The sequence below is a fragment of the Cherax quadricarinatus genome, chromosome 93 (assembly GCF_038502225.1).
Source record: "Cherax quadricarinatus isolate ZL_2023a chromosome 93, ASM3850222v1, whole genome shotgun sequence".
Taxonomy (NCBI): domain Eukaryota; kingdom Metazoa; phylum Arthropoda; class Malacostraca; order Decapoda; family Parastacidae; genus Cherax; species Cherax quadricarinatus.
Window position 1 is genome coordinate 8,286,568 of NC_091384.1, and position 72,089 is coordinate 8,358,656.

At 41.2% G+C, this 72,089-nt stretch overlaps 1 protein-coding gene across 2 annotated transcripts; it reads left to right on the forward strand.

The window, feature by feature from the left end:
* Window positions 1–8,164: 8,164 nt before the first annotated feature.
* On the forward strand, window positions 8,165–53,987 carry LOC128703388 (regulator of G-protein signaling 10). Of its 2 annotated transcripts, none has more exons than XM_053798020.2 (4): window positions 8,165–8,301; window positions 11,045–11,234; window positions 13,971–14,141; window positions 43,648–53,987. In XM_053798020.2, exons 2-4 carry the CDS (start codon window positions 11,067–11,069, stop codon window positions 43,858–43,860), a joined length of 552 nt encoding a protein of 183 aa, XP_053653995.1. In that variant the 5' UTR covers window positions 8,165–8,301; window positions 11,045–11,066; the 3' UTR covers window positions 43,861–53,987. The 2 variants fall into 2 exon arrangements, with proteins under 2 accessions (XP_053653995.1, XP_053653996.1); XM_053798021.2 differs by having other exon boundaries at window positions 43,678–53,987.
* Window positions 53,988–72,089: the final 18,102 nt, after the last annotated feature.

Here is a 72,089-nt window from a genome sequence, read left to right on the forward strand (position 1 = left end):
GTCCACTAACACCCAGGATGTGACCCACACCAGTCCACTAACACCCAGGATGTGACCCCACACCAGTCCACTAACACCCAGGATGCGACCCACACCAGTCCACTAACACCCAGGATGTGACCCACACCAGTCCACTAACACCCAGGATGTGACCCACACCAGTCCACTAACACCCAGGATGTGACCCACACCAGTCCACTAACACCCAGGATGTGACCCACACCAGTCCACTAACACCCAGGATGTGACCCACACCAGTCCACTAACACCCAGGATGTGACCCACACCAGTCCACTAACACCCACGATGTGACCCACACCAGTCCACTAACACCCAGGATGTGACCCACACCAGTCCACTAACACCCAGGATGACCCACACCAGTCCACTAACACCCAGGATGTGACCCACACCAGTCCACTAACACCCAGGATGTGACCCACACCAGTCCACTAACACCCAGGATGTGACCCACACCAGTCCACTAACACCCAGGATGTGACCCACACCAGTTCACTAACACCCAGGATGTGACCCACACCAGTCCACTAACACCCAGGATGCGACCCACACCAGTCCACTAACACCCAGGATGTAACCCACACCAGTCTGCTAACACCCAGGATGTGACCCACACCAGTCCACTAACATGACGGAAGGAATAGACTCTGAGGTGTCCCTGTTTGCAGATGACGTGAAGTTGATGAGAAGAATTCACTCGATCGAAGACCAGGCAGAACTACAAAGGGATCTGGAGTACCTGGAGACCTGGAGAGAGTTTCGGGGGTCAACGCCCCCGCGGCCCGGTCTGTGACCAGGCCTCCTGGTGGATCAGCGCCTGATCAACCAGGCTGTTGCTGCTGGCTGCACGCAAACCAACGTACGAGCCACAGCCCGGCTGATCAGGAACTGACTTTAGGTGCTTGTCCAGTACCAGCTTGAAGACTGCCAGGGGTCTGTTGGTAATCCCCCTTATGTGTGCTGGGAGGCAGTTGAACAGTCTCGGGCCCCTGACACTTATTGTATGGTCTCTTAACGTGCTAGTGACACCCCTGCTTTTCATTGGGGGGATGGTGCATCGTCTGCCAAGTCTTTTGCTTTCGTAGTGAGTGATTTTCGTGTGCAAGTTCGGTACTAGTCCCTCTAGGATTTTCCAGGTGTATATAATCATGTATCTCTCCCTCCTGCGTTCCAGGGAATACAGGTTTAGAAACCTCAAGCGCTCCCAGTAACTGAGGTGTTTTATCTCCGTTATGCGCGCCGTGAAAGTTCTCTGTACATTTTCTAGGTCGGCAATTTCACCTGCCTTGAAAGGTGCTGTTAGAGTGCAGCAATATTCCAGCCTAGATAGAACAAGTGACCTGAAGAGTGTCATCATGGGCTTGGCATCCCTAGTTTTGAAGGTTCTCATTATCCATCCTGTCATTTTTCTGGACAGGCTGCAGACCTGGTCCAGCAATTGGCTCCTTGAGTTCAATCCCACCAAGTGCAAAGTCATGAAGATTGGGGAAGGGCAAAGAAGACCGCAGATGGAGTACAGTCTAGGGGGCCAGAGATTACAAACCTCACTCAAGGAAAAAGATCTTGGGGTGAGTATAACACCAGGCACATCTCCTGAAGCGCACATCAACCAAATAACTGCTGCAGCATATGGGCGCCTAGGAAACCTCAGAACAGCATTCCGACATCTTAATAAGGAATCGTTCAGGACCCTGTACACCGTGTACGTTAGGCCCATATTGGAGTATGCGGCACCAGTTTGGAACCCACACCTAGCCAAGCACGTGAAGAAACTAGAGAAAGTGCAAAGGTTTGCAACAAGACTAGTCCCAGAGCTAAGAGGTATGTCCTACGAGGAGAGGTTAAGGGAAATCAACCTGACGACACTGGAGGACAGGAGAGATAGGGGGGACATGATAACGACATACAAAATACTGAGAGGAATTGACAAGGTGGACAAAGACAGGATGTTCCAGAGATTGGACACAGTAACAAGGAGACACAGTTGGAAGCTGAAGACACAGATGAATCACAGGGATGTTAGGAAGTATTTCTTCAGCCACAGAGTAGTCAGTAAGTGGAATAGTTTGGGAAGCGATGTAGTGGAGGCAGGATCCATACATAGCTTTAAGCAGAGGTATGATAAAGCTCACGGCTCGGGGAGAGTGACTTAGTAGCGATCAGTGAAGAGGCGGGGCCAGGAGCTCGGACTCGACCCCCGCAACCTCAACTAGGTGAGTAGGTGAGTACCCAGGATGTGACCCACACCAGCCCACTAACACCCAGGATGTGACCCACACCATCCCACTAACACCCAGGTACCATTTTGAACTGATGGGTGAACAGGGACAGCAGGTGTCTTATGGAAACACGTCCCTAATCTTTTCCAGCGGTACCGGAGGACATTCGAACCCCGGACAGTGTGTGAGCTGAGTGCGTTAGCGATCGAGCTACGGGACACCTAAAGATTTTTAACCCGGAGGGTTAGCCACCCAGGATAACCTGGAATGGAAAAGGTTAGCGCCCCAGGATAACCCAGGATTGAAAAGGTTAGCCTCCCAGAATAGCCAGGGAAAGGAAAGGTTAGCTACCCAGGATAACCCAAGAAAGTCAGTGCATCATTGAGGACTGTCTGTCTTAATTCCTGGCTAAAGCCTGATAGTACAGATGTCTATGCCATTCCTGGTTACACAGCCATACACAACTGTAGGCCAGACCAACAAGGGGGTGGCACAGCCATATACTACTCAGACCAACTAGAATGTATCACTAATACTTGCACAAGGGATGAACATGGGGAATATATAATAGCCAAATTCAAATCCAAATACCTACAAAAACCTCTCACAGTGATAAACATCTACAGAGTTCCACAGTCAAACATTAGCCAATTTAGTCAAAACCTAGGAAGTATGATAACTGATGCACGCATGAACAAAGATCACTTACTACTCTCAGGTGACTTCAATATAAATCTCCTACAAGACCAGGACCCACACGTTACTGAATTCACAAACACAATGAGTAACTGCATGTTGCTACCAACAGTAACAAAACCTACAAGAGTTACAGAGACTAGTGTTTCCCTACTTGACCACATCTGGACCAACACCATATCCCCTTTAAAATCAGGCATAATTACAGATAATACCACAGACCACTACCCTACTTTCCTCATAACAACTCTTGGTAAACTACCCCAAGACACTACTAAAGTCACCTTCAGACTTCACAATGAGGCAGCCATTAATAACTTCACAACAGCAGTAGCAAACATTGACTGGCACACTGAGCTAGAAATCTATACAGATATTGACGAATGTATTAATAATTTTCTAAAAAAGACCCAATACCTCTATAACAAGCACTGCCCTAAAAAAACTAAACAGATGACATCTAAGAGACTGAACAGTCCCTGGCTAACACCCAGCATTCTCAAATCCATAAATACAAAACACCAATATGAAAAACAGTACAGAATGGGTCACATAACCAGAGACCAAACAAAACGTTACTCGTCAATCCTAACCAGCCTGATAAGAAGGGCAAAAAAATTGTATTATGAGAACAGATTATCCAACTTACGAGGTGATATAAAAAAGACCTGGAAAACCCTATCAGAAATTCTGGGAACAAAAAAGATATCGCGAAATAGCGAAATAAAATTAGCAAAATCAGATGAACCCCAACTCCCACCAACAGAAACAGCAAACAGACTCAATGACTTCTTCTCCACTATAGGACAAAACCTTGCCAATAAAATCCCAAGCTCAGATACCCCACCAAATGACTACCTCACCAGCAACTACCCGAACACACTCTTCCTAGCTCCGACTAACCCATACGAAGTCTCCCTTATTATCAACGCACTAAAAAACAAGGCAGGAGATTTAAATACCTTACCACCCTTTATATACAAAAAAGTGTCACAAATGCTATCACCAATCATTGCAACACTCTTTAACAAATCCATAGAATCCTCCACCTTCCCTACAGTACTCAAAATAGCAAGGGTCACCCCGATCCACAAAGGAGGAGACCAAACAGAGTTGAATAACTATAGGCCAATATCCAACTTACACCCTCTCTCAAAAATCTTCGAAAAATTAATTCATAAACGAATCTACTCCTACCTTATCTCCCAAAACATACTCAACCCCTGCCAATTTGGATTCAGGCCTAATAAAAATACTAATGATGCTATTATACACATGCTAGAACATATATACACTGCAATAGAGAAAAAAGAAGTCCCACTGGGGATCTTCATTGACTTACGTAAAGCTTTTGATACAGTTGACCATGACTTGCTCCACGTAAAATTGTCACACTATGGTATAAGAGGGCACTCCCTCAACTACCTCAAGTCATACCTCAGCAACAGAAGTCAATATGTGTACGCAAATGGGGCAAAATCTTCTGCACAACCAATTACAGTTGGTGTCCCACAGGGAAGTGTCCTTGGCCCTCTTCTCTTTCTCCTATACATAAATGACCTACCAAATGCTTCGCAATTACTCAAACCCACACTATTTGCAGATGACACTACATACGTCTTCTCTCACCCGAGCCCAGTCACACTAGCCAATACTGTAAATACCGAATTACAGAAAATATCTACCTGGATGAGGACTAACAAACTTACATTAAACATTGACAAAACCTACTTCATTCAGTTTGGTAACAGAGCTACAGATGTCCCTCTTAACATAATGATAAACGGATCACCTATCACAAAGCTAACAGAGGGAAAATTCTTAGGAATCCACCTCGATAATAGACTCAAATTTCATACACATATACAACAAATTTCTAAGAAAATTTCCAAGACTGTAGGCATACTATCGAAGATACGGTACTATGCTCCACAGTCAGCCCTCCTGGCCCTATATCACTCTCTTATTTACCCCTATCTCACCTATGGAATTTGTGCATGGGGCTCAACAACAATTAACCATCTCAGACCACTAATTACCCAACAAAAGGCTGCAGTTAGAATGATAACAAATTCTCACTACAGGCAGCACACTCCACCAATATTCAATACACTAAACCTACTCACCATACAAAATATCCATACTTACTACTGCACCTATTACATACATAGAACACTTAACTCTGATATTAACCCTCCCCTCAAACATCTCCTTGCCAACCTCAATAGAACACATGACCATAACACAAGGCACAGATCACTCTTTGATGTTCCTCGTGTCCATCTCACACTATGCAAAAACTCAATGCATATAAAAGGCCCTAAAATCTGGAATTCATTACCTGTAAATATAAAAGAAACACTACCTGTTCATAAATTCAAGTCTCTTCTCAAAGTTCACTTACTCACCCAAAACCAAATAAATACTGAATAACTGAACCTTATAAATTGTATATCTTAAATGTTTCTCACAATTATATCACATAAATGTTAAACCTAAAACCCAATCTAACTTTATTATTTTTTAAATACACTACCTAACAGAATACTCCATTCTACTGAATGAACAGCAATGCATACAACCATATGACCTGTCTTTGTAATACTCACTTGTGCTTTATAGTAACCTGTTTACATTAATGTTTTTCACTGATTTCATCATTGCTTAGTTAATCTTAAGTTAATTTTAAGCCAGCCCGTAATGCTATGCATAGTATAAGTGGCTTTGGCATGCTGCTCTTATCTGTATTTTTTTGTACCTCTGTATGTATGCTCAAATTGTAAAATAAATAAATAAATAAATAAATAAATTGGGGTCCTCAATCTTGTCCCTCAGGATGTGACCCACACCAGTCAACTAACACCCAGGATGTGACCCACACCAGTCAACTAACACCCAGGATGTGACCCACACCAGTCAACTAACACCCAGGATGTGACCCACACCAGTCAACTAACACCCAGGCACCTACTTGCTAGGTGAACAGAACAACACATGGAACATTAAAATGGTATAAAATACCGACAGGTTGTTAGGTAAGACACATATGCAACAGTTAGGTATCTTTATTATGAAACGTTTCGCCTACACAGTAGGCTTCTTCAGTCAAGTACAGAAAAGTTGATAGAAGCAGAAGATACTTGAAGACGATGTAATCAGTCCATCACCCTTAAAGTTTTGAGGTGGTCAGTCCCTCAGTCTGGAGAAGAGCATTGTTCCATAGTATGAAACAATATGGAGAAGAAGTGACAGGATGGAGCTTTTTATAGCGGTGAGACGTAGGCCACTAGGAGAGGTAAGAACTCAGATGTTGAGAAGTCAGGTCCCTCTCAAATCCAGCCCCTCTCACTAGTGGAAATTGTCGAAGTTGATTGCAGGTCTGTACCAAGATACCCTTGTGTTGCAGTGTCTGACAGATTGAACATTAAAATGGTATAAAATACCGACAGGTTGTTAGGTAAGACACATATGCAACAGTTAGGTATCTTTATTATGAAACGTTTCGCCTACACAGTAGGCTTCTTCAGTCAAGTACAGAAAAGTTGATAGAAGCAGAAGATACTTGAAGACGATGTAATCAGTCCATCACCCTTAAAGTTTTGAGGTGGTCAGTCCCTCAGTCTGGAGAAGAGCATTGTTCCATAGTATGAAACAATATGGAGAAGAAGTGGCCTACGTCTCACCGCTATAAAAAGCTCCATCCTGTCACTTCTTCTCCATATTGTTTCATACTATGGAACAATGCTCTTCTCCAGACTGAGGGACTGACCACCTCAAAACTTTAAGGGTGATGGACTGATTACATCGTCTTCAAGTATCTTCTGCTTCTATCAACTTTTCTGTACTTGACTGAAGAAGCCTACTGTGTAGGCGAAACGTTTCATAATAAAGATACCTAACTGTTGCATATGTGTCTTACCTAACAGAACAACACATGTAAGGAAACGCATCGAACGTTCCCTCCCCACCGGGAATCGAACCCGGACCCTCACCGTGTGAAGTGAGATCTTTGTCACCAGGCCAGGAGGCTACCTAAGGAAATGTTAAACCTACTGATATTCTCAGTGTACTGTGACCCAGTCAGAGGGGATTCCCGATGGGCGGAATGTGAACTCAATTCAATTCAATTCAAGTTTATTCTCTATAATGGTTAAGATAAGATAAGATTTCGTTCGGATTTTTAACCCCGGAGGGTTAGCCACCCAGGATAACCCAAGAAAGTCAGTGCGTCATCGAGGACTGTCTAACCTATTTCCATTGGGGTCCTTAATCTTGTCCCCCAGGATGCGACCCACACCAGTCGACTAACACCCAGGTACCTATTTGCTGCTAGGTGAACAGGACAATAGGTGTAAGGAAACGTGTCGGAATTTCCACCCGCCGGGAATCGAACCCGGGCCCTCCGTGTGTGAAGCAGGAGCTTTAGCCACCAGGCCACCGGGGTTTACAGGTTTTGGGTATTTTATGGTTTACATGTTATAAAATACTAATTACAGAGGGGGCCACTAGGACACCTAGCATGGCTAGGCATTTCGAGCAAACTGAGATTAATTCTTAACATTAAGTCCTCAAGTGCGGAGAACACTGGTCTAATGTCACCATATCCTCAAAAGAAACTGTTATATAATGAGCAATTCGGGGATTTTGTATAGATTATATGCTTAAGACTGCACAATTGAGTTTACTAAATAATTGTCGAGTTTATACATTCCATCACATAAGTTATATAAGGCATTTTTATCGTGTTTGTGAGAGAGAATTCAATTATGTTCCTTTGAATAAAGCAACTATTGGGTACAATGGCCTGAGCTGCTGCCTACCCCGGCAGGTGCTGGTTGGCTGGCTGTGGCTGGGCTGGCTGGCTGACTAGCTAGCTAGCTGGCTGGCTAACTAACTGGTTGGCTAGCTAGCTGGCTGGCTAAGTAGGTGGTTGGCTAGCTAGCTGGCTGGCTAAGTAGGTGGTTGGCTAGCTAGCTGGCTGGCTAAGTAGGTGGTTGGATAGCTAGCTAGCTGTCTGGCTGGCTAACTAGCTGGTTGGCCAGCCAGAAAGCTAGCTGGCTGGCTAACTAGCTGATTGGCCAGCTAGTTAGCTGTCTGGCTGGCTAACTAGCTGATTGGCCAGCTAGTTAGCTGTCTGGCTGGCTAACTAGCTGATTGGCCAGCTAGTTAGCTGTCTGGCTGGCTAACTAGTTAGCTGTCTGGCTGGCTAACTAGTTAGCTATCTGGCTGGCTAACTAGTTAGCTGTCAATGGCCCTTTTAACCTAACAACAACAACAACATTCTCATCACAGTAAATACAGTCGTTTTTCACCAACATTTTCCAAGGTTTTTCACCTTTATTAACCTCTTAAGCTGTGTTATATGGTAAGTTTAACACCTATGCTATGTTATGTTACATATGTGATGTCTTATAACATATGTATATATCCTGAAATATAGCTATATAGCCACTAATATATAACTGCAGTTAGAGTGAGCCTTCCCGTCCCTCGGATCAAACCTGTTATCCTAGGATCAATGTTGTTATCCCAGTATCAAACTTATTATCGCAGGATCAAACTTATTATCCCAGGATCAAACTTATTATCCCAGGATCAAAGATGTTATCCCAGGATCAAAGATATTATCCCAGGATCAAAGATGTTATCCCAGGATCAAAGATGCTATCTCAGGATCAAAAATGTTATCCCAGGATCAAAGATGCTATCTCAGGATCAAAAATGTTATCCCAGGATCAAAGATGTTATCCCAGGATCAAAGATGTTATCTCAGGATCAAAGATGTTATCCCAGGATCAAAGATGTTATCTCAGGATCAAAAATGTTATCCCAGCATCAAAGATGTTATCCCAGGATCAAAGATGTTATCCCAGGATCAAAGATGTTATCCCAGGATCAAAGATATTATCCCAGGATCAAAAATGTTATCCCAGGATCAAAGATGTTATCCCAGGATCAAAGATGTTATCCCAGGATCAAAAACGTTATCCCAGCATCAAAGATGTTATCCCAGGATCAAAGATGTTATCCCAGGATCAAAAACGTTATCCCAGCATCAAAGATGTTATCCCAGGATCAAAGATGTTATCCCAGGATCAAAGATGTTATCCCAGGGTCAAAGATGTTATCCCAGGATCAAACTTGTTATCCCAGGAGCTGTGTGTGAACCTCACGGGTTTAGTGCTCCTAGGTAATGTGTAGTTGAAGTGGTGCCAGGAGCTGTGACTCGACCCCCAGCAAGGACAGCTAGACCAACACAGTATCCTGGGCTATTCTGAATTTTCTTTAATTATCCTGGATTTTCCTGAGTTATTCTGGGTTATCTTGGATTTTCTTAAGTTATCTCCAGGTATCCTGGGTTATCCTGGATATTCTTAAGTTATCCTGGATATTCTTAAGTTATCCTGGATTTTCTTAAGTTATCCTGGGTCATAAGAACATAAGGAAAAGGGAGCACTGCAGCAGGCCTACTGGCCCATGCTAATCAAGTCTAACTCACACCCACTCATGTATTTATCTAATCTGTTTTTAAAGCTACACAACGTTTTAGCCTCAATAACTGTACTCGGGAGTTTGTTCCACTCATCCACAACTCTATTACTAAACCAGTACTTTCCTATATCCTTCCTGAATCTGAATTTTTCCAACTTAAAACCATTGCTGCGAGTCCTGTCTTGGTTAGATATTTTTAGCACATTATTTACATTCCCTTTAATTATTTGTTTTCCAATTTTACACCTCAGTCATATCCCCCCTAATTCTACACCTTTCTAGAGAGTGCAGATTCAGGTCCTCAGTCTATCCTCATAGGGAAGATTTCTGATACATGGGATCAACTTTGTCATCCTCCCCTGTACGTTTTCCAGAGCATTTATATCCATTCTGTAATATGGTGACCAGAACTGAGCAGCATAGTCTAAATGAGGCCTAACCAAGGATATACAGAGTTGAAGAACAACCTGAGGACTCCTATTATTTATACTTCTTGATATGAAGCCAAGAATTCTATTCACTTTATTGCGAACACCTACTCATTGTTGTCTTGGTTTTAGATTACTGCTAACCAGAACTCCTAAATATTTTTTGCAGTCAGTGATATTAAGATCTACATTATTTAGTTTATAAGTGTTATGGTTATTTACCTTTCCTCATCAAAATGAATTTGATGGCCCGTTTTGGTGTCATCGGCAAACTTGCTCATGTCGTTATTTATTCCCTCACATGTTGTTTATGTAAATTGTGAACAACAAAGGACCCAACATTGACCCCTGTGGAACACTGCTTGTGATGTATCCCCACTCTGATTTCTCCCCACTTATGCAAACACTCTGTTGCCTATCTGTCAGCCATGCCTCTATCAAGGAAAAAAATTTCTCCTATTCCATGTGCTTCAACTTTTCTCATTAACCTCCACTGTGGAACTCTATCAAAAACCTTACTGAAATCTTGACTCATGAAATCGTAATGACACAATTGCTGGCCAGCAATCTCCAAATGTAGATTTATGATTTTTTTTACATAAGAAAGCATGTAAAATCATAGATCTACGCTCGGAGCGCTACGCGAGTGAGCATAGATCTATGTTTGGACAGTTTAAGGGTTAATTTCTTTATTTGTCTGAAAACCACATCACTAGTGACTGTGAAAGTTCGAACAGTGCAAATTTTGATTTAGTGCGGAATTAATTAATGCTAGATTTATTTCCAAAAATTCTTCAGATCACATGCAAAAATTACATGTACTGTAATTTGAAAAGTGCGACCACTCCACAGAATTTGTTTTTAGGACTGAGACCTGACTGTACCATTTTTAATTTTTTTATGAGGTACAAATAATGTCGTTTACATGTAATGAAATGTTGGTGGACAACAGAGGACAAAGGCCACCAATCATGGAACTGTCCATTAGTGTTCCAGTCATGACCCAACAGTATACACCTGCTATTACCGGCCACCCGCTTCCCCCTCAGTTAGTCTGCTATATGAAGGATTTACCGTATTGAACTTTTTAAAAAAAGTGACTATGGAATGTCCGACATATTACCTTCATGGTCGCCGCCAGGATGACAATTATCCAGAATAATTATTAAAAATCATTCAATTTTCCAGCTGTTGGTCCATCGCATCCGTCATGAGTTCTACCAAGAAAGATGAAAAACCAAAACCGGAGGATGCGAAGAAGGATAAGGATAAGGAGAAAGAGAAAGAGAAGGTAGATAAGGCAAAAGCAGAGAAGAAGAAAGTTCCGACTAAGGTACAGCTGGAGAAGTGGAGTTCTTCGATAAATTCTTTATTAGCCGTAAGTACAAGACTACTGGTAGCTACTATAGGTACAGTACCTATCCTAGTTACTACTACATCCTAGTTACTGCTACAGTATCCTAGTTACTGCTACAACATCCTAAGTCACTGCTACAACATCCTAGTTACTGCCACAGTATCCTAGTTACTGCTACAATATCCTAGTTGCTGCTACAGTATCCTAGTTAGTGCTACAACATCCTAGTTAGTGCTACAACATCCTAGTTACTGCTACAGTGTCCTAGTTACTGCTACAATATCCTAGTTACTGCTACAATATCTTAGTATCCTTGTCTCTGCTACTGTTAACAACAAGCTACTAAATATTGCTACAGTACCTGGATGACGACCAACTCACTCACTCTTAACATATTGATCAATGGTTAACCCATTACAAGACCCACTGAGGGCAATTTTTTTTGTCTTCACCTTGACTGTAATTTGAAATTTCAGACCCACATCCAACATGGCCAGGAAGGTCTCCAAAACAGTAGGCATCCTCTCCAGTATATGGTATTATGTACCCCAAATGGCACTACTTACATTATACCACTCTCTAATCTACCCTTACCTCACCTATGGTATTAGTGCCTGGGAATCTACTACAGCTAATCACCTTAAACCATTAATAACCCAACCAACAACTGCTGTGCAGATTATCACCCATTCCTGTGCCAGTCAGCACACCCCTCCATTCTTCAAGAGTTTGAACCTACTTAATATACAAAATACAGTAGGACTCCCGTATCCACGGGGGATGCATTCCAAGGACCTGCCGCAAATACCAAAACTGCAGATAGTAGCGCACCCTCTGTCTTTTTAGTTTACATACATAATTATTATAAAATTTAATTGATAAATTATGTACAATAAATGGAGAATTGTCACTTTTTCACGGTTTCTCTTTAGACTTTGAAGAACTCCACCATCACTACTTTTTGCCAGGTTACCACCTGGAGAAGACCTGGGCTGGGACAAGACTGGCAAACCTACTACAATACATCACTACTTTTGCACTTTGAGACCATTATTAAGCAAAATTAAAGGTTATTTTCAAGCCATGGATAACTGAAACTGCAGATACATACTGGGACTGTGGATATGTGGGGTCCTACTGTATAGTCTCTCCTCACTTAACGATGTACTCGTTTAATGGCTGCTTGGACTTACGACCAGCTCTTTGACCAATATGCATACCTAAGTAATGTACAGTATATTAGAGCTGATTTCCTCTATTCTGTTTATTGCACTATACAGTACACTACTGTATAAACACTTAAAAATACAGTGGACCCCCACCTTACGATATTATTTCATTCCAGAAGTCTGTTCCAGTGCCGTTACCGACCGGATTTGTTCCCATAAGGAATATTGTGAATTAGATTAGTCCGTTTCAGACCCCCAAAAATACACGTACAAAAGCACTTACAAAAATACACTTACATAATTGTTCGAGTTGGGAGCTGATTGTAAGGCGGGGGTCCACTGTGTACTATAAATATTATAAATGCTGCAAAGGTGACATTAAAACCAATATCTAATGATTGTAGTAGTAGTAGTAGTGGAGTCAGTCAAATACTAAGAAAGAGGAGCACTGCAAGGGAGCTAGGGGCCCACAAGGGAGCTAGGGACCCACAAGGGAGCTAGGGGACCCACAGAGGGTAGGAGCAAGTACACAGAGGGGGGGGGGGAATAATGAAAGAACAAATACCCAAGGCAGAAGAAAGAAAACCCAAAGGAAAAAGAGGAAAGGGGAAGAGGGAGAAGGGTAAAAAAAAGAATCAGGTTAAGTCACAGGTGTTCTGAAGTTTGGAGCATTTTACAATGTAATGGGAAAGGAAGACATCTACAGAGACAATGCCACGACTAAGATTCATACAAGGAAAGTTGTGAATAAGGGTGTATAAATGGTCCAAATCGGACCGAAACTTTGTTGTAAGCTCCTCTCTTCTATGTGCGGGTTATTTGTGTATCACTACCAGTATAGTATGCTCCTTGCTTAATAATAATAATAAATAATAAAATAAAATAATAAAATTTTATTTCTTTGCTAAGGTTACATTTCATAATTTGAATGGTACAAAGACAACCACTGTCATGCCGGGGCATTTCGGGCAGACGTAACCTAATACACCTACCATCCGACTTGCGACCTGCTCGACTTACGACCTGCTCGACTTACGACCTGCTCGACTTACGACCTGCTCGACTTACGACCTGCTCGACTTATGACCTGCTCGACTTACGACCACTCGACTTACGACTGTGTTTTTTATGCTAAATTTCTGGGAAATAAACAACTATTTGTGTTGTACACAGTGTTTATCCTAAACCTTACAGTATAAATACAGTACTAACAACATAAAAAGTAAAGTAAAACATGAAATACCAAAATAAAACAATAAAATAAAGCCATTACAAAAATGTTTTGTTAATATTCAGTAGTAAAGTTCGACTTACGACCATTTCGACTTACGACCGGTTTCTCGGAACCGAACTCGGTCGTAAGTCGGATGGTAGGCGTATTCAATATTTTACTCTATTAACGACCAATTCACTTACCGACCTGCTCTTAGGAATGGAACCTCGTCATTAAGTGAGGAGGGGATGTACTCACATTCTTGTAGACAATAATTGGATAAATCGTCCTCTGTCTTTATCCCATATATGAGAGATTTTTATGCCTTATTAACCATACATGTCAAGATATAATTAACAGTTTGAAACATTCTAGGATCCAGAAGGTGTTGCAGTGTTCCGGGAATTTCTAGTAGAGTTAGAAGCAGATGGAGAGGAAGGTGAACACACAAAGTACATTGATTTCTACATGGAGTGTGAGGAGTATAAAGCAAGATTTAAAGCACTCGAAGATAAAGCCAAAGAAATCTTCGATGAATATCTCGCGGTGAGTATTAGCCTGTTTATTTTTGCTAACATATTAAGGGAAGGTGACCTGTAAAAGAAGAAACATTATCACCATCATTCATCCAATCACTGTCTTGTGTGAAGCATCCCTGAGAAATTGATAGACTATTCTATCATTCTTTGTTATACTGCTACTTTTTTTTTTGTAGTATACTTCAAATTATAGATATTAATACAGTATATATAATTCACGTTATTGCTGTTTGCTTTTGTGATTTGCAGAGCTGTTGGAGTGTGAGCAAGGTAGAGTTTATGAAGGGAGTCAGGGAAACCAGTTAGCTGGACTTTGAGTCCTGGAGGTGGGAAGTACAGTGCCTGTACTCTGAAGGATGAGTCTGGATGTTATAGTTCTGGAGGTGGGAAGTAGTGTCTGTATTCTGAAGGATGAGTGAGGATGTTATAGTTCTGGAGGTAGAAAGTACAGTGCCTGTACTCTGAAGGATTGGTAAGGATGTCACAGTTCAGAGTCATCTGAACAGTGACATCAGCATACTTACAGCAAGACAGTAACTGAGCGAATAATGGTAAATGCGTTTCTTCTTTTTTAGTATGTTTAAGTAATTTAAATGATGATTATATATATATTTTTTTTTGTTTGTTTTTTTCAACAAGTCGGTCGTCTCCCACCGAGGCAGGGTGACCCAAAAAAGAAAGAAAATCCCCAAAAAGAAAATACTTTCATCATCATTCAACACTTTCACCACACTCACACATTATCACTGCTTTTGCAGAGGTGCCCAGAATACAACAGTTTAGAAGCATATACATATAAAGATACACAACATATCCCTCCAAACTGCCAATATCCCAAACCACTCCTTTAAAGTGCAGGCATTGTACTTCCCATTTCCAGGACTCAAGTCCGACTATATGAAAATAACTGGTTTCCCTGAATCCCCTCACTAAATATTACCCTACTCACACTCCAACAGATCGTCAGGTCCCAAGTATCATTCGTCTCCATTCACTCCTATCTAACACGCTCATGCACGCTTGCTGGAAGTCCAAGCCCCTCGCCCACAAAACCTCCTTTACCCCCTCCCTCCAACCCTTTCGAGGACGACCCCTACCCCTCTTTCCTTCCCCTACAGATTTATATGCTTTCCATGTCATTCTACTTTGATCCATTCTCTCTAAATGACCAAACCACCTCAACAACCCCTCTTCTGCCCTCTGACTAATGCTTTTATTAACTCCACACCTTCTCCTAATTTCCACACTCCGAATTTTCTGCATAATATTTACACCACACATTGCCCTTAGACAGGACATCTCCACTGCCTCCAACTGTCTCCTCGCTGCTGCATTTACCACCCAAGCTTCACATCCATATAAGAGTGTTGGTACTACTATACTTTCATACATTCCCTTCTTTGCCTCCATAGATAACGTTTTTTGACTCCACATATACCTCAACGCACCACTCACCTTTTTTCCCTCATCAATTCTATGATTAACCTCATCCTTCATAAATCCATCCGCCGACACGTCAACTCCCAAGTATCTGAAAACATTCACTTCTTCCATACTCCTCCTCCCCAATTTGATATCCAATTTTTCTTTATCTATATTATAGGTAGTAGGTTGGTAGACAGCAACCACCCAGGGAAGTACTACCGTCCTGCCAGATGATTGTGAAACAGAAACCTGTAACTGTTTTGCATGATGGTAGGATTGCTGGTTTCTTTTTCTGTCTCATAAACACGCTAGATAACAGGGATATCTTGCTACTCCTACTTACACTTTGGTCACACTTCACAGACACGCACATGCATATATATATACATACATCTAGGTTTTTCCCCTTTTTCTAAATAGCTCTTGTTCTTTATTTCTTCTATTGTCCATGGGGAAGTGGAAAAGAATCTTTCCTCCGTAAGCCATGCGTGTCGTATGAGGCGACTAAAATGCCAGGAGCAATGGGCTAGTAACCCCTTCTCCTGTAGATATTTACTAAAAAAGAGAAGAAGAAAAACTTTATAAAACTGGGATGCTTGAATGTGCGTGGATGTAGTGCGGATGACAAGAAACAGATGATTGCTGATGTTATGAATGAAAAGAAGTTGGATGTCCTGGCCCTAAGCGAAACAAAGCTGAAGGGTGTAGGGGAGTTTCGGTGGGGGGAAATAAATGGGATTAAATCTGGAGTATCTGAGAGAGTTTGAGCAAAGGAAGGGGTAGCAGTAATGTTGAAGGATCAGTTATGGAAGGAGAAAAGAGAATATGAATGTGTAAATTCAAGAATTATGTGGATTAAAGTAAAGGTTGGATGTGAAAAGTGGGTCATAATAAGCGTGTATGCATCTGGAGAAGAGAGGAATGTAGAGGAGAGAGAGAGAGATTTTGGGAGATGTTAAGTGAATGTATAGGAGCCTTTGAACCAAGTGAGAGAGTAATTGTGGTAGGGGATCTGAATGCTAAAGTAGGAGAAACTTTTAGAGAGGGTGTGGTAGGTAAGTTTGGGGTGCCAGGTGTAAATGATAATGGGAGCCCTTTGGTTGAACTTTGTATAGAAAGGGGTTTAGTTATAGGTAATACATATTTTAAGAAAAAGAGGATAAATAAGTATACAAGATATGATGTAGGGCGAAATGACAGTAGTTTGTTGGATTATGTATTGGTAGATAAAAGACTGTTGAGTAGACTTCAGGATGTACATGTTTATAGAGGGGCCACAGATATATCAGATCACTTTCTAGTTGTAGCTACGCTGAGAGTAAAAGGTAGATGGGGTACAAGGAGAATAGAAGCATCAGGGAAGAGAGAGGTGAAGGTTTACAAACTAAAAGAGGAGGCAGTTAGGGTAAGATATAAACAGCTATTGGAGGATAGATGGGCTAATGAGAGCATAGGCAATGGGGTCGAAGAGGTATGGGGTAGGTTTAAAAATGTAGTGTTAGAGTGTTCAGCAGAAGTTTGTGGTTACAGGAAAGTGGGTGCAGGAGGGAAGAGGAGCTGTTGGTGGAATGATGATGTAAAGAGAGCAGTAAGGGAGAAAAAGTTAGCATATGAGAAGTTTTTACAAAGTAGAAGTGATGCAAGGAGGGAAGAGTATATGGAGAAAAAGAGAGAAGTTAAGAGAGTGGTGAAGCAATGTAAAAAGAGAGCAAATGAGAGAGTGGGTGAGATGTTATCAACAAATTTTGTTGAAAATAAGAAAAAGTTTTGGAGTGAGATTAACAAGTTAAGGAAGCCTAGAGAACAAATGGATTTGTCAGTTAAAAATAGAAGAGGAGAGTTATTAAATGGAGAGTTAGAGGTATTGGGAAGATGGAGGGAATATTTTGAGGAATTGTTAAATGTTGATGAAGATAGGGAAGCTGTGATTTCGTGTATAGGGCAAGGAGGAATAACATCTTGTAGGAGTGAGGAAGAGCCAGTTGTGAGTGTGGGGGAAGTTCATGAGGCAGTAGGTAAAATGAAAGGGGGTAAGGCAGCCGGGATTGATGGGATAAAGATAGAAATGTTAAAAGCAGGTGGGGATATAGTTTTGGAGTGGTTGGTGCAATTATTTAATAAATGTATGGAAGAGGGTAAGGTACCTAGAGATTGGCAGAGAGCATGCATAGTTCCTTTGTATAAAGGCAAAGGGGACAAAAGAGAGTGCAAAAATTATAGGGGGATAAGTCTGTTATTTTCATATAGTCGGACTTGAGTCCTGGAAATGGGAAGTACAATGCCTGCACTTTAAAGGAGGGGTTTGGGATATTGGCAGTTTGGAGGGATATGTTGTGTATCTTTATATGTGTATGCTTCTAAACTGTTGTATTCTGAGCACCTCTGCAAAAACAGTGATAATGTGCGAGTGTGGTGAAAGTGTTGAATGATGATGAAAGTATTTTCTTTTTGGGGATTTTCTTTCTTTTTTTTGGGTCACCCTGCCTCGGTGGGAGACGGCCGACTTGTTAAAAAAAAAAAAAAAAAAAAAAAGTCTGTTGAGTATACCTGGTAAAGTGTATGGTAGAGTTATTATTGAAAGAATTAAGAGTAAGACGGAGAATAGGATAGCAGATGAACAAGGAGGCTTTAGGAAAGGTAGGGGGTGTGTGGACCAGGTGTTTACAGTGAAACATATAAGTGAACAGTATTTAGATAAGGCTAAAGAGGTCTTTGTGGCATTTATGGATTTGGAAAAGGCGTATGACAGGGTGGATAGGGGGGCAATGTGGCAGATGTTGCAGGTGTATGGTGTAGGAGGTAGGTTACTGAAAGCAGTGAAGAGTTTTTACGAGGATAGTGAGGCTCAAGTTAGAGTATGTAGGAAAGAGGGAAATTATTTCACAGTAAAAGTAGGCCTTAGACAAGGATGTGTGATGTCACCATGGTTGTTTAATATATTTATAGATGGGGTTGTAAGAGAAGTAAATGCGAGGGTCTTGGCAAAAGGCGTGGAGTTAAAAGATAAAGAATCACACATAAAGTGGGAGTTGTCACAGTTGCTCTTTGCTGATGACACTGTGCTCTTGGGAGATTCTGAAGAGAAGTTGCAGAGATTGGTGGATGAATTTGGTAGGGTGTGCAAAAGAAGAAAATTAAAAGTGAATACAGGAAAGAGTAAGGTTATGAGGATAACAAAAAGATTAGGTGATGAAAGATTGGATATCAGATTGGAGGGAGAGAGTATGGAGGAGGTGAATGTATTCAGATATTTGGGAGTGGACATGTCAGCGGATGGGTCTATGAAAGATGAGGTGAATCATAGAATTGATGAGGGGAAAAGGGTGAGTGGTGCACTTAGGAGTCTGTGGAGACAAAGAACTTTGTCCTTGGAGGCAAAGAGGGGAATGTATGAGAGTATAGTTTTACCAACGCTCTCATATGGGTGTGAAGCATGGGTGATGAATGTTGCAGCGAGGAGAAGGCTGGAGGCAGTGAAGATGTCATGTCTGAGGGCAATGTGTGGTGTGAATATAATGCAGAGAATTCGTAGTTTGGAAGTTAGGAGGAGGTGCGGGATTACCAAAACTGTTGTCCAGAGGGCTGAGGAAGGGTTGTTGAGGTGGTTCAGACATGTAGAGAGAATGGAGCGAAACAGAGTGACTTCAAGAGTGTATCAGTCTGTAGTGGAAGGCAGGGTAGGGGTCGGCCTAGGAAAGGTTGGAGGGAGGGGGTAAAGGAGGTTTTGTGTGCGAGGGGCTTGGACTTCCAGCAGGCATGCGTGAGCGTGTTTGATAGGAGTGAATGGAGACAAATGGTTTTTAATACTTGACGTGCTGTTGCAGTGTGAGCAAAGTAACATTTATGAAGGGGTTCAGGGAAACCGGCAGGCCGGACTTGAGTCCTGGAGATGGGAAGTACAGTGCCTGCACTCTGAAGGAGGGGTGTTAATGTTGCAGTTTAAAAACTGTAGTGTAAAGCACCCTTCTGGCAAGACAGTGATGGAGTGAATGATGGTGAAAGTTTTTCTTTTTCGGGCCACCCTGCCTTGGTGGGAATCGGCCAGTGTGATAATAATAAAAAAAATAATATATATATATATATATATATATATATATATATATATATATATATATATATATATATATATCTCCATGGGGAAGTGGAACAGAATTCTTCCTACGTAAGCCATGCGTGTTGTAAGAGGCGACTAAAATGCCAGGAGCAAGGGGCTAGTAACCCCTTCTCCTGTATAAGTTACTGAATTTAAAAGGCGAAACTTTCGTTTTTCCTTTTGGGCCACCCCACCTCAGTGGGATACGGCTGGTGTGTTGAAAGAAAGAATATTATATATATATATATATTATATATTATTATATATATATATTATATATATATATTATATATATATATATATATTATATATATATTATTTTATTTTTATTATCACACCGGCCGATTCCCACCAAGGCAGGGTGGCCCGAAAAAGAAAAACTTTCACCATCATTCACTCCATCACTGTCTTGCCAGAAGGGTGCTTTACACTACAGTTTCTAAACTGCAACATTAACACCCCTCCTTCAGAGTGCAGGCACTGTACTTCCCATCTCCAGGACTCAAGTCCGGCCTGCCGGTTTCCCTGAATCCCTTCATAAATGTTACTTTGCTCACACTCCAACAGCACGTCAAGTATTAAAAACCATTTGTCTCCATTCACTCCTATCAAACACGCTCACGCATGCCTGCTGGAAGTCCAAGCCCCTCGCACACAAAACCTCCTTTACCCCCTCCCTCCAACCCTTCCTAGGCCGACCCCTACCCCGCCTTCCTTCCACTACAGACTGATACACTCTTGAAGTCATTCTGTTTCGCTCCATTCTCTCTACATGTCCGAACCACCTCAACAACCCTTCCTCAGCCCTCTGGACAACAGTTTTGGTAATCCCGCACCTCCTCCTAACTTCCAAACTACGAATTCTCTGCATTATATTCACACCACACATTGCCCTCAGACATGACATCTCCACTGCCTCCAGCCTTCTCCTCGCTGCAACATTCATCACCCACGCTTCACACCCATATAAGAGCGTTGGTAAAACTATACTCTCATACATTCCCCTCTTTGCCTCCAAGGACAAAGTTCTTTGTCTCCACAGACTCCTAAGTGCCCTGCTTTACGGCATTTCACTTTACGGCATTCCGCTAATACGGTCATTTCAAATTATGACCAAAACTCGCTATACGGCTCCCCCCACCTGACTTTCTAATATGGTCACCGCGCCCCACCCTGTTTGTTTACATTCTTCGTGAGCTCAGTAAGCACTAAGTCTCTCCATTTTGTCTGGAAACTCCAAAATTTCAAATGTTTTTAAAAGTTATTTCATATTTTATATATACTCTGATAATTATACTTATGTATACCTGTACTTAAATAAACTTACATACTGTGCTGGCATGCAGGTACACATTAAAATCAGTAAGAGTGTCTTATGTCTCCAGACGTCATATTAGTAATGATAATAATAATCATCGAGTCTCATTTAAATGTCGTATATTACGTTAAATACACATTTTCATTAATCCATCTATGATATTTTTTCAAAATTATATAATAAACACGATACATAACATAAAAAGATGATAAATACACCCCACAATAGAATAAACATAAATATGAGATGTAGTAGCAGACGACTTGCACAAGTGACGCCATATTAGAAATGATGATAATAATAATAATCACCGAGTCTCATTAAATGTTGTATATTACGTTAATATACACATTTTCATTAATCCATCCATTATATTTTTTTCAAAATTATATAATAAACACGATACATAACATAAAAAGATGACAAATACACCCTACAATAGAATAAATAAACAAATATGAGATGTGGGAGCCAGATAACTTGTACAAGTGATGCCAAGAATAACATTTTCTCTAATCTAACATAAGAGAAAATGTGTTACTGGGGGTAACTGTAGAAAATTATTCCTTAAGTATGTATGTAAGTTTATTCAGGTATACACAAATACAGTTACATAGATTATCATACATAACAACATATGTGTAGAGAACCTAGGATAACCCAACAATGTCAGAGTGACTTATTTCCATTGCCTTCACTCAGAGCGTCATTTCTTCTCAAAATGATGTTACATGAGAATGGGAGTGTTCTTCTTTATTTATTCTACCGTATCAATGTAGAGACAACTTGTACACAATGTAACTTGTACACAAACCAGACGTGTACACTTTGTTAACAAAACTTACCTTCGGCTGGTTTGTTTACATAACTCTGCGCCTGTCCCCTCTCATGTACTCATTCTTTCTCTCTCTCATTTATTCGTTTTATCTCATTTACTTACTCCTGACCCTACATTAAGACTACAAATATTTTAAGGTAAGTAATGAGTGAACTGTATATACATTTTATCGCTCTGGGATGCTTAAATATCATAGAATTGTATGTGTGGGTGGGGTGGCCTGGTATGGTAGCCTGGCTGACTACCATACATACCACACTTGATTTCTTACAATAAATACTACTTGTCTCACCCTAGATTAAGACTATAAATATTTTAAGGTAAGTAATGAGTGCATTATGTGTGTATTGTACTTTTTTATTGTTTTTTGATGCCTGGTTCTATTGCTAACTTAATATATGTTAGTGTAAACTTGTTATCTAGTGTTTGTATGCATTTGTAAGTGAAAAAAAAAGGGTGTTCCACTTTACGGCGGTTTCTGCTTTACGGCGGTAGCCTGGAACCTAACCAGCCGTATAAGTGGGGCCCTACTGTATATATATGTATGTATATATATATATATATATATATATATATATATATATTATATATATATATATATATATATATATATCGTAAGTAGTAGGTTGGTAAACAGCAACCGTCCAGGGAGGTACTACCGTCCTGCCAAGTGAGTGTACAACGAAAACCTGTAATTGTTTTACATGATGGTAGGATTGCTGGTGTCTTTTGTCTGTCTCATAAACATGCAAGATTTCAGGTACGTCTTGCTACTTCTACTTACACTTAGGTCACACTACACATACAAGTACAAACATATATATACACACCCCTCTGGGTATTCTTCTATTTTCTTTCTAGTTCTTGTTCTTGTTTATTTCCTCTTATCTCCATGGGGAAGTGGAACAGAATTCTTCCTCCGTAAGCCATGCGTGTTGTAAGAGGCGACTAAAATGCCGGGAGCAAGGGTCTAGTAACCCCTTCTCCCGTATAAATTATTTTTTATTATCACACCGGCCGATTCCCACCAAGGCAGGGTGGCCCGAAAAAGAAAAACTTTCACCATCATTCACTCCATCACTGTCTTGCCAGAAGGGTGCTTTACACTACAGTTTTTAAACTGCAACATTAACACCCCTCCTTCAGAGTGCAGGCACTGTACTTCCCATCTCCAGGACTCAAGTCCGGCCTGCCGGTTTCCCTGAATCCCTTCATAAATGTTACTTTGCTCACACTCCAACAGCACGTCAAGTATTAAAAACCATTTGTCTCCATTCACTCCTATCAAACACGCTCACGCATGCCTGCTGGAAGTCCAAGCCCCTCGCACACAAAACCTCCTTTACCCCCTCCCTCCAACCCTTCCTAGGCCGACCCCTACCCCGCCTTCCTTCCACTACAGACTGATACACTCTTGAAGTCATTCTGTTTCGCTCCATTCTCTCTACATGTCCGAACCACCTCAACAACCCTTCCTCAGCCCTCTGGACAACAGTTTTGGTAATCCCGCACCTCCTCCTAACTTCCAAAGTACGAATTCTCTGCATTATATTCACACCACACATTGCCCTCAGACATGACATCTCCACTGCCTCCAGCCTTCTCCTCGCTGCAACATTCATCACCCACGCTTCACACCCATATAAGAGCGTTGGTAAAACTATACTCTCATACATTCCCCTCTTTGCCTCCAAGGACAAAGTTCTTTGTCTCCACAGACTCCTAAGTGCACCACTCACTCTTTTTCCCTCATCAATTCTATGATTCACCTCATCTTTCATAGACCCATCCGCTGACACGTCCACTCCCAAATATCTGAATACGTTCACCTCCTCCATACTCTCTCCCTCCAATCTGATATTCAATCTTTCATCACCTAATCTTTTTGTTATCCTCATAACCTTACTTTCGTTTTTTTCTTTTTGGGCCACCCTGCCTTGGTGGGATATGGCCGGTGTGTTGAAAGAAGAAAGATATATATATATATGACTAGAATTGTTAATGCAGTCTAGATAACTCTAGTAACATCATATATCAAACAGCATTTACATAATCTAATCCTAAACTAGGCATTATCATTTGACGAGCCTGGCCCATGGCTAGGCTCCGGGAGTAGAAAGACTCCCAAAGCTCATCAAAGGTAGCTAGTTTTAAGTCCTAGCTTTAAGCTGCTCATCTAGTCAACTCTTAGTTCTAACTAGAATTAAGCTTAGTTTATGTTTGGCTATTGTACTGTAGTAATGTGATTATCTGCAATATTCTAAAATTGTTTTGTGTAAGTTCTTGATGTTCTAGTTGCTATTGCTTGCTATTTTATTATGATGAATGTTGCTGTGAGCTCTCATGTTCAGTTCTGAACAACTGTTCATTGTTATAGTATAGTTGGACTTGTCATAATTGTTCAAATTGTTATTCAGAATGGTTGTTGTGTGTGTGTGTGACCAGTTATCACCGCAAGGTTGGGAATCATGGCAGGATGATAGTGACAAGTCTTCCTCTGATCATCCAGAGGCTGGTAAGATGTGAAGGATCATTACAGTTCATTTTCATCATGGGAGTGTGAACATTGCAGTTCATGGTGTCATGAGAGCTGTGACGTTCCTACACTTCCAGCAAGAAAGCTATTGAATGAGCAATGGTTAATACATTTCCTCTTTTTGCTGCCTCATTATCCCCAAACTTTACAAGATATTAGGCCCACGAGAAGTGCCTTCACTAGTTTAACATCCTTATTACACACACCGTACCCATGGTGTGGCCGGTGGTCAAACATCACCCTGCACGATAGGCAGTTTACAGAGCTAACAAATTATTTACACATTTACGACCTGTTTACAATTGTGTCACATCACGTGGCCAGAATGTGAGGTAATGAATGTCTCGTTTAGAAATGGACTGGGCCGGGGGGGGGGGCATTGACCCTGGAACACCCACCAGGTATACCCCTTTAGATGTGTGTCTTATTCTCTAAATTTTCTTGTAAAAGGTAAGTCAACTGTAGATATAAATGAACATGTACTCCTATGAACCCTTTTAAAGCCTAGTTCCTAGGCCTATTGTGTATCCATATTCTCTTGTGCTACCCTCCATAGGATGGATATGACAAATACACAAAACAAGCACTCTTATGAAGCTCCTTTATATATAGTCAATTCTCTTATAAAGTTCCTCTATATACAGTCAGTTCTCTTATAAAGCTCCTTTATATAGTCAGTTCTCTTATAAAGTTCCTCTATATACAGTCAGCTCTTACAGAGTTCCTCTATATGCAGTCAATTCTCTTATAAAGTTCCTCTATATACAGTCAGTTCTCTTATAAAGTTCCTCTATATACACAGTAAAATCCTTTATAAATATGAATGAAAATTTAATAGCAGGTATAACACCTTGCTACTTAATATGGAATGTACTTTTTCAGTCGAGCTTTTTAAGAGACTCTCTTATAAACGTTAACTGAAAAGGCACATGTCAGAAGTAGTGAGGTGCATGGAAGTTGATTTTGAGAACAAAATACACCTACCATCTGACTTACGACCTGCTCGACTTACGACCACTCGACTTACGACCGTGTTTTTTATGCCAAATTTCTGGGAAATAAACAACTATTTGTGTTGTACACAGTGTTTATCCTAAACCTTACAGTATATAATACAGTACTAACAACATAAAAAGTAAAGTAAAAAATGAAATACCAAAATAAAACAATAAAATAGACATTACAAAAATGTTTTGTTGATATTCAGTAGTAAAGTTCGACTTACGACCATTTTGACTTATGACCGGTTTCTCGGAACCGAACTCGGTCGTAAGTTGGATGATAGGTGTAGTCAGTGTTAAGAGTCCTTCCTTGGTTTCGTCCAGATAAGCCAGAAGGATGCTGAGAGCTTAGTTGAATACATCTTGAAACATCTAGAGGATGGAATGGAGCTACAAGATTGTCGGTCACAGTGCTATGACAACGCTGCTGTGATGGCTGGACACAGAAGTGGTGTTCATCAAAGAATAAGTGAAAAAAATAACCTGGCAGTGTTTATGAATTGCGACAATCACTCGCTCAACTTGATGAGTGTACATTAAGCCAGGCAGGATACAATGGTCACGTTTCTTGGAACCATCGAAGTTCTCTATGTATTCTTCTCTTGTTCAACACAGCACTGGGAAAAACTAAAAAATGCCATGCCTGTGGTTGTTAACCCTTTCAGGGTTGGTGCCGTACTAGTATGGCTTGCACATCAGGGATGGTGCCGTACTAGTACGCATAAATTCTAGCGCCTTCAAATCTAGCGAGAGAAAGCTGGTAGGCCTACATATGAAAGAATGGGTCTATGTGGTCAGTGTGTGCAGTGTAAAAAATCCTGCAGCACACAGTGCATAATGAGAAAAAAAAAAACTCCGACCGTGTTTTTGGTTTAAAACAGTGAATTTGCAGTGTATTTTCATATGCTATTTATGGTTGTATTCTAGTTTTCCTGGTCTCATTTTATAGAATGGAAGACACATTACAGAAACTGAGATGATTTTGATTGGTTTCACAAAGAAAAGTACAGTGGACCCCCGGTTTACAATCAGCTCCCAATGCGACCAATTATGTAAGTGTATTATGTAAGTGCATTTGTATGTGTATGTTTGGGGGTCTGAAATGGACTAATCTAATTCACAATATTCCTTATGGGAACAAATTCGGTCAGTACTGGCACCTGAACATACTTCTGGAATGAAATAATATCGTAAACTGGGGGTCCACTGTACCTTGAAATTGAGCTCAAAGTAGCAGAAATGTTCGATTTTTGCCAAAGTTCAAAAGTAAACAAATCATGCCATGCGTCCAATACACGTCAACTGGTGAGTCTAATATTCTTTCACAAGTACGCTGATATTATTTATACCATTTCTACACTAATGCAGTAGTCTACATAATGATAAATCTTCTGTTTTTTGTGAGAATAAAAATTCAAAGTGGAAAGCAAAAGAAATGGAACAGAGGCCTGGGGACATGACAAATGAACAGAGGAAATGTTATTTTAGTGCCAGAAATGTCTGTCTTGTTTATTCTGGACCCTATTTGGAAATTGGCATCTTTTGAAATTTGTGTGAAATTGGCAAAATTGCCAATTTCTGACCACTTTATTGGATAGTTGAAATCAGTAAATGGGCGGTTTCTTGTACTAATTTGATAGAAAAAATGGAGTTCTTGCAAAATAGTTATGATTTTTGTTGACTGGTACATTGGAATTGGCCGAAAATAGTGCTCAAAGTGGGCGAAATCGTCGATGCGTAAACATCGTAGAGACCGCTAACTTCGCGAGAGCATAATTCTGTAAGTTTTCCATCAAATTTCTTACTTTTTGTGTCATTATGATTGGGAAAAGATTCTCTATCATTTCATAAGAAAAAATAATTTTTTTTTTCGAAAAATTTCCGACCCTGAGAACAAGTTTAGGAGAGGTCTACCGACCCTGAAAGGGTCAAGTCAGAGTCTGAAACCAGGTGGAGTGCAAGGACAGAAGCAGTAAAGCCCATCAAGAAGTATCTAGAGAAGATACTTCAAGTTCTCCAGGACATGACATAAAATGAAAACAAGACCCGTACAACAAGGAGTGATGCAAGGCAGTTATATTATTGCATGTTGTGTTATGATTTTTTAGATTTGCTAGGATTTTGGAACAAAATACTCATTAACATTGACTGCATGAATTACCATGATGCTGCCCTGGATTTGAAAACCCTCTAAAATCATTTTGATGATGAAAGAGAAGTGTTGGTCAGTGAGTCACTCGAAGAAAGGCTCAGTTTACCTGGAGTTTACCTGGAGAGAGTTTCGGGGGTCAACGCCCCCGCGGCCCGGTCTGTGACCAGGCCTCCTGGTGGATCAGCGCCTGATCAACCAGGCTGTTGCTGCTGGCTGCACGCAAACCAACGTACGAGCCACAGCCCGGCTGATCCGGAACTGCCTTTAGGTGCTTGTCCAGTGCCAGCTTGAAGACTGCCAGGGGTCTGTTGGTAATCCCCCTTATGTGTGCTGGGAGGCAGTTGAACAGTCTCGGTCCCCTGACACTTATTGTATGGTCTCTTAACGTGCTAGTGACACCCCTGCTTTTCATTGGGGGGATGGTGCATCGTCTGCCAAGTCTTTTGCTTTCGTAGTGAGTGATTTTCGTGTGCAAGTTCGGTACTAGTCCCTCTAGGATTTTCCAGGTGTATATAATCATGTATCTCTCCCTCCTGCGTTCCAGGGAATACAGGTTTAGAAACCTCAAGCGCTCCCAGTAATTGAGGTGTTTTATCTCCGTTATGCGCGCCGTGAAAGTTCTCTGTACATTTTCTAGGTCGGCAATTTCACCTGCCTTGAAAGGTGCTGTTAGAGTGCAGCAATATTCCAGCCTAGATAGAACAAGTGACCTGAAGAGTGTCATCATGGGCTTGGCCTCCCTAGTTTTGAAGGTTCTCATTATCCATCCTGTCATTTTTCTAGCAGATGCGATTGATACAATGTTATGGTCCTTGAAGGTGAGATCCTCCGACATAATCACTCCCAGGTCTTTGACGTTGGTGTTTCGCTCTATTTTGTGGCCAGAATTTGTTTTGTACTCTGATGAAGATTTAATTTCCTCATGTTTACCATATCTGAGTAATTGAAATTTCTCATCGTTGAACTTCATATTGTTTTCTGCAGCCCACTGAAAGATTTGGTTGATGTCCGCCTGGAGCCTTGCAGTGTCTGCAATGGAAGACACTGTCATGCAGATTCGGGTGTCATCTGCAAAGGAAGACACGGTGCTGTGGCTGACATCCTTGTCTATGTCGGATATGAGGATGAGGAACAAGATGGGAGCTAGTACTGTGCCTTGTGGAACAGAGCTTTTCACCGTAGCTGCCTCGGACTTTACTCTGTTGACGACTACTCTCTGTGTTCTGTTAGTGAGGAAATTATAGATCCATCGACCAACTTTTCCTGTTATTCCTTTAGCGCGCATTTTGTGCGCTATTACGCCATGGTCACACTTGTCGAAGGCTTTTGCAAAGTCTGTATATATTACATCTGCATTCTTTTTGTCTTCTAGTGCATTTAGGACCTTGTCGTAGTGATCCAGTAGTTGAGACAGACAGGAGCGACCTGTTCTAAACCCATGTTGCCCTGGGTTGTGTAACTGATGGGTTTCTAGATGGGTGGTGATCTTGCTTCTTAGGACCCTTTCAAAGATTTTTATGATATGGGATGTTAGTGCTATTGGTCTGTAGTTCTTTGCTGTTGCTTTACTGCCCCCTTTGTGGAGTGGGGCTATGTCTGTTGTTTTTAGTAACTGAGGGACGACCCCCATGTCCATGCTCCCTCTCCATAGGATGGAAAAGGCTCGTGATAGGGGCTTCTTGCAGTTCTTGATGAACACAGAGTTCCATGAGTCTGGCCCTGGAATGAAATATTGAAGTTGAAAGACATCAGAGACAAAAGAAACGAATGGCAGATAAGAACTTGAGAGGCACTGAGTTAACAGCCAAGGAGGAACTGGAAAGAGTCATGAAGGAAACACTCAACAGTCTTCACAGAGAAATGGATGAAAAGTTTGCTCATTTGCACAACACTAGCACCAAGTCTTGGTCCCTTCTCGGTGTCAAGAGATTGTGTTACAGCACCAACAGTAATGACCAAAAGAAGAAGTGCAAAAATTTGGGAGAATTGTACAGCTCTGATGTTGATGGACAGCAGCTATATAAAAAAATTTTGGACTGCAGAATGTTGCTATCAAGTCTGGCCAACATGAAAATATCAAGACCTGAAAAGCTCGAATTTATTATTCAGTATGGAGGCGAGAGCGTCTTCCCCAGTCTTCACATTGCTATTCAAATAACGCTAACCATCGTGGGTTCCATCACCAGCTGCGAGAGATCATTCAGCAAGTTAAAGCTAATACGGTGGACCCCCGGTTTACGATCAGCTCCCAATGCGACCAATTATGTAAATGCGTTTGTATGTGTATGTTTGGGGGTCTGAAATGGACTAATCTAATTCACAATATTCCTTATGGGAACAAATTCGATCAGTACTGGCACCTGAACATACTTCTGGAATGAAATAATATCGTAAACCGGAGGTCCACTGTACTTTCATATTTGAGAGCGTCCATGGGTCGAGACTATGATCTTGCTCTGCTGAGTGTAGAAAGGGAAGAAACTGACAGCTGAATTTGACCACAGCATTAGTGAAAGCAGGGAATGTGCAGTTGTAATTTTCATGTAGTGCCATAATTTGTTAATTAAAAGATTAATGAGCTTGACTTGTATTTTTGAGCTGATTTTATGGTAAAGTTATCTAAAATATAGGTAGGTGTCAGATGTTTGGACACGGCACAATTTCAGTGCTTGCCATAGGCGTTATTTTCCCTAGATACTCCCCTATACATGTATAGAGGAACTCATAAGAGAACTGACTGTATATAGAGGAACTTTATAAGAGAGGTAACTGTATAGAATGGAACTTCATAAAAGAGGTGACTGTATATAGAAGAGCTTTATAAGAGAGTTAGCTCTGCATTTTAAGGTCATCAATGGGTGAGTAACAGTGGTTTACACTCTAGTGGAATGTTGGTAAGTGTCAGTGTAGTACACAGTAGAGCAGCAGTAGGGAAGGTTTTACACTTGCAAATGCACAAAACTGCAGACATCTGCCACTGACACCGGAGGTCTTGCAAGCCAGAAACAACCAACAAATTTAACGCAGTTGACAACATTGCTGGTGTGACGGAGCTTGCAAGTATAACACTCAAGTTACCATACTTTATTATGGAACTTTGAGCCTAACATGAGTACCAGTGACTGACAGTGTTGCCATGAGTACCAGTGACTGACAGTGTTGACATGAGTACCACTGACTGACAGTATTGACATGAGTACCACTGACTGACAGTATTGACATGAGTACCACTGACTGACAGTATTGACATGAGTACCACTGACTGACAGTGTATTGACATGAGTACCACTGACTGACAGTATTGACATGAGTACCACTGACTGACAGTGTTGACATGAGTACCACTGACTGACAGTATTGACACGAGTACCACTGACTGACAGTATTGACATGAGTACCACTGACTGACAGTATTGACATGAGTACCACTGACTGACAGTATTGACACGAGTACCACTGACTGACAGTATTGACATGAGTACCACTGACTGACAGTATTGACATGAGTACCACTGATTGACAGTATTGACACGAGTACCACTGACTGACAGTATTGACATGAGTACCACTGACTGACAGTATTGACACGAGTACCACTGATTGACAGTATTGACACGAGTACCACTGACTGACAGTATTGACGTGATTACCACTGATTAACACTACTGACATGAGATTATGATTGAATTTTTGGTTTTATGTGGCCTTGCATGGCTTTGTGTTTTTTGTGGTTTTTGTGTTGCTTTGTGTGGTTTTAAGTGGTTTTGTGTGGTTTTTGTGTAGTTTTTGTGTGGCTTTGTGTGGTTTTGTGTGGTTTTGTGTGGTTTTTGTGTGGTTTTGTGTGGTTTTGTGTTTTTTTTTGTGGCTTTGTGTGGTTTTGTGTGGTTTTTGTGTGGCTTTGTGTGGTTTTTGTGTGGTTTTTGTGTGGCTTTGTGTGGTTTTTGTGTGGTTTTTAATGCCCATGTGTGTTTTTTAATGGCCTTATGTGGTTTTTATTGAGTGTTTGCTTGTATCACTTCAATCACAATCTACAAATATCTATGGAACTCCCCTCCCCCCCTAAAAAAAAAAAAAACTACAGTGAACCCTTTTAAAAACCTCCTCTAGTTACACCAGACTGTGTGATGGTTGATTACTACCAGACTTATACTGATACCATCAAAAGGAGTCAGTACTGATGTTGATACCATCAAAAGGAGTCAGTACTGATGTTGATACCATCAAAATTAGTCATTTATTACAAAATGCAATAACCATGCAGTATAGACATCTCCAGAGAATACTAGAAGGTCAACTTATTGATCTCCATCTAGCATCTAGCCTGTTTCTAGTTTTGTAACAGTTTGTACAAAGAATATTCTAGTCTAGTTATCCTTAAAATTTAGAGAAATTTCAGTAGTGCTTTGGGATCACGACTGGTAGAACATAAACTAACAAAATATTTAAGATCTTTAATACAAAAGTTATCTAGGTGGTTATTCACAAAATTTATATATTTGGAATAATTTAGGATATAAGCTATACTTCTCTTGTAATGCAGTGCTAAATTATACATATAGAAGTAGTATAGTGGTGAGGGCACATTTCTTAACAGGACGACTCTCAAGTATACTGTCTGGTATGTTGATATCAAGTGTATAAGAATAATACTAGTACTGTACGTATGTACAAGTGTGTGTGAGAATATATGTATGTGCTCAAAGTGCTCATTTAGTCTCAGTAAGACTTGACTCGTCTGTGACTTAAACAGTGATTGACAAAAAGTCCTCAAATACAAAATGCAATAAGGCATTCAAACAGTGTGCCTGAACAATAAGACGAACCATTCGCCAAACAACACTAACGTACCAAGCAGCAGCACAGCGTCAGGAACAAGAAGACAAAGCAATAACCCTAACTGGGGACCTTCAGCAGATCCACCACAAAAGGCATAAAACTCCCTTAATACTGAATCTAAGTTCAGCACTACCAAATCCCCGACTATGACGGTGCGCAGATGCCACACAAGGTTGTTCAGAGGCTTTAGCTTGGGACTAAGGTTGATCAGTGTGTCTCCGTGACACACAACCTCAGCAAAGCATCAAAAATCACTAAGTCTGAACAATACTTTGTGAACAGAGTTAGAGTTACAAGAAGTATGCTTTGGATCTCCAGCAGAAACATACTCTACCAAAAACAAGAGTCTAAATCACGGACAAACAACCAGAGAGATGAGAGCTACAGGAGAGATGCCTCTTGTAGGGGAAGTAGCTATAGAGAGAGATGCTTTTCAAGCAAGAAGCAGATCAAGAGAGAGAGAGAGGAAGGTAAGGACTGGAGCTACAATGTCAGGTGTAATCACGTGACTAGCCCGTGCTTATGCGAGCGACAGCGCCTCACAAAACTGCCTAACAAGTGGGCAAGTATTTAGCAAGGTAGTTTGCAAGTGCGAGATGCTGAACACCACAAATGATGTAGTTGAAGTTCTAACAACAAGGGGGTGGCACAGCCATATACTACTCAGACCAACTAGAATGTATCACTAATACTTGCACAAGGGATGAACATGGGGAATATATAATAGCTAAATTCAAATCCAAATACCTACAAAAACCTCTCACATTGATAAACATCTACAGAGTTCCACAGTCAAACATTAGCCAATTTAGTCAAAATCTAGGAAGTATGATAACTGATGCACGCATGAACAAAGATCACTTACTACTCTCAGGTGACTTCAATATAAATCTCCTGCAAGACCAGGACCCACACGTTACTGAATTCACAAACACACTGAGTAACTGTATGTTACTACCAACAGTAACAAAACCTACAAGAGTTACAGAGACTAGTGTTTCCCTACTTGACCACATCTGGACCAACACCATATCCCCTTTAAAATCAGGCATAATTACAGATAATACCACAGACCACTACCCTACTTTCCTCATAACAACTCTTGGTAAACTACCCCAAGACACTACTAAAGTCACCTTCAGACTTCACAATGAGGCAGCCATTAATAACTTCGCAACAGCATTAGCAAACATTGATTGGCACACTGAGCTAGAAATCTATACAGATATTGACGAATGTATTAATAATTTTCTAAAAAAGACCCAATACCTCTATAACAAGCACTGCCCTAAAAAAACTAAACAGATGACAGCAAAGAGACTGAACAGTCCCTGGCTAACACCCAGCATTCTCAAATCCATAAATACAAAACACCAATATGAAAAACAGTACAGAATGGGTCACATAACCAGAGACCAAACAAAACGTTACTCGTCAATCCTAACCAGCCTGATAAGAAGGGCAAAAAAATTGTATTATGAGAACAGATTATCCAACTTACGAGGTGATATAAAAAAGACCTGGAAAACACTATCTGAAATTCTGGGAACAAAAAAGATATCACGAAATAGCGAAATAAAATTAGCAAAATCAGATGAACCCCAACTCCCACCAACAGAAACAGCAAACAGACTCAATGATTTCTTCTCCACTATAGGACAAAACCTTGCCCATAAAATCCCAAGCTCAGATACCCCACCAAATAACTACCTCACCGGCAACTACCCGAACACACTGTTCCTAGCTCCGACTAACCCATACGAAGTCTCCCTTATTATCAATGCACTAAAAAACAAGGCAGGAGATTTAAGTACCTTACCACCCTTTATATATAAAAAAGTGTCACAAGTGCTATCTCCAATCATTGCAACACTCTTTAACAAATCCATTGAATCCTCCACCTTCCCTACAGTACTCAAAATAGCAAGGGTCACCCCGATCCACAAAGGAGGAGACCAAACAGAGTTGAATAACTATAGGCCAATATCCAACTTACACCCTCTCTCAAAAATCTTTGAAAAACTAATTCACAAACGAATCTACTCCTACCTTATCTCCCAAAACATACTCAACCCCTGCCAATTTGGATTCAGGCCTAATAAAAATACTAATGATGCTATTATACACATGCTAGAACAGGTCCCACTGGGGATCTTCATTGACTTACGAGTTTTGATACAGTAATGACTTGCTCCACGTAAAATTGTCACACTATGGTATAAGAGGGCACTAATTACCTCAAGTGAGTATGTGTACGCAGCAGATACAGTTGGTGTCCCAGCCTTGGCCCTCTTCTCTTTCTCCTATACATAGACTGGCAAACTCAAACCCACACTATTTGCAGATGACACTACATACGTCTTCTCTCACCCGAGCCCAGTCACACTAGCCAATACTGTAAATACCGAATTACAGAAAATATCTACCTGATGAGGACTAACTTACACTAAACATTGACAAAACCTACTTCATTCAGTTTGGTAACAGAGCTACAGATGTCCCTCTTAACATAATGATAAACGGATCACCTATCACAAAGCTAACAGAGGGAAAATTCTTAGGAATCCACCTTGATAATAGACTCAAATTTCATACACATATACAACAAATTTCTAAGAAAATTTCCAAGACTGTAGGCATACTATCGAAGATACGGTACTATGTTCCACAGTCAGCCCTCCTGGCCCTATATCACTCTCTTATTTACCCCTATCTCACCTATGGAATTTGTGCATGGGGCTCAACAACAGTTAACCATCTCAGACCACTAATTACCCAACAAAAGGCTGCAGTTAGAATGATAACAAATTCTCACTACAGGCAGCACACTCCACCAATATTCAATACACTAAACCTACTCACCATACAAAACATCCATACTTATTACTGCACCTATTACATACATAGAACACTTAACTCTGATATTAACCCTCCCCTCAAACATCTCCTTGCCAACCTCAACAGAACACATGACCATAACACAAGGCACAGATCACTCTTTGATGTTCCTCGTGTTCATCTCACACTATGCAAAAACTCAATGCACATAAAAGGCCCTAAAATCAATTCATTACCTGTAAATATAAAAGAAACACTACCTGTTTATAAATTCAAGTCTCTACTCAAAGATCACTTACTCACCCAAAACCAAATAAATACTGAATAACTGAACCTTATAAATTGTATATCTTAAATGTTTCTCACAATTATATCACATAAATGTTAAACCTAAAACCCAATCTAACTTTATTATTTTTTAAATACACTACCTAACAGAATCCTTCATATGACCTGTCTTTGTAATACTCACTTGTGCTTTATAGTAATCTGTTTACATTAATGTTTTATCACTGACTTCATCATTGCTTAGTTAATCTTAAGTTAATTTTAAGCCAGCCCGTAATGCTATGCATAGTATAAGTGGCTTTGGCATACTGCTCTTATCTGTATTTTTTTGTACCTCTGTATGTGTGCACAAATTTATAATAAATAAATAAATAAATAAATAAATAAATAAATAAATCGAGAACCAAACCCTAGTCATCGTGGTTGTATGTAAGCCATCAGATGCAGCCTCCCAACAGTTCAAGGAACAGCTACTGAAAATTGATTACTGTCTGGAAAGCCTTCCAGCTCCATCCCCAAACATCTTACTGCTTGGTGATTTCAACCTAAGGCATACAAAATGGAAGAATGTAGCAGAAACAATCCCTGGAGGCAGCACAGATGAAAGGTCACACACACGAGTTACTAAATCTCAGCGATAAACATACCCTGAGTCAGCAGATACTGGAGCCAACAAGACTGGAAAACACTCTTGACCTTATCTTCACAAATAATGAAGACCTAGTAAGAAACATAACAAAATAAAAAACAACTAATTCCGATCACAATCTAATCGAAGTTCAGACTTACATGCACAGGGATCCTGATCAGCAGAATGCACGTAGCTGTGAAGGTGTCTTCACGAAATATAACTTCAACAACAAGAACATCAACTGGGAAGATATCTTAAATAACATGGATTCAAACCAGTGTCTTGAGAGGATCAACTTCCTGGCAGCTGAAGTATGTTCCAGGCATATTCCCCTAAGAAAGAAGAAGTAAACTGGAAAGAGAAAGACGCTCCTTCTACAGAAGACGACGAAGAATACTGAGCTCCTCATGAATGTTAGATTATCTGATACACTGAGGGAAGTACTGGCTAGGGAAGTGGAAAGTATCGAACTAAAGTTAAAGGACTCATGCATGACCCATGAGAGACAGGAGCTAAAAGTGATTAGTGAAATTGACAGAAATTCAAAATAGTATTTCTTTTCATATGCAATAAACAAGGCAAATACCACATCTAATATTGTGCCCTTGCTCAGACAGGGTGGGACTTACTCAGATGACAATAAAGAAATGAATGAGATAATGAAATCCCAATACAACTCTGTGTTTAGCGAGCCACTAATCAGTCTAAAGAGTGATAATCCAAATGATTTTTTTCGTGAATGAGCCTCAAAACTCCAATGCATTCCAGATTTCTGACATTACTCTAACTCCTATAGACTTTGAGAAAGCAATTGACAACATACCCATGCACTCAGCCCCAGGCCGACTCGTGGAACTCTGTGTTCATTAAAAACTGCAAGAAACCCCTTTTGCGTACCCTAAACATACTATGGAGAAGGAGCTTTGACATGGGTGAAATTCCACAGTCATTAAAAACAACGGATATAGCCCCACTCCATAAACATGGCAGCAAAGCATTAGCTAAGAACTATAGACCAACAGCTCTAACATCCCACATCATAAAAATTTTTGAAAGTGCTAAGAAGCACAATTGCAAACCACTTGGATTCCCAAAAACTGCACAATCCAGGGCAACATGGGTTCAGAGCAGTTCGCTCCTGCCTCTCGCAACTACTGGATCACTATGATATGGTCCTGGATGCACTGGAAGAAAGATAGAATGCAGATGTAATGCAGTGGACCCCCAGTTCGCGATATTAATCCGTTCCTGAGAGCTCATCGTAAACCAAAATTATTGGAAAGAGAATTAATTTTCCCCATAAGAAATAATGGAAATCAAATTAATCCGTGCAAGACACCCAAAAGTATTTATTTATTTATTTCCAATTTGTGCACACATACAGAGGTACAAAAAAAATACAGATATGAGCAGTATGCCAAAGCCACTTATACTATGCATAGCATTACGGGCTGGCTTAAAATTAACTTAAGATTAACTAAGCAATGATTATTATTATTATTATAATCAAAAAGAAGCGCTAAGCCACAAGGACTATACAGCGCTGCTACTAAGCAATGATGAAATCAGTGATAAAACATGAAAAAAAAAACTTTTACCACATGAAATATTAAGTTTAATGCAATAGAATAATTACAATAACAACAATAACAATAGAATAATAACAATAGAATAATTGACACTTACCTTTAATGAAGATCTGGTGATGATTGATGGGATGGGAGGAGGGGAGAGTGTGGATGGTGTTAGTGTTTAGAAGGGGAATCCCCCTCCATTAGGACTTGAGGTAGTAAGTCCTTTTCCAGGGTTACTTCCCTTCTTCTTTTAATGCCACTAGGACCAGGTTGAGAGTCACTGGACTTCTGTTGCACAACATATCTGTCCATAGAGGCCTGTACCTCTCGTTCCTTTATGACTTTCCTAAAGTGGTTCACAACAGTGTCATTGTACAGGTTGCCAACATGGCTTGCAGTAGCTGTCTGAGGGTGATTTTCATTGCCCACATTTCCTTAATCTTTGAAGTAGACAACTTCTTCAATTTCTCTATCCCCTCCTCCGGAGCAGTTTCCTCAGGTCTGGCCTCTTGCTGTTGAAGATGATCTAGCAGCTCATCAGTGGTTAGTTCGTTATTGTCCTCCTCCATCAACTCTTCCACATCCTCCCCACTAATCTCCAAGGACTTCCCCAATGCCACAATGGATTCCTCAACTGGCATAGGCTACTCAGGGTTAGCCTCAAACCCTTCAAAATCCCTTTTGTCTACACATTCTGGCCACAGTTTTTTCCAGGCAGAGTTCAAGGTCCTCTTAGTCACTTCCTCCCAAGCCTTACCTATAAAGTTTACACAATTGAGGATATTAAAGTGATCCTTCCAAAACTCCTTTAGAGTCAATCGAGTGTCTGTGGTCACTTCAAAGCACCTTTCAAACATAACTTTTGTGTACAGTTTCTTGAAGTTGGAAATGACCTGCTGGTCCATGGGCTGCAGGAGAGGAGTGGCATTAGGAGGCAAAAACTTGACCTTAATGAAGCTCATGTCCCCAGAAAGTTGCTCTGCCAAGTCTGTAGGATGACCAGGGGCATTGTCTAATACCAGGAGGCACTTAAGGTCTAATTTCTTTTCAATTAGGTAATTTTTCACATTGGGGGCAAATGCATGGTGTAACCAGTCATAGAAAGTCCCTAGTGACCCATGCCTTACTGTTTGCCCTCCACAGCACACACAAATTAGCCTTGAGGATATTATTTTGCCTGAACACTCTGGGAGTTTCTGAGTGATACACCAATAAAGGCTTCACTTTGCAATCATCACTAGCATTGGCACACATCAGAAGAGTAAGCCAGTCTTTCCATAGGCTTATGTCCTGGGAGTGCCTTTTCCTCCTGAGTAATGTAGGTCCTGCTTGGCAATTTCTTCCAAAACAGGCCTGTTTCGTCACAATTAAACACTTGTTCAGGTTTCAATCCTTCAGCCTCTATGTACTCCTTGAATTCATGCACATATTTTTCAGCCACTTTGTGGTCTGAACTGGCAACCTCACCATGCCTAATCACACTATGTATGCCACTACGATTCTTAAATCTTTCAAACCAATCTTTGCTGGCCTTAAATTCACTCACATCACCACTAGTTGCAGGCAATTTCTTTACCAAATCATCATGCAACTGCCTAGCCTTTTCACAAATGATCACTTGAGAGATGCTATCTCCTGCTATCTGTTTTTCATTTATCCACACCAATAACAATCTCTCAACATTTTCTAACACTTGCGGTCGCTGTTTTGTAATCACAGTTGCACCTTTTGCAGAACAGCTTCCTTGATTGACGTTTTCCTGCTCACTATAATAGAGATGGTTGATTGGGGTTTACTATACAACCTGACCAGCTCCGACACACGCACTCCACTTTTGTACTTTGCAATTATCTCTTTCTTCATTTCAATAGTCATTAGCACCCTTAGTCTCGAAGGGTTGGCACTAGAAGCTTTCTTGGGGCCCATGGTGACTTATTTTGCAGAAACAAGCACAAAAAACAGTGATAATATGGATAATATGGAATGTACCGAATGTATCCTTAGATGCGCGCACACTGGCTGGCTTGTAAACACTGGCACACACGGGGCAGTTCAGGCCACACGTGGACACGTCTCGTACGAATCACATCGCATACCAGGTTTTGTAACAGGAACCGAGGCAAGTTTTTTGCGATATAATTCATCGGTTACCGGATTTATCGGATACCGATAGCATCGCAAACCGGGGGTCCACTGTATTCAAAGACTTTGCAAAAGCCTCTGACAAGTGCGATTATGGTGTAATAGCGCACAAAATACATGCTAAAGGAATATCTGGTAAAGTGGGGAGATGGATCTTCAACTTTGTATGCAATCAAATGCAAGGAGTTAAATCTGAAGCTGCCATAGTGAAAAGCTCTGTTCCACAAGGCACAGTACTTGCCCCCATCCTGTTCTTCATCCTCATATCAGACATAGGCAGAGATGTAATCCACAGCACCGTGTCATCCTCTACAGACAATACTAGGATCTGCATGAGACTGTCATCTATTGAGGACACGATTAACCTCCAAGAAGATATAAACCAAGTTTTCCAATGGGCAATGGAAAACAATATGATGTTCAATGAAGACAAATTCCAACTACTCCATTATGGAAAACTGGAGGAAATAATAAACAGAATGGAGTATACTACAAACTCTGATCATACAATAGAGCAAAAAAATAAAGTGAGGGACCTGGGAGCAGTAAAGTCTGAGGATCTCACTTTCCAGGATCACAACAGTGCCACGATCACAACTGCACAGAAAATGATGGGATGGATAATGAGAACGTTCAAAACAAGAGATGCCGAGCCAGTGATGATCCTTTTCAAATCACTTGTTCTCTCTAGACTGGAATACTGCTGTACATTAACATCTCCATTCAAAGCAGGTGAAATTGCAAATCTAGATAGTGTACAGAGAACCTTTACTGCACGTATAAGTTCCATGAAACACCTCAGCTACTGGGAATGCTTGGAAGCACTTAACTTATACTTTCTGGAATGCAGGTGAGAGAGATATATCATAATCTATACTTGGAAAATCCAAGAAGGAATGGTCCCAAATCTGCACACAGAAATCATTACCTACGAGTGATTTGTGTAAAATATCCCCAATGAAAAGTAGGGGTGCCACTGGTTTACCTGGAGTTTACCTGGAGAGAGTTCCGGGGGTCAACGCCCCCACGGCCCGGTCTGTGACCAGGCCTCCTGGTGGATCAGAGCCTGATCAACCAGGCTGTTACTGCTGGCTGCACGCAAACCAACGTATGAGCCACAGCCCGGCTGATCAGGAACCGACTTTAGGTGCTTGTCCAGTGCCAGCTTGAAGACTGCCAGGGGTCTGTTGGTAATCCCCCTTATGTATGCTGGGAGGCAGTTGAACAGTCTCGGGCCCCTGACACTTATTGTATGGTCTCTTAACGTGCTAGTGACACCCGTGCTTTTCATTGGGGGGATGTTGCATCGTCTGCCAAGTCTTTTGCTTTCGTAGTGAGTGATTTTCATGTGCAAGTTCAGTACTAGTCCCTCTAGGATTTTCCAGGTGTATATAATCATGTATCTCTCCCGCCTGCTTTCCAGGGAATACAGGTTTAGGAACCTCAAGCGCTCCCAGTAATTGAGGTGTTTTGTCTCCGTTATGCGTGCCGTGAAGGTTCTCTGTACATTTTCTAGGTCAGCAATTTCTCCTGCCTTGAAAGGTGCTGTTAGTGTGCAGCAATATTCCAGCCTAGATAGAACAAGTACACTAAAAGGAAACTAAAAGAAAACACTAAGTGTCTGGGGCCCAAGACTGTTCAACAGCCTCCCACTGTGCATAAAGGGAATTACCAATAGACCCCTGGCTGCCTTCAAGAGCTCTTCAGTGGTTAGCTCTTCCCTGTGGTCGTCCACCAACTCTTCCACATCCTGGCCACTCACATCCAACCCCATGGACTTCGTGTTTCTTGCCTTCTTTATCAAAAGGCTGGCACTTTGAACTTTCTTTGGCCCCATGATGGCTTATTTAAAGCAGTCACACTCGATAAACAAGCACAAAAAACAATGGATTATTATGAAATGTTTTGGATGAATGCGCAGGGTAATGCTCACTCGACGAGAAACTAAGCCAGACTGACTCAGAGCGCATGGGATGCTTTGTGTGGGCATGAGCAGGCGGACACATTTGGTACGGCGGACCGATGAAAACCGAGGTGTTGAACGAAAACTGGGACAAAATTTTGACGAAGAAAGTCGTCGAAAACCGAATTCGACGAAAACCAGGGCAAATGAAAAACGAGGCTCCTCTGTACCATCAAAAGGAGTCAGTATTGATACTGATATTTTTCCACCACTTATCTTCAGTTTTATGTTTTATTTCTCGTCCAGATTTATATGATTTTTTGTTTTAATAAATTTATGATTTTTTTCTATACATTAGTAAATTATTATTATTTTTTCTTTGTATTAATAAATTTATATGATTTTTTATTTTTCTAATATATTCTTTGGCAAGTGTTGTAATATATACAGTAAACCTTGTTTTATTATACAGTCAATTCTCTTATAAAGCTCCTCTATATACAGTCACCTCTCTTATAAAGTTAATCTATATACAGTCAGTTCTCTTATAAAGCTCCTCCACATACAGTCAGTTCTCTTATAAAGCTCCTCCATATACAGTCAATTCTCTTTTAAAGCTCCTTTATACAGTCAGTTCTGACCAGCATGAATTACAAAGGCCTTTCACATGCTATTCAATTTTTGATGTACTTTCTCAGTCGCATTCACAAAAAATTGAACTATACTATAAAGAGATATACACCTTATTTTGAAAATTAGACACATGTGCAACATCTGGGTATCTTTATCGTAGATGTTTCAAGATCCAGTAGCTTTATCAGTGCATATTCAAGGGCATGATTGGAAGACAGTAGAACTTTATACAAAAGATGAGGTAATCAGTCCCTCAGCCTTGGAGTTGGTGTGAAGAGCACCGTAGTCATGAAGAATCTGGAGCACAGGCAAGGTTAGGTTAGGTTTGTCAGGAAACAGGAAGAGTGTTTCCCAACTCGGGTGTTAGTCAGATGATGACCCGCCGTTGGAGTTTTTGGTCATCTGACCGAGGATTTCCATTGGCTTACCGGTCCACTTCTTTAGAAATTACGGTCTCATAGTTTTAGCCATTTAGTAACAAGAAGGCTGGCACTTATATACTTTTATCAGATGGTAAGGGATGGGTAGCAGACGAAGACATTGTCACTGGTAGATGGGATTCTTCAGTGGAAGGAGGTTATACTCAAGGGACGGGTTAGTGGTAGTGAAGAAGGTTGTGGAGATGTCTCCCGACCCAAGATTCTATGATGTTGCAGTGTTTAACAAGTTGGACATTAATGGTATACAATACCAACAAGATGAAGATACCCAGATGCTGCATGTATGTCTAACTTTCATCTTGTTGGTATTGTATATTAATCATGTACAACCTGTCAGACACTGCAACATCATAGAATCTTGGTTCAGAGGCCATCACAACCTTCTTCACTACCACTAACCCATCCCCCAGGTATGACCTAATTCCACTGGGGAATCCCTCCTACCAGTGACAATGTCTTCGTCTGCTATCCATCCCTTACCACCCGACACCAGTATATAAGTGCCAGCCTTCTTGTCTGTGCTCCAGATTCTTCATGCCTACTTCAAGGCTGAGGGATTGATTACCTCATCTTTTGTATATAGTTCTTCTGTCTTCCAATCATGTCCTTGAATTTGTATTGATAAAGTCACTGGATAGCAAAACATAAACAATAAAGATACCCAAATGTAACACGTGTCTAATTTTCATCCTGTCGGTATTGTGTACCACTCATGAAGAAGACAACACTAAAATGACTTCATTTTAAAGTCATCCGACCCTAGGCTGGATAATTAATGGTTTACTGTCAGTATTACCTCGCATAAATGTCGTTTACAAATCATGTTTATAATCTCTTGGTTCATCTAGATTTACTCTTTTTCCAGGATGCCGCTCACCAGCTCGTTCTTTTACAGGTGGGCGCCGACAAGGAGGTCGGCACCAGTGGCAAGAGTGTAGAGATCGGTGACAAACTGGAAGAGGAGGGACTTGAAGGAGTCACCATTTTTGATGAACCTCAGCGGAAGGTCAAGCAAAAGCTTGCCGACGGATTGTACATCAATTTCTGCCTCAATATTAAGAACAGACTCAAGTTGTAACTGCTCAGTGGGGTTGATTGGATGGAGCAATACAGAGGCACGACTGGACAGACTGGATTGAAAGGACTTTGTACCAACGGTATAACCAAGAAAACAAGTTATGGAATGAGCTTTAATTGGGGGGGTGATAGATTAAGCTTAAGCAAAATTGGCAGAATGAGTAGTACGGTAGATTTTTTTGCTAGAAAGTGCAGTACAAAGTTATTGTACGATATTTGCGTCCGGTACATAAAAAAAAGATAGAATACTGTACTGTTCCACAAAGTCAATGGAAGGGCATGGTATGGCACAGAATTTTGTATGGCATGGTCGATTTTGTTCCTCAAAAATATGGTATGAATTATGGTGGGGTATTTGTGGCAAGTACAAAAACTGAAGCACTTCCCACATGGTACTGTACTGCCAGCCTTGACCTGAGTGAACATTGTGGTACAAGCTTGTTGTGAAACATCGCTTGTGTCAAGCTGAGCAAGCTTATGCAACACAATGTTTCAGTCAAATTAGAGTTAATTGTGTTAAAGTTTTCTCTAAGCCTCGGTACTGCAGTACTCATTGTCATTATGTCGCCCAGTCATCTTAATTCGCTCTTGTTATTGAATGTACTTCACTCAGCTCTCTTATAAAGCTCCTCTGCATAGAGTGAGCTTTTTTGTATAAATACGATTGAAAAGCTTCATCCAGAATTGACCAGAAGGCAGTATAAAGCTCTCAATGTGATAGCCAATCTTGGTTGTACCTTTTCAATTGCATTTATGGAGGAGCTTTATGAGATAACTGACTGCAAATAAAGTTTAAGCTTTATAAACCAGTTTGTACTTACTCTTAGCTTTTAGGAAGCTAATTACTCATAGATTATTGTTTCTCAGCATTTGTGCTTGTGTAGTTGCCTATTTAGAGGTAATGGTGTTGAACACGTGGTGTTCTCTCGTCTATAATTTTGTGATAGAAATTGTTAGTTGCATTATCGGTAAAGCTCTCTCAAGCACTCCTAGGCCGGCAGTTAAGCTTTCTAATGTCCTTTCTGCTCTGCTTTTTCATCATTAATCTCACTGAAATCATGGAGAGCATTCGAGGGTCTTCTGGTACGTTACAAAGCGGTAATTGTGTTATTTTGGGGAAATTTTGAAAATGAGGTTTGTTGTTATTTCTGTTCATGAGTGATTAGGAAGTAGCCTCTCTCAAGCCTAGGTTAGGTTAATTTGGGTTAAGTTAGGTTAATTCAGTTTAAATTAGGTTATGTTAGGTTAATTTGAGTTAGGTTAGGCTAATTTGGGTTAGGTTAGGTTAGTTTAGTTCAGTTTAATTAAATTAGTTTAGGCTAGGTTAGGTAAGATTTGCCAGGAAACAGGACAAGTGTTTCTGACAGTGGTCTTAGTCATATGATGACCTGTTGCTGGAGCTTCTGGTCATCTAAGACCTTCCACTGGCTTACCACTTTAAAATTTAAACTTATATTTTGCCTAGGCCTTCATTGCTTCATGTGTCACCTTCCTCACGTCCTCCCAAAAACAGGTTAAAGTTTCTGATTGGCTCCCTGAGGAAGACAAAAACTTCCATTGGCTAGAGCCATCATAATTTCACTCCATGATAAGCCTCTAGAAATCTTCGAAAAAAAAGTCGCTTTTGAACCATAAGAACAACAAAGTGTTCACAGAACTGGCCTAATATTTGTTCTATTTCTTTTCCTTACACTTTTACAGACTTTTACTGCAATTTGTGAAATTGTAAAAACACGATCACAAACAAACCAGGGAACTGGTGGGGTTAGTACCCAGGGTGAGGGAGTGGTAACACTTCAGGCCAGTGTGTAAGCCACATGGCCAGCTGGCTACAATAAGATTCATTCAACTGGGTATATTTATACACCATAGGGAGGTTAACAGGTGCGACCATGAGAAGGACAGAAACCTCTTTCAGGTGCCTTAAAGCACCTGAAAGAGGTTTCTTCCCACCGGTGGCAAAATCATCTGTAAAAACTTACATTTGTGGTCACAGTAGTGGCCCATACTAACCTCCCTATGGTGTATAAATATACCTGGTTGTATGAATCTTCTTGTAGCCAGCTGACCCAGTGGCTTACACACTGGCCTGGAGTGTTACCACTCCCTCACCCTGGGTACAAACTCCACCCGTTCCCTGCTTTGTTTATACTGCAACGTGACTTATGAAATCATAAAAAAGAAATAGAATGGTAGGACTGAAACCCATGGCAGGTGGGTTTGAGGACTCACCCATCATGGGTTCTTCCCCCCCCCATGGGTTCTCCCCCCCCATGGGTTCTCCCCACAACCCCCATGGTCTGGGATTTATACTGTGCATAGTTGTGTCGTTGTTTCTGGCTTCCAATGTCACTTTTTTGTGCTGTTTGTGTTCCTTACTTATGGAATGTTTTTTTTTTTTCATGTTTTTGTTGAATGTTTTCAATGTTGCATGAGAGTTGCATGTTTTGATTTTGTTTTAGAACGTTTTGAACAGTGATTTTAACCTGGACAAGTATTAAACCTGTTGTCAGTGTTCACCTAGCAGTAAGTAGGTACCTTGTTGTTAGCCACCTTACACCTGCTGCCCTGTTCACCTAGCAGTAAGTAGGTACCTTGTTGTTAGCCAACCATTGTGAGTCACATTCAGAGGAAGAAAACCAAAGAAATAAGCCACACTGCTTGGCTTATAATCCCCAGGGTTAACCCCCCCCCCCCCCAGGGTTAACCCAGTCTTCCTTGCATACCTCCAAATTATTGTAAAAACTTCCACCATCACAGGAGTGTTGTTCACTGCTGTACAGTGAAACCTCAGTATACTGAACTATAAGGGGAAGGGGGTAGATGAGTGTTTGCTTAATCCAAGATTCGCTGTATCTAAATACAAGGTGCAACGGACTGGGCTCCTTGCATGGAGAGTCCGTCAGTCACACACTACTGATAATGGAGAAAAATCTCCATTGTCAGTCGAGTGCAGCAAACTGGATTTGTTGCATTAATCAATTATCCGGCCAAATATTTTATCCATTATGTTTGAATTCTATTACAAAGGGGTTAGTTATGTCTAGGTTTTAATGGTATTTCCTCCCTTATATAGATTTATAAAGTTAATTAAGTTGTTACACCTCCAGGTAGAGCTTTATAAAGTCAGTTAAATTGATCGAACATTCTCCTGGTAAAGCTCTACAGCTCTCCTTACCTCACTCCTATTGTGCATAATTTCCACAGAGCTCTTGGTGAATATAAATCCTTCAGTCTGGATTTATTCAGTTTTTAATTGGTTGTTTGGATGACCAGTCGCACCTCATTTAATCCTCTCAATTTTTCCTGTGCTTGTTTTGCTTTTGTCCTGATTATTCTTGCTAATAAAAGAAAATGCTTTATTAATTAACTTGTCAGCAAGGTAGGCCTTAAAAGAGGTCTTTCTATTTGTTTTATATATAGAGTAAGTTCTCTTATATAGGTCCTGTGTTGTGCAGTTCTTCATAAATTTGATTTAGAAATTCATTGCAAATAGAAAAATGTATGGAAAGGCTTCGTATTATGCCGTTTAGTTTTCAATATGCTTTTTCAGTCGCATGTATGAAAAAATTGCACTAAACGGAGGTTTATGAGAGAGCTAACTGTTGTGTGTACACGTGTGTGCATCTGTACAAGTGTGCCTGTATGCTCTATTGGTATCACCTTTGCACTGTGCACACATGTATGTATGTATGTTGGAGTCAGTTTTGCAGATATAAGCTAACATGATTGATGGTTATTGTTGTTCCCAAGTGGCCTTTTATGTGTTTATAATTGTTATGGAACATCCTGGTGTTGCATGTGCAACATGCAACAACAGGATGTAGATGTTTCATCATCCAGTGACTTTGTCATTACAAATTCAAGGACGTGAGTGGAAGGCAGTGGAACTATATACATAAAATGAAATAATCAGTCCCTTAGTCTTGGAGTTGGTGTGAAGAGCACCTTAGTCATGAAGAATCTGATGTGGAACCTCAAATATTGAACTTTCTTAGTTCCAGACGGCTGTTTGAGTGCCGTTACCGAGCGAATTTATTCCCATCAGGAATAATGCAAATTAGATTAGTTCATTTCAGACCCTCAAAAGTACAGTGGACCCTCACCTAACGATATTAATTGGTACCCGAGAACGAATATCGTTAGGCGAGTGTTTTAGCGTTAGCCGAGGCAAAATGTTAGCGTTAAAATGTATCGTTAGGCAAATTTAACGTTATGCGATGTGTTCATTAGGCGAGGGTCCACTGTACACTTATAAAAACACTTAGAAAAATACACTTACATAATTGGTTGAGTTGGGAGCAGTTTGACATTTGAGGTTCCACCGTATAACTATGACCATAATTTTTACTGGTAAGCCATCAGAAAGCCTTGGCCAGATGACCAAAAGCTCCAACAGCGGGTCATCGTCTGACTAAGACCCGTGTCAGGAAACACTCTTCCTGTTTCCTGACAAACCTAACCTAACCTTGCCTGTGGTCCAGATTCTTCACGACTACGGTGCTCTTCACACCAATTCCAAGGCTGAAGGACTGATTACCTCATCTTTTGTATATAGTTTTACTGTCTTCCAAATCGTGTCCTTGAATTTGTATTGATAAAGTCACTGGATGGTGAAACATCCACAATAAAGATACCCACATGTTGCATGTGTCTAATTTTCATCTTGTCGGTTTTGTATACCATTCATGTACATCCCATGTTGATTTACTTTACACTTGGTTAATGTCAGTGATTTTACGAAGGCAGATAGAAGGTTTTTTACATTGTTTTTCCTGGTTGAAGTATAATTGCCACCCTGATCTCACTCCCAGCAATGTCCATCCATTATGGCTTCTGGAGATGTTCCTGGGAGGACAGTGTTCTCGCACAGATGTGATGAATACCGTGAGTCGATGGCTATGTAATCGACCAGCAGAATTCTATCTGGAAGACATAAACAAGCTGGTAATGTGTTGGGATCAGTACCTCAGGAAGCTTGGTGATTATGTCCAGTAGTAACCAATGAACATTATTTAACAAAGCTCAACTGGATTTTTATCAGACGATAATATATGCGAAGGTGGTGTTACTGCCATCGTAGTCACAATTGGGAGCCCAAATTTGCATACTTCGATTATCCAGTATTATTATTGACAGTCCTGTGAAAAGCTCGAGATATTTATGTTTTTCTTTTCATGATTATTTTTTTGGTACATGACCCATAAATTGAAAATCAAGCAGATTTTGTCCACAATGAATTTACTGAATTTTCTTCTCCCAGCTGTATTCCACTGAAGCCGGGTGGCCCAAAAAGAAAACAAAAGTCTCTTTTTAATTTTAGTAATGTGTACAGGAGAAGGGGTTACTACCCCCTTGCTCCTGTCATTTTAGTCGCCTCTTATGACACACATGGCTTGCGGAGGAAGAATTCTGTTCCACTTCACCACTGAGATGAGACTAAATAAACAAGAACAAGAACTAGTAAGAAAATAGAAGGAAACCCAGAGAGGTGTGTATATATTATGCTTATAGATGGACGTGTAGTGTGACCTAAGTGTAAGCAGAATTAGCAACATGTATGTACTTGAAATCTTGCATGTTTATGAGACAGAAAAAAGACACCAGCAATCCTACCATCATGTAAAACAATTACAGGCTTTCGTTTTACTCACTTGGCAGGACAGTAGTACCTCCCTGGGCAGCTGCTGTCTACCAACCTACTCCCAGGTCTCTCTTTTTTTTTGTTGTTGTCATTCTTCAGAAACAATAAGGTTGAAGCAATAGAGTAGTTCACTCATAAAGTTCCTCTGTATAAAGTTTTTTTTTATAAACATGATTGAAAAGTACATTCAGAATTGAATACGATGTAGAAATGAATTTATATCACCTGCTGTTCAGTTCTGGATGAACTTTATCAGTCACATTTATGAGAAACTTCAGTGTGCCTAATAGCTTTATAAGCGAGTTGATGTTACAATAAGAAACACAGTCTGAAACACAGTCAGCCTAAATCTGAAACAAAATTTATTATGCAGGCAGAATTTAGTAGGTCTAATGGGTTGTAAATTCACAGGACATCCAGAAACCTAATCCATGCAAGTTTTGGAGTGAAACTAAGACACATGCGCAACATCTGGGTATCTTTATTGTAGACGTTTTGCCCACCAGTGGCTTTATCAATACAAATTCCAGGACATAACTTGAAGATAGTAAAACTATATACAGAAAATGAGGTAATCAGTCCCTCAACCTAGGAGTAGGTGCGAAGAGCACCGTAGTCGTGGAGATTCTGAAGCAGAAGCAAGGAGCCTGGCGCTTTTATACTAATGTCAGGTGGAAAGGGGACATGTAGCAGACAAGGGCATAGTCTGGTAGGCGGGATTCCCCAGTGGAAGTAGGTCCTACCCAAAGAGATGGGTTAGTTGTAGTAGTAGATGTCGTGATGTTGCAGTGTCTGACAAGTTGTACAAGAATGGTATACAATACTGACAAGACGAAACTAAGACATATATGCAACATCTGGGCATCTTTATTGTAGACTGGATGGCGAAACATCTACAGTAGAGATGCCCAGATGTTGCATATATGTCTTAGTTTCATCTTGTTGGTATTGTATACCATTCTTGTACAAGTTTTGGAGTCAAAATATAACACATGTATTTGCTTAAGACATGCATGTATTTGCTTAAGACATGGGATATCATTAACTTCCTTAACAGTTTATATGATGAGTCAGACTGCTGACCTGTAAGACAGTCTAGATCTGCTCTGCTCATCATGCAACCATTAAAGAAATATGCTTTTGCAAGAGTCCAGAACTTTGGATTATGGTCAGCTCTATTATAAAGCTCTATATAGTGCAATGTTTCAGAAATGCTATTGAAACAATACATCCAGAATTAAATAATGCAAGCATAGGCCTTCATTGCTCCTGTTATTCAATATTGGATGAAATGTTTCAATTGCTGTTACAGAAAATCACACTGTATAGCAGAATTTTTGTAAGAGAGTTCACAGTGTATGTGATATTGACTGCCTTCTTTGTGTTCTAATTTAGTGGATTGTTTTATATTTTATGTAAGAATGGATGCACTGCAGTAGGCCTGCTGTACATTGCAGCAGGCCTACCAGTATTGATTAGGCCTACATTGTAGCAGGCCTACTGTACACTTTTTCACATAGTTTATACTTAATAAGAGCCATGTGCAACACTTGGCTGGCTTTATTGGTGCACGATTTCACCAGTGTAGCATGGTTGTTGAGTAGACCCTAGAGTTAACTAATACTGGTGGCACTGGAAGAGGTAGAGATGAAATTATATACCAGCTGTGTCTCTTTGTTTACAAACGACTGTACAGGTGGTCTGCAACGTACAATGGAGGTACGTTGTGATGAACTTGTAAGTTGAAAATATCGTAAGTCAAAAATGAATTTGATATGATAAGTAAATAAATAACTACTGTCACTAAGTAAATAAACAAATAATTACCAGTAACTAACCAAATACCAGTATTGAAAAGTAAATAAATTAACAGAAGTTACAGACTTACTGTCTTCATGCTGGGTAATTATCTTGGACTTACTGTCTTCATGCTGGGTAATTATCTTGGGCTTACTGTCTTCATGCTGGGTAATTATCTTGGGCTTACTGTCTTCATGCTGGGTAATTATCTTTGACTTACTGTCTTCATGCTGGGTAATTATCTTGGGCTTACTGTCTTCATGCTGGGTAATTATCTTGGACTTACTGTCTTCATGCTGGGTAATTATCTTGGACTTACTGTCTTCATGCTGGGTAATTATCTTTGACTTACTGTCTTCATGCTGGGTAATTATCTTGGACTTACTGTCCTCATGCTGGGTAATTATCTTGGACTTACTGTCTTCATGCTGGGTAATTATCTTGGACTTACTGTCTCCATGCTGGGTAATTATCTTTGACTTACTGTCTTCATGCTGGGTAATTATCTTGGACTTACTGTCTTCATGCTGGGTAATTATCTTGGACTTACTGTCTCCATGCTGGGTAATTATCTTGGACTTACTGTCTTCATGCTGGGTAATTATCTTGGGCTTACTGTCTTCATGCTGGGTAATTATCTTTGACTTACTGTCTTCATGCTGGGTAATTATCTTGGACTTACTGTCTTCATGCTGGGTAATTATCTTTGACTTACTGTCTTCATGCTGGGTAATTATCTTTGACTTACTGTCTTCATGCTGGGTAATTATCTTGGACTTACTGTCTTCATGCTGGGTAATTATCTTGGACTTACTGTCTCCATGCTGGGTAATTATCTTGGACTTACTGTCTTCATGCTGGGTAATTATCTTGGACTTACTGTCTTCATGCTGGGTAATTATCTTGGGCTACTGTCTTCATGCTGGGTAATTATCCTGGACTACTGTCTTCATGCTGGGTAATTATCTTGGACTTATTGTCTTCATGCTGGGTAATTATCTTGGACTTACTGTCTTCATGCTGGGTAATTATCCTGGACTACTGTCTTCATGCTGGGTAATTATCTTGGACTTACTGTCTTCATGCTGGGTAATTATCTTGGGCTACTGCCTTCATGCTGGGTAATTATTTTTGAGTTTCGTCTCCAAAGTAGTAATTGCTTTTACACCATCGTAAAGTTGAAATACCTTAAGTTGCACTATTGTAAGTCAAGGATCACCTGTAATCTGATATACACCAGCCACACCTTTGTTTAGAAACAACGATCTATAATTTAATTTTCAGTTTCCTGAACTGTTGTAACTTTTTCACACCTTAATGCAGTATGAATTCACATGAAGCGCATACATTAGAGTTTTACCGTGGCGAGTGCGATGGTGTTGTATTTACTGTTGTAAGTGTGGTGCAGTGATGTTAATCTTAAATCTTGCCAGCATTGCACATGCATCTTATTCATTGCCCATCAGTACTGAGTACCATCAGTATATTGATGACTGAGTTGCAAGATATGGAAAACATTTTCCTGGCCATGACTATCCCTAAATCAGATCACAAGCACAGCAAGTTGACTTTAATCTGCTGTATAAATTATATAAGTGCTCTCAGCAAGGTGCTAGTAACTTTTTCTGTATAAATTACTAAATGTAAAAAGAAAAAAACAATTTCATATCCTCTTTTTCTGGTGTTGGTGTCTGGGTGCGGGACGCTGCTGTCTTAAGCAACGTCCCTCGGTCTCTTAACCGGACGTAGTGACTTAGTACTTATAAAAAACACACAAGTGCAATACTGTAATATTCTTGTACATCGGTGTACAGTGTTATCCTTCCCAGATATCGTTTATTTTCAGGAAATGCACAATAATTATATTACAGGATAATGTACTTAATATTAGGACATGTAGTTTTAAGGTGGGTGGTTTAGTGTGTAAACTCATATTACAGTGCATTCTAATATAATGAACTTTTACAATTATGGGAACAATACACTGGTTAAGTTGTACTTTTAACATATTTCTTGTTAATAATTTTTGCAATAAATTAAGTGTACAGAGGTATATTATGAGGGTTCACTGTAGCCTTAAGGTGTACAAATAACCCAGTCATCTCTTGTAAGCAGTAACAGAAACTTGTTTGGTTGATTACTTATGAAAATTGACTTTGTCACTGAGCAATTATGAGTGGAAAATGGACTAGTGACTTGTTCGTGGGTGGGAGGGTTGTGCAGGCCTGTGGGTCGCTAGTACTAACAACCTGCTTGACCAGGCAGGTTACAATGGTCATGTAGGCCTGTGGGTCGTTAATAATAGTAACAACCTGGTTGACTTGGCAGTCGGTAAGGGGACGACCTGTAACCTGGGAGTAACCTGGTCACAGGTACAATACAGTCAAGTCTCTTATAGAACTGACTGTATATAGCAGAACTTTATAAGAGAACTGACTATACAGAGGAACTTTATAGGAGTGAATGTATATAGAGGAACTTTACATGAGAAGTGAATGTATATAGAAGACCTATATAAGAGAATTGACTGTATATAGAAGAGCTTTATAAGAGATCTGATTGTATATAGGGGAGCTTTATAAGAGAACTGACTGTAAAGCCTGGGATACACTTTTGTTCAATGCTTTTATATAATCTTTCATTGATTTGTTGCGAGAAATAAAATTTATATAAATTTTCTAAAAGGTCCTTTCTTTTGCTATGTTTTATTCCTTATTTCAAGGCTTTTGTGTTTTATTTAACCCTGTCACTGTCTGGTTCGTCGACCCATGTTAGTGATGCCCGACTCCCTCACATAGACCTGCGTCTGAAGCTCACCTCGCTCAGATGAGCTGTGAGCGGTAAACTTAAGTCTGGTTATGAGAGAATGGGTCTGTGTGGTGTGTGTGCTGTGCAGCTTCTCCTCACTTAACGACGAAGTTCTGTTCCTGAGACCTCGTTGTTGAACTAATTTGTCGCTAAGTGAGGAGCATACTATAATGGTAGTGGGTTTGTGTCAACCATCTTTGATATTGTTTTAACCCGTAAACGGTCCAAGCAGATCTACGTTCACATGTGTAGTCCTACAAAAGTAGATCTAAGCTTTTTTTACATATTTTCAAATATAACAAAAAAAAAAGTAGATTAGAGTTTTTTTACACATTCTCAAATGTAGAAAAACAAAAAGAAGATCAACTTTTTTTACATACTTTCAAATGTTGAAAAAACGTATATATACGTTTGGACCGTTTACGGGTTAATGTCACCTTTGCACCATTTATAACATTTCTGATATATTTTTAAACGTTTATACAATAGTGTACTGTATATTGAAATAAACAGAATAGAGGAAATCAGCTCTAGTATACATTATTTACGTATGAATAATGGTCAGCGAGCCCATTGTAAGTCTGAGGCGTTGGTAAACGAGTACGATGCTAAGTGAGGAGAGGCTGTATAAAAAAAGGTCCTGCCTCATGCAGTACATGATGAGAAAAGCAATATAATGACCTTGTGTTTGGTTTAAAATAGCAAATTTGAGGGGTTTTCTAGGATGGTTTTTATGGTTTTATTGACTTTCTTGGTTTTTGCTTGATAGGATGGAAGATACTGAATTAGAGAAGACTTTGGTTGGTTTCAGGAATGGAAGCTGCTTGAAATCTGCCTCAAATTAGTGGAAATATTTGATTTTTGAGGATTATTGCGAGGATGGTGAGGCCTGGGTTTTTAATAGGTCTGATTTAATTACTTAAATACACACACACAAAAAGAAGAAACCCATTTACCATTATTCATTCAATGTAATGGCAGAAGCTTGTTGACATCACTGTTCGGATGACACTGAACTGTGACTCATCCTTCAGAGTACAGACACTGTACTTCCCACCTTCAGAACTGTGACATCCTCACTCACTCTTCAGACCTCTCAAGGGAGGTTCCTTGACACTGGTGAGGGGCTCTTGATCTAGGGAATTGGATCTGTGCTCCAGTTCCCTAAATTGAGCCTGAATACCTTCCATCCCCTCATCCCACTTGTGCTGTATAATCCAATGGGTTTAGCGCTCCCCCCATGATGATTATAATAATATTCATCCTTCAGAGTACAGGCACTGTACTTCCCTCTTCCAGATCTGTAACATCATCACTTATCCTTTCCAGATTGGATCAACTAAACAAGTTGAAGATGTTGCAACGTTTCACTCACTCCGAGTGGAAGGGTTGGCAGGAGTTGACCTGTTTGACGGAGCTCAGTTGAAAGTGAAACAGAAGTTGAGTGATGGAGTCTACCTCAACTATTGTCTGAATGTCAGAGGCAAAGTTGATGGTCAACGGACCTTACTGTCTCGTATTGCTTTCAGTAGCACCTAGTACCTCTACCACTACTAGTACCACTACCACTGCTAGTACCACTACTACTATCACTACTAGTACCACTACCACTGCTAGTACCACTACTACCATCACTTCTAGTATCACTACCAGCACCGTTACTTGTATCACTACTAGTACCACTACTGATATTACTACTAGTACCACTACTAGAACCTATTATTTATACAGGTGTAGTTATGGCCTGCACACCTGGCTGTAATGCAACAACCACTTAGGAACCAGCAGAATAAATTAATGTATTACCTAAACCACAAATAATATACGTATAGTCTGGTATTGAGAAATCCTTTCAAATGTTTGTGTAAACCTTCAATGTCCTTACTGCCCTCTCTGCCAGATCATTTGATGATGGATGGTATGGGGCTGGTGTAACATGCTCAATACTATTTTTAATGAAGAAGGTTTCCATCTCGTGATACAAAATATGCAGCATTATCTGGCAAACTATGGTAACCCAAAAATACAGATGGATTTCCTCAGCAACTCAACAGTAATTGTAGATATCATGGAACTAGTTAATTGAACATCTAAGAATTATGAAAATGAATCCACAATTAATAAATATGTAAAGTAAAAGGACACAAGTGCAACTAATGTGACATTTATTGTGGCAACGTTTCGCTCTCCAGGAGCTTTATCAAGCTTTATCAATGGGGTCTTGAAGACAGCAAGAGGTCTTGAAGACAGCCAGGGGTCTTGAAGACAGCAAGAGGTCTTGAAGACAGCCAGGGGTCTTGAAGACAGCCAGGGGTCTTGAAGACAGCCAGGGGTCTTGAAGACAGCCAGGGGTCTTGACAGCCAGGGGTCTTGAAGACAGCCAGGGGTCTTGAAGACAGCCAGAGATCTTGAAGACAGCCAGGGATCTTGAAGACAGCCATGGATCTTGAAGAAAGCCAGGGGTCTTGAAGACAGCCAGGGGTCTTGAAGACAGCCAGGGGTCTTGACAGCCAGGGGTTTACCTGGAGAGAGTTCCGGGGGTCAATGCCCCCGCGGCCCGGTCTGTGACCAGGCCTCCTGGTGGATCAGAGCCTGATCAACCAGGCTGTTACTGTTGACTGCACGCAAACCAACGTACGAGCCACAGCCCGGCTGGTCAGGAACCGACTTTAGGTGCTTGTCCAGTGCCAGCTTGAAGACTGCCAGGGGTCTGTTGGTAATCCCCCTTATGTATGCTGGGAGGCAGTTGAACAGTCTCGGGCCCCTGACACTTATTGTATGGTCTCTTAACGTGCTAGTGACACCCCTGCTTTTCATTGGGGGGATGTTGCATCGTCTGCCAAGTCTTTTGCTTTCATAGTGAGTGATTTTCGTGTGCAAGTTCGGTACTAGTCCCTCTAGGATTTTCCAGGTGTATATAATCATGTATCTCTCCCGCCTGTGTTCCAGGGAATACAGGTTCAGGAACCTCAAGCGCTCCCAGTAATTGAGGTGTTTTATCTCCGTTATGCGCGCCGTGAAGGTTCTCTGTACATTTTCTAGGTCAGCAACTTCACCTGCCTTGAAAGGTGCTGTTAGTGTGCAGCAATATTCCAGCCTAGATAGAACAAGTGACCTGAAGAGTGTCATCATGGGCTTGGCATCCCTAATTTTGAAGGTTCTCATTATCCATCCTGTCATTTTTCTAGCAGATGCGATTGATACAATGTTATGGTCCTTGAAGGTGAGATCCTCCGACATGATCACTCCCAGGTCTTTGACGTTGGTGTTTCGCTCTATTTTGTGGCCAGAATTTGTTTTGTACTCTGATGAAGATTTAATTTCCTCGTGTTTGCCATATCTGAGTAATTGAAATTTCTCATCGTTAAACTTCATATTGTTTTCTGCAGCCCACTGAAAGATTTGGTTGATGTCCGTCTGGAGCCTTGCAGTGTCTGCGATGGAAGACACTGTCATGCAGATTCGGGTGTCATCTGCAAAGGAAGACACGGTGCTGTGGCTGACATCCTTGTCTATGTCAGATATGAGGATGAGGAACAAGATGGGAGCGAGTACTGTGCCTTGTGGTTAGTTTAATATGTTTATTATGCACCCCATACCCATCCTGTGGGCGGTAGTCAAAAAATTACAGAGGTACATAATGGGTCCAGGGACTGGGCCTCAAAGTTTTGATGGCTGAGCAAGTTACAGAGGTAATGAATTCACAATTTACAAAGGTAATGAACTCATAATTTACAAAGGTAATGAACTCCAGGTAGGTCTAGTCACAATCATGACAAGTTACAAAGGTATTAACAGATTATAGAGGTACACAATGGGTCCAGGGACTGGGCCCCAAAGTTTTGATGGCTGAACTAGGTACAAGGTAATGAACTCACAAGTTACAAAGGTAATGAACTCACAAGTTACAAAGGTAATGAATACTGTAAGAATGGTTACTTACGTTTATACATTACCTGGCTACAATCATGAACAAATTTTAGAGTAATGAGCAATTCACACTTCCACACCCGGTCACAACTGTAGTGAGTTATTGGTGCAAATGTTGATTGTTGAGTCACACACACACACACACACACACACACACACACACACACACACACACACACACACACACACACACACACACACACACACACACACAAACACACACACACACACACATACACACACACTCATATACATACACACGCACACACAAACACACACAAACACACACACACGTAGAGTGCTACCCACCTATGCATTAATGTACAGTGCTACCCAGGTGTGTATATATAAACGTAGAGTGCTACCCACCGATGCATTAATGTACAGTGCTACCCAGGTGTGTATATATGAACGTAGAGTGCTACCCACCTATGCATTAATGTACAGTGCTACCCAGGTGTGTATATATAAACGTAGAGTGCTACCCACCTATGCATTAATGTACAGTGCTACCCAGGTGTGTATATATAAACGTAGAGTGCTACCCACCTATGCATTAATGTACAGTGCTACCCAGGTGTGTATATATGAACGTAGAGTGCTACCCACCTATGCATTAATGTACAGTGCTACCCAGGTGTGTATATATAAACGTAGAGTGCTACCCACCTATGCATTAATGTACAGTGCTACCCAGGTGTGTATATATGAACGTAGAGTGCTACCCACCGATGCATTAATGTACAGTGCTACCCAGGTGTGTATATATAAACGTAGAGTGCTACCCACCTATGCATTAATGTACAGTGCTACCCAGGTGTGTATATATGAACGTAGAGTGCTACCCACCTATGCATTAATGTACAGTGCTACCCAGGTGTGTATATATAAACGTAGAGTGCTACCCACCTATGCATTAATGTACAGTGCTACCCAGGTGTGTATATATGAACGTAGAGTGCTACCCACCGATGCATTAATGTACAGTGCTACCCAGGTGTGTATATATAAACGTAGCGTGCTACCCGAGGCACTGATCATCACAACTTCACCTGACAAATGAATAACCAACATTGACTCTTGAGATTTCATGATGGGTGTTCAGGCTGCCTCAGGTAAGTTCCTCGTGTTAACATTTCATGATGGGTGTTCAGGCTGCCTCAGGTAAGTTCCTCGTGTTAACATTTCATGATGGGTGTTCAGGCTGCCTCAGGTAAGTTCCTCGTGTTAACATATTTTGAACTTTTGTTAAACTTTTCTAGGGTAACGAATTATTAAGTTCTTTGCTATTATAAGGAAATTTGAGAGGCATCAAATATGGCAGCTGGACGCATTTCAGGACCTCGGGGTATCGATACCCCCGGTTATGAACCCCTGCAAGGGTCGATTCACAGCTCCTGGCCCAGCCTCTTCGCTGATCGCTGCTAAATCTACTCTAGTACAGTGGTGACTTGACTCTGTAAAAAGGCAACACAGCAATACAAGTTGTTTCAAATTATGGGTCCAATTTCAACGCAATATGCTTTGAAATTAGGTCCATCTCTTTGAAACACGCTGTATGTATAACAGTGTTGAAATATTAAGCTTTTTTTTAGCACTAATTCGTATTAACTAGAAATACTAGTTGATTCTTATTCTGTTTGTAACATAAATTAGCTTGTGTTGATTTTGACGGGGTCTGTAGCTGAGACTCGACACCCCTGTGACATCTGTAGGTGAGCACATGTACTTGAGGACACGTACAGACACACTGACGTAGTCACTCACAGTCATACTCACAGGCAAACACACACAGACACACACACACACACACACACACACACACACACACACACGTACTAACACACACACACACACACACACACACACACACACACACACACACACACACACACACTCACACACACACACACACACACACACACACACACACACTAACACACACACTAACACACACACACACACACGTACTAACACACACACACTAACACACACACACACACACACACACACTAACACTAACACTAACACACACTAACACACACACACTAACACACAACTAACACTAACACACACACACACACGTACTAACACACACACACATACATTAACACACACACACACACACTAACACTAACACACACACACACACTAACACACACACTACACACACACACACACACACACACACACACACACACACACACACACACACACACACACACACACACACACACACACACAAACAGGCCTAGTGTCTAATCGACATGTGCCTAGGACAAAATGGTAACTAACAGGAGCTTGGACTCGACCCCTGCAATCTCAACTAGGTGAGTGCACACACACACACACACACACACACACGGCTCACGGCTCACGGCTCACGGCTCACGGCTCAGGGAGAGTGACCTAGTAGCGATCAGTGAAGAGGCGGGGCCAGGAGCTCGGACTCGACCCCCGCAACCTCAACTAGGTGAGTACACACACACACACACACACACACACACACACACACACACACACACACACACACACACACACACACACACAAACACACACACACACACACACACACACACACACACACACACACACACGCACACACAATAATCCAGGATCAAATGGAAGGACAATAGCACCCCCCAGAAACACCTGCAGAAGGACTCCAGCCACGACACCCCCAAGGCAACTGAACAATCCAAACCATCACACACCGATCCCTCTGTTTCCACCCCCCGCACCACAGTTACAGTATTAGAACAGAAGTTGAAGGTTTGGTACACAAATGCAGATGGATTAACGAATAAACATGAGGAATTGCAAGAAAGAATCAATGAGAAGTCCCCTGACATCATAGCAGTTACAGAAACAAAACTTATGGAGACAATAACAGATGCAATCTTCCCACCAGGATACCAGATCATGAGGAAAGATAGAAGGGGCAGGGGGGGAGGTGGGGTTGCTCTGGTCGTAAAAAAACAGATGGAAATTCGAGAAAATGGAAGGAATAGATGAGACGGGAGAAAGAGACTACATAGCAGGTACACTTCAGTCTGGGGAACACAAAGTGGTCATTGCAGTGATGTATAATCCACCACAGAACTGCAGGAGGCCAAGAGAGGAATATGAAGAGAGCAACAGAGCAATGGTGGACACACTTGCTGAGGTGGCAAGAAGAGCTCACTCCAGCAGAGCAAAGTTGCTGGTTATGGGGGATTTCAACCACAGGGAGATTGACTGGGAAAACCTGGAGCCACATGGGGGTCCCGAAACATGGAGAGCCAGGATGTTGGACGTGGTGCTGGAAAACCTTATGCACCAACATGTTAAGGACACTACCAGAGTGAGAGGGGAGGATGAACCAGCAAGATTGGACCTTGTGTTCACCCTGGACAGCTCAGATATTGAGGACATCAAGTATGAGAGTCCCCTAGGAGCTAGCGACCACGTGGTTCTGTGCTTTGAATACATAGTAGAACTGCAAGTGGAAAGAATAACAGGAGTTGAATGGGAAAAGCCTGACTATAAAAGAGGGGACTACATAGGGTTGAAGAACTTCCTGCGGGAGGTCCAGTGGGACAGTGAACTGGCAGGAAAGCCAGTAAATGAAATGATGGAATATGTAACAACAAAATGCAAGGAGGCAGTGGAAAGGTTTATTCCCAAGGGCAACAGTAACAACGGGAAGACCAGAACGAGCCCCTGGTTTACCCGACGGTGTAAGGAGGCAAAAACAAAGTGCAATAGAGAATGGAAAAAGTACAGAAGGCAGAGAACACACGAAAATAGGGAGATCAGTCGCAGAGCCAGGAATGAGTACGCACAGGTAAGGAGGGAGGCCCAGCGACAGTATGAAAATGACATAGCATCGAGAATCAAGACTGACCCGAAACTGTTGTATAGCCACATCAGGAGGAAGACAACAGTCAAAGACCAGGTGATCAGATTAAGGACAGAAGGTGGAGAACTCACAAGAAATGATCAGGAGGTATGTGAGGAGCTGAACAGGAGATTTAAGGAAGTTTTTACAGTAGAGACAGGAAGGGCTGTGGGAAGACAGCACAGCAGGCAACATCAAGAGGGAATATACCAACAAGTGTTGGATGACATACGAACAACTGAGGAGGAGGTGAAGAAGCTCTTAAGTGACCTTGACACCTCAAAGGCGATGGGACCGGACAACATCTCCCCATGGGTCCTTAGAGAAGGAGCAGAGATGCTGTGCGTGCCTCTAACCACAATCTTCAACACATCCCTTGAAACTGGGCAACTACCTGAGAAATGGAAGACAGCTAATGTAGTCCCCATATTTAAGAAAGGAAACAGAAACGAGGCACTAAACTACAGACCTGTGTCTCTGACATGTATTGTGTGCAAAGTCATGGAGAAGATTATCAGGAGGAGAGTGGTCGAACACCTGGAAAGGAACAAGATTATAAATGAAAACCAGCATGGGTTCATGGAAGGCAAATCTTGTATCACAAACCTCCTGGAGTTTTATGACAAGGTAACAGAAGTAAGACACGAGAGAGAGGGGTGGGTAGATTGCGTTTTCCTAGACTGCAGGAAGGCCTTTGACACAGTTCCCCACAAGAGATTAGTGCAGAAGCTGGAGGATCAGGCGCACGTAAAAGGGAGGACACTGCAATGGATAAGGGAATACCTGACAGGGAGGCAGCAACGAATCATGGTACGTGAAGAGGTATCACAGTGGGCGCCTGTTACGAGCGGGGTCCCACAGGGGTCAGTTCTAGGACCAGTGCTATTTTTGATATATGTGAACGACATGATGGAAGGAATAGACTCTGAAGTGTCCCTGTTCGCAGATGACGTGAAGTTGATGAGAAGAATTAAATCGGACGAGGATGAGGCAGGACTGCAAAGAGACCTGGACAGGCTGGACATGTGGTCCAGCAACTGACTTCTCGAATTCAATCCAGCCAAATGCAAAGTCATGAAGATTGGGGATGGGCAAAGAAGACCGCAGACAGAATATAGGCTAGGTGGACAAAGACTACAGACCTCACTCAGGGAGAAAGACCTTGGGGTGACCATAACACCGAGCACATCACCGGAGGCACACATCAACCAAATAACCGCTGCAGCATACGGGCGCCTGGCAAACCTGAGAATAGCGTTCCGATACCTTAATAAGGAATCGTTCAAGACACTGTACACTGTGTATGTTAGGCCCATACTGGAGTATGCAGAACCAGTCTGGAACCCACACCTGGTCAAGCACGTCAAGAAGTTAGAGAAAGTACAAAGGTTTGCAACAAGGCTAGTCCCAGAGCTCAAGGGAATGTCGTACGAGGAAAGGTTAAGGGAAATCGGACTGACGACACTGGAGGACAGAAGGGTCAGGGGAGACATGATAACGACATACAAGATACTGCGGGGAATAGACAAGGTGGACAGAGATAGGATGTTCCAGAGAGGGGACACGGACAAGGGGCCACAACTGGAAGCTGAAAACTCAGACGAGTCACAGGGACGTTAGGAAGTATTTCTTCAGTCATAGAGTTGTCAGCAAGTGGAATAGCCTAGCAAGTGAAGTAGTGGAGGCAGGAACCATACATAGTTTTAAGAAGAGGTATGACAAAGCTCAGGAAGCAGAGAGAGAGAGAGGATCCAGTAGCGATCAGTGAAGAGGCGGGGCCAGGAGCTGAGTCTCGACCCCTGCAACCACAATTAGGTGAGCACAATTAGGTGAGTACACACACACACACACACACACACACACACACACACACACACACACACACACACACATGCACACATGTGGTAATGCTTTACTTACAGCTAGCAAAGTCAGGGTATTTCTTCAGAATGGTCTGTAATATACCACTGTGGATAAAATACTTAGCCATTTCTTGAACACTTCTGACTGAGTTGTTTCTTGTGAACAGAGCTTTTCACCGTAGCTGCCTCGGACTTTACTCTGTTGACGACTACTCTCTGTGTTCTGTTAGTGAGGAAATTATAGATCCATCGACCGACTTTTCCTGTTATTCATTTAGCACGCATTTTGTGCGCTATTACGCCATGGTCACACTTGTCGAAGGCTTTTGCAAAGTCTGTATATATTACATCTGCATTCTTTTTGTCTTCTAGTGCATCTAGGACCTTGTCGTAGTAATCCAATAGTTGAGACAGACAGGAGCGACTTGTTCTAAACCCATGTTGCCCTGGGTTGTGTAATTGATGGGTTTCTAGATGGGTGGTGGTCTTGCTTCTTAGAACCCTTTCAAAGAATTTTATGATATGGGATGTTAGTGCTATCGGTCTGTAGTTCTTTGCTGTTGCTTTACTGCCCCCTTTGTGGAGTGGGGCTATGTCTGTTGTTTTTAGTAACTGTGGGACGACCCCCGTGTCCATGCTCCCTCTCCATAGGATGGTAAAAGCTCGTGATAGGGGCTTCTTGCAGTTCTTGATGAACACGGAGTTCCATGAGTCTGGCCCTGGGGCAGAGTGCATGGGCATGCCATTTATCGCCTGTTCGAAGTCATTTGGCGTCAGGATAACGTCGGATAGGCTTGTGTTAACCAAATTTTGTGGCTCTCTCATAAAAAATTCATTTTGATCTTCGACTCTCAGTCTGGTTAGCGGCTTGCTAAAAACTGAGTCATATTGGAACTTGAGTAGCTCACTCATTTCCTTGCTGTCATCTGTGTAGGACCCATCTTGTTTAAGTAGGGGCCCAATACTGGACGTTGTTCTCGACTTTGATTTGGCATAGGAGAAGAATTACTTTGGGTTTCTTTCGATTTCATTTATGGCTTTTAGTTCTTCCCGCGATTCCTGACTCCTATAAGATTCCTTTAGCTTAAGTTCGATGCTTGCTATTTCTCTGACCAGTGTCTCAATACGCATTTCAGATATATTGACCTCTTTTAGCCGTGTGTGTGTGTGTGTGTGTGTGTGTGTGTGTGTGTGTGTGTGTGTGTTTATGTGTGTGTGTGTATGAATTTGTATGTGTGTGTGTGTGTGTGTGTGTGTGTGTGACTCAACAATCAACATTTGCACCAATAACTCACTACAGTTGTGACCGGGTGTGGAAGTGTGAATTGCTCATTACTCTAAAATTTGTTCATGATTGCAGCCATGTATAAACGTAAGTAACCATTCTTACAGTATTCATTACCTTTGTAACTTGTGAGTTCATTACCTTTGTAACTTGTGAGTTCATTACCTTGTACCTAGTTCAGCCATCAAAACTTTGGAGCCCGGTCCCTGGACCCATTGTGTACCTCTGTAATCTGTAAATACCTTTGTAACTTGTCATGATTGTGACTAGACCTACCTGGAGTTCATTACCTTTGTAAATTGTGAGTTCATTACCTTTGTAAATTGTGAATTCGTTGCCTCTGTAACTTGCTCAGCTATCAAAACTTTGAGGCCCAGTCCCTGGACCCATTATGTACCTCTGTAATCTTTTGACTACCGCCCACAGGATGGGTATGGGGTGCATAATAAACATATTAAACTAACTAACTTTTAGCCGCTCTGTTATTCTTTTCCGTCGCCTGTAAAGGGAGCGCCTATCTCTTTCTATTTTACATCTACTCCTCCTTTTTCTTAGAGGAATAAGCCTTGTGCATACATCGAGCGTCTTGAAGACAGCCAGGGGTCTTGAAGACAGCCAGAGATCTTGAAGACAGCCAGGGGTCTTGAAGACAGCCAGGGGTCTTGAAGACAGCCATGGATCTTGAAGACAGCCAGGGGTCTTGAAGACAGCCAGGGGTCTTGAAGACAGCCAGGGGTCTTGAAGACAGCCAGGGATCTTTAAGACAGCCTGGGATCTTGAAGACAGCCAGGGGTCTTGAAGACAGTCAGGGGTCTAAGGGTAATCCCGCTTATGTATGCTGGGAGGCAGTTGAACAGTCTTGGGCCCCTGACACTTGCTGTATGGTCTCTTAACGTGCTAGTGACACCCCTGCTTTTCATTGGGGGGATGTTGCATCGTCTGCCAAGTCTTTTGCTTTCGTAGTGAGTGATTTTCGTGTGCAAGTTCGGTACTAGTCCCTCTAGGATTTTCCAAATGTATATTAAGTGTGAAATTGCTGACCTAGAAAATGTACAGAGAACCTTCACGGCACATAACTGTGATAAAACGCCTCAATTACTGGGAGCGCTTGAAGCTCCTCAATCTGTACTCCCTGGAACGCTGGAGGTAGAGATACATGATTATATACACCTGGAAAATCCTAGAGGGACTAGTACCGACCAGGAGATGCAGAATTCCCCCAATGAAAGGCAATGGTGTCACTAGCACGTTAAGAGACAATACAGCAAGTGTCAGGGGCCCAAGACTGTTCAACTGCCTCCCAGCATACATAAGCGGGATTACCAGTAGACCCCTGACTGTCTTCAAGACCCCTGGCTGTCTTCAAGACCCCTGGCTGTCTTCAAGACCCCTGGCTGTCTTCAAGACCCCTGGCTGTCTTCAAGACCCCTGGCTGGCTTCAAGACCCCTGGCTGGCTTCAAGACCCCTGGCTGGCTTCAAGACCCCTGGCTGTCTTCAAGACCCCTGGCTGTCTTCAAGACCCCTGGCTGTCTTCAAGACCCCTGGCTGGCTTCAAGACCCCTGGCTGGCTTCAAGACCCCTGGCTGTCTTCAAGACCCCTGGCTGTCTTCAAGACCCCTGGCTGTCTTCAAGACCCCTGGCTGGCTTCAAGACCCCTGGCTGTCTTCAAGACCCCTGGCTGTCTTCAAGACCCCTGACTGTCTTCAAGACCCCTGGCTGGCTTCAAGACCCCTGACTGTCTTCAAGATCCCTGACTGTCTTCAAGACCCCTGGCTGGCTTCAAGACCCCTGGCTGGCTTCAAGACCCCTGGCTGGCTTCAAGACCCCTGGCTGGCTTCAAGATCCCTGACTGTCTTCAAGACCCCTGGCTGGCTTCAAGACCCCTGGCTGGCTTCAAGACCCCTGGCTGTCTTCAAGACCCCTGGCTGTCTTCAAGACCCCTGACTGGCTTCAAGACCCCTGGCTGTCTTCAAGACCCCTGGCTGTCTTCAAGACCCCTGACTGTCTTCAAGACCCCTGGCTGGCTTCAAGACCCCTGGCTGGCTTCAAGACCCCTGACTGGCTTCAAGACCCCTGGCTGTCTTCAAGACCCCTGGCTGTCTTCAAGACCCCTGACTGTCTTCAAGACCCCTGGCTGGCTTCAAGACCCCTGGCTGGCTTCAAGACCCCTGGCTGGCTTCAAGACCCCTGGCTGTCTTCAAGAAGGCACTGGACAAGCACCTAAAGTCAGTACCTGACCAACCAGGCTGTGGTTCATACGTCGGGTTCCGTGCGTCCAACAGTAACAGCCTGGTTGATCAGACCCTAATCCACCATGAGGCCTGGTCACAGACCGGGCCGCGGGGGCGTTGACCCCCGGAACTTTCTCCAGGTATCATTTATCTCTCCCACCTGAGCTCACTACTAGTGTTATACATGTGTCTTATTCATCAATAAAGTCACCCAGGTGTTGTACAAGTGTCTTATTCATCAATAAAGACACCTAGGTGTTGTACATGTGTCTTATTCATCAATAAAGACACCCAGGTGTTGTACATGTGTCTTATTCATCAATAAAGACACCCAGGTGTTGTACAAGTGTCTTATTCATCAATAAAGTCACCCAGGTGTTGTACAAGTGTCTTATTCATCAATAAAGACACCCAGGTGTTGTACATGTGTCTTATTCATCAATAAAGTCACCCAGGTGTTGTACAAGTGTCTTATTCATCAATAAAGACACCTAGGTGTTGTACATGGTGTCTTATTCATCAATAAAGACACCCAGGTGTTGTACATGTGTCTTATTCATCAATAAAGACACCCAGGTGTTGTACAAGTGTCTTATTCATCAATAAAGACACCCAGGTGTTGTACATGTGTCTTATTCATCAATAAAGACACCCAGGTGTTGTACATGTGTCTTATTCATCAATAAAGACACCTAGGTGTTGTACATGTCTTATTCATCAATAAAGACACCCAGGTGTTGTACAGGTGTCTTATTCATCAATAAAGACACCCAGGTGTTGTACAAGTGTCTTATTCATCAATAAAGACACCTAGGTGTTGTACATGTGTCTTATTCATCAGTAAAGACACCTAGGTGTTGTACATGTGTCTTATTCATCAATAAAGACACCTAGGTGTTGTACATGTGTCTTATTCATCAATAAAGACACCTAGGTGTTGTACATGTGTCTTATTCATCAATAAAGACACCTAGGTGTTGTACATGTGTCTTATTCATCAATAAAAACACATAGGTGTTGTACATGTGTCTTATTCATCAATAAAGACACCTAGGTGTTGTACATGTGTCTTATTCATCAATAAAGACACCCAGGTGTTGTACATGTGTCTTATTCATCAATAAAGACACCTAGGTGTTGTACATGTGTCTTATTCATCAATAAAGACACCTAGGTGTTGTACATGTGTCTTATTCATCAATAAAGACACCTAGGTGTTGTACATGTGTCTTATTCATCAATAAAGACACCTAGGTGTTGTACATGTGTCTTATTCATCAATAAAGACACCCAGGTGTTGTACAAGTGTCTTAGTCATCAATAAAGACACCCAGGTGTTGTACAAGTGTCTTATTCATCAATAAAGACACCCAGGTGTTGTACATGTGTCTTATTCATCAATAAAGACACCCAGGTGTTGTACATGTGTCTTATTCATCAATAAAGACACCCAGGTGTTGTACATGTGTCTTATTCATCAATAAAGACACCCAGGTGTTGTACAAGTGTCTTATTCATCAATAAAGACACCCAGGTGTTGTACATGTGTCTTATTCATCAATAAAGACACCAGGGTGTTGTAAGATAAGATAAGATAAGATTTCGTTCGGATTTTTAACCCCGGAGGGTTAGCCACCCAGGATAACCCAAGAAAGTCAGTGCGTCATCGAGGACTGTCTAACTTATTTCCATTGTGGTCCTTAATCTTGTCCCCCAGGATGCCACCCACACCAGTCGACTAACACCCAGGTACCTATTTGCTGCTAGGTGAACAGGACAACAGGTGTAAGGAAACGTGTCGAAATGTTTCCACCCGCCGGGAATCGAACCCGGGCCCTCCGTGTGTGAAGCGGGAGCTTTAGCCACCAGGCCACCCATACATGTGTCTTATTCATCAATAAAGACACCTAGATGTTGCACATGTGTCTTATTCATTAATAAAGACACCTAGGTGTTGCACATGTGTCTTATTCATTAATAAAGAAACCTAGTTGTTGCACATGTGTCTTATTCATTAATAAAGACACCTAGGTGTTGCACATGTGTCTTATTCATTAATAAAGAAACCTAGATGTTGCACATGTGTCTTATTCATTAATAGACACCTAGGTGTTGCACATGTGTCTTATTAATATACACCTAGGTGTTGCACATGTGTCTTATTCATTAATAAAGACACCTAGGTGTTGCACATGTGTCTTATTCATCAATAAAGACACCTAGGTGTTGTACATGTGTCTTATTTATCAATAAAGACACCTAGGTGTTGTACATGTGTCTTATTCATCAATAAAGACACCTAGGTGTTGTACATGTGTCTTATTCATCAATAAAGACACCCAGGTGTTGTACATGTGTCTTATTCATCAATAAAGACACCCAGGTGTTGTACATGTGTCTTATTCATCAATAAAGACACCCAGGTGTTGTACATGTGTCTTATTCATCAATACAGACACCTAGGTGTTGTACATGTGTCTTATTCATCAATAAAGACAGCTAGGTGTTGTACATGTGTCTTATTCATCAATAAAGACACCTAGGTGTTGTACATGTGTCTTATTCATCAATAAAGACACCTAGGTGTTGTACATGTGTCTTATTCATCAATAAAGACACCTAGGTGTTGTACATGTGTCTTATTCATCAATACAGACACCCAGGTGTTGTACATGTGTCTTATTCATCAATAAAGACACCCAGGTGTTGTACATGTGTCTTATTCATCAATAAAGACACCCAGGTGTTGTACATGTGTCTTATTCATCAATACAGACACCTAGGTGTTGTACATGTGTCTTATTCATCAATAAAGACACCTAGGTGTTGTACATGTGTCTTATTCATCAATAAAGACACCTAGGTGTTGTACATGTGTCTTATTCATCAATAAAGACACCCAGGTGTTGTACATGTGTCTTATTCATCAATAAAGACACCCAGGTGTTGTACATGTGTCTTATTCATCAATAAAGACACCTAGGTGTTGTACATGTGTCTTATTCATCAATAAAGACACCCAGGTGTTGTACATGTGTCTTATTCATCAATAAAGACACCTAGGTGTTGTACATGTGTCTTATTCATCAATAAAGACACCCAGGTGTTGTACATGTGTCTTATTCATCAATAAAGACACCCATGTGTTGTACAAGTGTCTTATTCATCAATAAAGACACCCAGGTGTTGTACATGTGTCTTATTCATCAATAAAGACACCTAGGTGTTGTACATGTGTCTTATTCATCAATAAAGACACCTAGGTGTTGTACATGTGTCTTATTCATCAATAAAGACACCTAGGTGTTGTACATGTGTCTTATTCATCAATAAAGACACCCAGGTGTTGTACATGTGTCTTATTCATCAATAAAGACACCCATGTGTTGTACATGTGTCTTATTCATCAATAAAGACACCCAGGTGTTGTACATGTGTCTTATTCATCAATAAAGACACCTAGGTGTTGTACATGTGTCTTATTCATCAATAAAGACACCCAGGTGTTGTACATGTGTCTTATTCATCAATAAAGACACCCATGTGTTGTACAAGTGTCTTATTCATCAATAAAGACACCCAGGTGTTGTACATGTGTCTTATTCATCAATAAAGACACCTAGGTGTTGTACATGTGTCTTATTCATCAATAAAGACACCTAGGTGTTGTACATGTGTCTTATTCATCAATAAAGACACCTAGGTGTTGTACATGTGTCTTATTCATCAATAAAGACACCCAGGTGTTGTACATGTGTCTTATTCATCAATAAAGACACCCATGTGTTGTACATGTGTCTTATTCATCAATAAAGACACCCAGGTGTTGTACATGTGTCTTATTCATCAATAAAGACACCTAGGTGTTGTACATGTGTCTTATTCATCAATAAAGACACCTAGGTGTTGTACATGTGTCTTATTCATCAATAAAGACACCTAGGTGTTGTACATGTGTCTTATTCATCAATAAAGACACCTAGGTGTTGTACATGTGTCTTATTCATCAATAAAGACACCCAGGTGTTGTACATGTGTCTTATTCATCAATAAAGACACCCAGGTGTTGTACATGTGTCTTATTCATCAATAAAGACACCTAGGTGTTGTACATGTGTCTTATTCATCAATAAAGACACCCAGGTGTTGTACATGTGTCTTATTCATCAATAAAGACACCCAGGTGTTGTACATGTGTCTTATTCATCAATAAAGACACCCAGGTGTTGTACATGTGTCTTATTCATCAATAAAGACACCCAGGTGTTGTACATGTGTCTTATTCATCAATACAGACACCTAGGTGTTGTACATGTGTCTTATTCATCAATAAAGACACCTAGGTGTTGTACATGTGTCTTATTCATCAATAAAGACACCCAGGTGTTGTACATGTGTCTTATTCATCAATAAAGACACCCAGGTGTTGTACATGTGTCTTATTCATCAATAAAGACACCCAGGTGTTGTACATGTGTCTTATTCATCAATAAAGACACCCAGGTGTTGTACATGTGTCTTATTCATCAATAAAGACACCCAGGTGTTGTACATGTGTCTTATTCATCAATAAAGATACCTAGGTGTTGTACATGTGTCTTATTCATCAATAAAGACACCCAGGTGTTGTACATGTGTCTTATTCATCAATAAAGACACCCAGGTGTTGTACATGTGTCTTATTCATCAATAAAGACACCCAGGTGTTGTACATGTGTCTTATTCATCAATAAAGACACCCAGGTGTTGTACATGTGTCTTATTCATCAATAAAGACACCTAGGTGTTG

Excerpts from the sequence above, each read along its gene's own strand:
- LOC128703388 (XM_053798020.2), top strand. The coding sequence starts at position 11,067 with ATGAGTTCTACCAAGAAAGATGAAAAACCAAAACCGGAGGATGCGAAG. Across the intron at positions 11,235-13,970 it reads CGATAAATTCTTTATTAGCC|GATCCAGAAGGTGTTGCAGT; the intron begins GTAAGTACAAGA and ends GAAACATTCTAG. Across the intron at positions 14,142-43,647 it reads TCTTCGATGAATATCTCGCG|GATGCCGCTCACCAGCTCGT; the intron begins GTGAGTATTAGC and ends CTCTTTTTCCAG.